Below are 72,089 nucleotides of genomic sequence, written 5' to 3'. Positions count from 1 at the left end.
TTCCTCCCCCTGTGAAGTCTGCCTGAATTATTCCAGCCACACGCCCGCCTCTTCCCGCCCCTGGAACTGGTCTCCGCCCACAACGTTCGGGCCTGGCTCAGCCCACAGCCTGGTCCACGCCCACAGCCTGGTCCCGGCTCATTGCCCCTCCGGGAGCCTTGTTCCCGCCCACAGAAGCGCCTCCCCAGCCTGCTGTCACTCACAGCCTTGTCCCCGCCCACAGCCAGCCCCTAGAACTGGTTCCCGCACACAGCCCCGCCCTAGATTTTGTCCCTGTCCCTGGAGCTGACCCAGACCGCTTTCCAGCTTCTCACGCACTCTAGAAACTAGACACCTACCCCGAGGTTGTGGTGCGTGGCCTCGCCTCGCCCGCCGCCTCAACCGGCATTCCCCAAACGTTCGTCCTCCCCGAACGTCCGCCTGAGACCGGAACCGGAAGCGCGTGCGGCGCCGTGGATGGAGCGGGCGTTCTGCAAGGTGTGTTCCGTCTTCTCGGAGCGGACCGCATTCCCGTGGATGTTCGCCCGAAGGGGCGGAGCGCGGTGAGCGGTGGGCGGTCCCGGCTCCAGTCACGGTCCACGGAGGGGCATGGGCCAGGGGCAGCCCCGCCGGGGCCCGGCTTCCCTCCGTCCTCCCGGAGCCCCATTTCCCCTGGGCTGTTTGCTCAGGGCGCCCGAGGCTGCTGTTCCTCCTGGCTCCAGGCGCCGCCGTCCCCTCTTCAGAGTCCCCGTCATCGTCCTCCGTGTGATTTTGTCCCCAGAGGGCTTATCCGCATCTGCAGACGGTGTTTGTGTTGTTACAAATGGGGCGCTCCTGGCATCTAGAGGGGGGGGCAGGGATGCTGCTCAGCGTCCTCCAGGGCCCAGGACAGCCTGACAGAGAATTATCCAGCCCCAAATGTCAGTGATGCCGAGGTTGGGAAACCTGCTCCAGGGTCTGAAAATCTCCCGAGCCCTGAATGAAGTGTGGAAATTGTTGACAAGTCAGCCAGTCACTTACAGGGTCCCTAAATGACAAGCTTGTTTAAAGGGTCCAGAGTCACCAAAAAGTCTCTGTCCAGCCAAGTGAGTTGAGCGACTCAAGTGCACACAGCACGAAGCTGCTTTCTCCCCTCTCTGGGAGCAGCAGGTGGCTGGATAGGAATCGGGAAAATCCAGTCACAACCAACGGTTACAGTTAAATCAGTAAATACGAAAAAGAAAAGTGAATGGGGTGAACTTTCCATCCAACACACTATAAAAGGCCTCAAAAGCTTGTTTGTGCTTTTTTTTCCCCCCTCAGACACAAGAAGCATCCGTGGAGATCAAGTTTGAGGTGAAACCAGGCTCAGGGTCCACCTGTCCTCGCTGATCCATGGATTTCTGTGTGACCAGGTGAGTACCCTGTGGACCTGGTACCAACAGGTTCCGGCAGCCTCCGTTGTGCAGAAGACCTGCCAGTGGGCTTTCCTGGGCTCAGGTTCTCACCACAGGGAGTCATTGAGAGTGAGGGTATCTTGAGAAATATTATTGATGTTGGATGGATGGAAATATGGTAAGCTGTGTGTGGTTCTGTGTGGTAAATATTTCAGTAAGTACAGTTATATGCAAGTAAAAACACATGAAACAAACGTAAATAACTGCAAATGTGTATTATAGAAGAAAATATAGATTTACTTGCATTGCATAATACTCAAAAGTCAGGATTTATATATAATATAAATACAGAAATGTTTTGCATGTGTATGTAGTATTAGAAGACATCCCATGAAATATTAGCAGGGATACTCAACAACATTCCTTAGACCCATTCAATTTGAGTTCTAAAGTCCTATAAATCATCCACAAAAATTTGAAATAAAGGAGCATTCAGGGAAAAAGATGATTGGAACTTCTTTGTATTAATAACAAATTTAAAATTGAATTTGCCGGTAGCCAGATTTATTTTGAGCATTTTTTTTCTTTATGACATTTCAAATCATTTGGAGGAGTACTAAACAACACTGTAGATTGAAGGGAAGGGCGCTAGTCTCCAAAAAGACTGTCCTCACCACCTTGCCTTTTAAAGGGAATTAACTTTGTTTTTGAAACTTTTCTGAAATAACGGTCTGATGATTCACGTTGCAGAGAATCTTGTTAAGTAATTTTGTATTTAGTTGTTGGCCTCTACTAATTGTGTGTGTATGTGTGTGTGCCTTTTTCATTCTAGCTTTCCTGTGATGTTCTTGAGGGGAATGTGTGCTTGTCATGCAATAGATAGTCTTTGAGTGTATAATTTATGGTGACCAACCATCCTCGTTTATTCAGGACAGTGGGGTTTTCCAGGACACAGGACGTTTAGTGTTCAAACCAGGGCAGTCCTAGACAAACCGGGATGGTTCCTCATCTCATGAGCCAGGCCCTGGGACACATGCATGGGGACCTGGAGAACCAGAGAGACCTTGTCCCACCTCCATGGAATTTATATTGTATTTGGGAATTTGGATTTTGAAAAGTTAATGTTAAGAGTGATGTGGGAGTTTGGCACAAGGGGAATCAACATGAGCGGGCAGAGAAGCCCTCTTGAGAAGGACTGATATTTAGCTTGAGAGCTGGAGTTGGGACTGGATTTAGCTGGTCGGAGGGTTAGACTGGAGTGAGGGTGTGGGAGTGTGTTCAAGAGAGCGTTTCAGGCAGAGGGACCCGCATGAGGACACCCCTGAAGCAGAGAGCCTGGTGTGTCCATGAACTGAGAACAGGGATGGCCGAGCCGAGTCAACTCAGGGGGAGCGGTGTGAGCCACACTTGCGAGGGGAGGACAGGCAGGACCAGATCAGGGGTGACTTGGGACTCTGTTCTAAGACCAGTGGGATGACTCTGGAGAGATGCGAGTAGAAGGATGATGTGATTAGCGTTTGGTCTAAGCACGTGGGTTAAAATGGACTTCATGGTTAAGAATGAAGACTTAGTAGGCAAGATGGGAGGTGCTGGGAATAAGATTAGGAATAAGATGATTGTTCCCTAGGCCTGGGTGATGGCTGTGGAGTAGGAAAGAAGTAGAAAGAAAAGACCTTGGAATGTAGAACCGAGAGAACATAACGGTACTTTCTTGCCTGCATGTGTCAGATGGCACAGGGCACTGACTGTTCTCGCTGCTGTCCGTGCAGACCTGCAGGCACCCCCTCACACAGGTCTGTGTGTTCACCCCTCTTTGCCACTCACAGGCCCCCCTCCACATCCTAAAAGAAGCCAGGCCTTACTTGTGAGGGGGGTGTCTCACACGGGAGACACCTAGGAGAGACCCTGCAGGCATCAGAGCAGCCCCTTCAGCATCTCCATCAGCCTCCTCCCTTCCCCTCTCTCGCTATCCACACCCAGAATGACCCTGCTCAGTATTCCACATCCCCATGATCTTCCTCACCCAGGCTTGAGAAGGATGGGGCAGCCACTGGGGTGGACATGATCTGCACCTTCCACTCTGACCTCCACAGGTCCCGGGCTGGACAGAGAGGGACTCTACTGGAAGCTGAGCCATGAGACCCAGTGTGTCACCCACCTGGGCGCCTTCACCCTGGACGGGGACAGCCTCTACGTCGGTGGTGAGGGGCTGTGCTACAGCCACACTCTCTCTCCCAGTCGGAGTTCTGTGTTCCCTCCGTTGCTCTAAAGTGAGCTATGATCCATCTCTCTATCCTCCTGGTCTGGGTTCAGTCTTCTCATCACTGTGTGATCACTGGGTCCAGCCACCTTCCATCTCGTTGCCTTCCCCCTGAACACCCCTCCACTCGTCCCCGCTGCTTTCCCCTCTGCTTTTCCCACAAAGGTCCCTACATCCTTCCTCTCCCTTAATTCTTTATGTTCACCCCAACTCTTGCTCAGCTCCTCTCGCCTTCTCTCCACAGGTTACACCTATGGAGCCGTGGCCCCGACTACCACCAATGAGTATTCCTGGCCCTGATCTCCTGTGTCCCGTCTGCATTTGGGGTTGGGGAGCACTTGTTCTCCTTCACCTGCTGTCCTTGGTGAGGGAAGCACCTGGAAGGGCCCTAAATCATCCCTTCTCTCCCGCCCAGGTTCTGGTGGAGAGTCCCAGCCCAGTGTGAGAAAGCCTTAGACACAAACATGTTCTCCACCACATTCTGACCCCACGTGGTTTTCACTTTAATTCTCCTAAAGCCCCCCCCTTGGTCCTCCTTTTCCAGGTATCCTATCCATCTGCCCATTTTTCTGCCTGTCTATCTGTCTCTCCTCCAAGTTCAGTCTCTCTTGTTCACCTATCTCTCTCTCTTGGGCTCCTCTCACCAACAGGCTTGCTCGTCCCTCTGCTCGCACAGTCACCCGTCCCCTCACTCTCATTTATGCTTCACCTGTGAATGGTGGTCCTGAGACAGCCAGTGCTGGAGCCCGTGTGAGCCTGGAGGCTCCTCCCACTCTGTCCCTCCCTGCTGACAGCCCTCTCCACAGCTCCCGAGCCGGCCACCACGTCCCTGCATACTTGATCATCGCCTGTGCCACCAGAAGCCACCACAGGTATCTGGGGGCCCCTTTTCCTTCCCAAGAGAAGCTCTCTGGCCCCACTCCCCCACGAGCCAGTTGTGATCCAGGAGCTGGGAAGCCAGGGTGTGAAATTCTGGTTTTAGAGCAATCATGCTGATCACAAAGATTATACCAACGATTCAGTCTGAGGCCAGCCCTCAGAGAGCCCCTAGTCTTGTGAAATTAACACACCATTATAATACAATGTGGGATATTTTGGGGAGAGGCACCTGGCATAATTTGGAGGGGAAGAGCTTGCTAGAGAAAGTTACACCAGAATGAAGACTTTAAGAATGAGTAGGAGGGTACCTGGCAAATAGAGGATGAAGGGTTTTCCTGGCAGAGAGGATTCCATGAGCAAAGGCTCCGGCCAGAAACAACATGCCCTATGGGGAGAACTGAAACGAATTTGGGTTGCAAGAAGCATAATGTTTAACCTGCAGAAGATGAATAAAATGAGACTGAAAGGTCAGCAGGAGCCAGATTGAGTAGAGCCTTGAGTGCCAGGTCAAGAAGGTTGAACTAAACACTGAAGGCCATAGGGAGCCATGGGTGGTACTAGAGCAGTGGTGGCCCTAGTGAGGTATTCATTTCAGAAAGATTCTTCTAGTAGTCCACGTAGAACATCATTTAGACAGAGCATCGAGTGAGTCTGCTGGGGTGTTGGTCCGGGTGAAGGAAGTTAAGACCTGAGCTAGGACAGGGATGGAGAGAGGGAGTGTATGTGAGGACCAGTGTGCAAGGTGAATGGGTGTTACTGGGAGGGAGGAGGAGCTGAGCAGATATGCTGGTTCTGACTTGGGTGACCACACGGGTGGGTGGTGGTGCCACTGGGACAGAAGACGACAGATTATAATGAGTACAGGACTCTGGTGTGGTCTCAGGCCAGCTTTCAGAGATGGCCATCGCTCTCCCTCTCGTCTTGCAGCTTTGGGGCACAACCTGAAGACCCTCACAGTCAATGTCACCATCTCCACCCTTCGGTATTCATCACACATGAGCAACGGCTCAGCCACGTTCAACTCCACTGAGAGGCTCCTGCAGATCCTGGTGAGACCCTGGTCCCAGCAGCTCCTGGTGGGTTAATTCCCACCCAGCCCCTCCCCCAACCCCTGTCCCTCCTGCTCCTCCTCCTCCTCCTTCCTCCCCAGCTGGATCCTTGTTTAAGAAGAGCAGCCTGGGTCCCTTCTACTCGAGTTGCAGACTGGTCTCCCTCAGGTGAGACCCTCCCCTGAGCATTTGCCCCTAATGACCACTTTTGTGACCACCCCTCTCTGTCTCCCCACTGTCCTCCCATTTCTTCCTTCCTGGTCTGGCCCCCACCCCCAGAGCTTTCAGGACCTCTCTCTAGAGTCCCCACATCCCTCTCTCCCCAGGCCTGAGAAGGATGGGCCAGCCACCAGTGTGGACGCTGTCTGCACCCACCACCCTGACCCCGTGGGCCACCATGCCTCTGTGCAGGGAGCTGAGAATCTCCACCTGTCTGCTCTTCCTCTCGGTGGCTCCAGGCTCTGCAGCCTGGAGTTTATCCATCAAGAAAGAGCACCAGCTACATTTCTACATCATCAGCTGGAACCTCAACAACTCGGAGCCCACATCCTCGGAGTACACTGCCCTGCTGAGGGACACCCAGGACCAGGTGGGGTCTCCCTCTCCCGTCTCTCCTTGCCCTGAGGGCACCGTCATTCCTCTGTCTGACTTATATCTGTTGTGTGATTGTTTCAACCCTTCACTTTCCCTGCATGTCTGGGTTCTCTCAGTGTCCAGATGTGATGTCCTAGCTGCCTTCCCCATTTCTCGCATGGGTAAACTGAAGCTCAGAAAGGGGAGTATTGTGCCAAAGGTCACACAGTGAGTTAGGGGCAGAGCCAGGATTAGAAGTCAGGTCTCCCTTGCCCCAAGGTCTATGATCTTTCACTGGCTCCAGTGGCCCCCTGCGTCCCCGGGAGACCTCCACCTCACCCACTCTCCCTCATGTTTGTTCTAGGTCACCAAGCTCTACAGAGGCAGCCAGCTTTGAGACATATTTCATTCCTGCCTGGTCACCGACTTGATGTAGGTTGAGGAGATTGGAAGCATTGGCTGAGCTGGTGGCTGATGACTCTGAGCTCCCGTGACACATCATTGATCTGGAAGTCACTTACATCGTGACCATTCTGCCCCACATCCCTGTCAGCTAATCCTAACATCTCCTTCCATAGGTTTTGGGGGGATGAGGAAAGCATTAACGTTTAGTGTCACCAACCTCCAGCATCCTCCTCCTCCTCCTCTTCTGGAGACTTTCAACAAATATCAGCAGTCTAACTGTGCTCTCCAATAGTCTAGCCACTAAACACATGGGGCAATTTAAATTTTTTATACACCTATTAGGATACGATTGACATATTATGTGTGGGGAGGAGTGTATTTTTTAGGTTTTTCTATATACAATATCTTCTCATCTGCAAAACAAATAGTTTTACCTCTTCCCTTCCAATCTGGGTTTCTTTATTCCTTTTTCTTGCCTAATTGCCCTCATTAGAACCTCTAGTACCTGTGATTAACATACGAGATATGGGAAGAATCATTGTCTTGTCCCTGGCCTTAGGGGGAAATTTTCAGTCTTTCACCATTGAATATGGTGTTAGCCGTGGGTTTTTCATCGATGCTGTTTATAGGTTGAGAAAGTTTTTTTCTATTCCTAATTTGTTGAGTGTTTTCTTTTTTAGACATGAAGGGCGTTGTATTTTGTGAAATTCTTTTCTGTATATGTGATGGAGATTGCATGGTATTGGCCCGTATTCTATTAATATTGTGTAATACATAACCAAGTTTTCAGATATTAAGCTAACCCTTCAACTAGAAGTGAGAGATTAAGATGTTCTCAAGTCTTTCCTGGGCGTGCCACAGCCCTGAGCACTTGTGGCCTTCTAGATGCCCGAAAATACACTGGAGCTTTTCAAAGCCCCCTGTGGACATCTCATTCCCCCAATTTTTCTTCTAAGTTTTTGGCTCACCTCTTGCCTGTCTCAGCTGGTATCACTCCCTCAGGCAACTACAATAGAAAACAATTAGCCCTGAATATTTTTATCAAGTGTCCTGGGGACAGACTTTCCACCCTGGGCAAGCTCTGAGTCAAGTAACGTCAAACCCTGAACATGGGGCTTTTTCGGGGAGCTGCCAGGCAGGTCAGCTAGTGAGAGTTCGATGGGGATGGGTCTTTTCAGAGCTCCAAACCCATTATGGCTGCTGGGCTGCTGGTTGTCTCAGCTACCATGGTTCTGAGACTGATGGCTTTCAAAGTTATGGAGGATATTGTGAGAGCAGGATGGGAATAGTGAAAGTTGTAGTGCCACAAAGTTTGCTCCCTTTATCAAGATTCCACCGTGTGTCTTCACTAAACCTTCAGATTCTTACAAGCCTTTGATTAATTTCTAGACTTCTGAAAAGATGATTTCGACCATTTTTACCAGTGTTCTCATTGTTTTTATGCATTTGCAGAAGTCCTTACTCCAAAGTTTCAAAAATATTCTCCCTGTAGTTATTTATTTATAAATTAATTACTTGAAATGAAATTACATGAGAAATTCAGTTCCTCACTCACACACACTAGCCACATTTTAAGTGCTCGATAACAACATGGGGCTAATAATGAGTGTATTTGGTAGTGCAGACAAGTGTTTACATTATTGCAAAAAGTCCTCTTGGACAGGACCCAGAAGCAGGGAATCTAGAATCAGGGTAGAATTCCAGGCACCCTTGTTCATCCTTTGTGCCCTTCCAGGTCTGTCCCCCACAGTAACCACACTGGAGTGGACTCCCTGTGTACCTTGCCGCCTTGGTACAGAGACTGGACAGAGTTGCCATCTATGAGGAATTCCTGCGGCTGACCCAGAATGGTACCCAGCTGCAGAACTTGACTCTGGACAGGAAGAGTGTCCTTGGGGATGGTAAGGCTCCCTGGTCATTGTAAAAGGAAGTGAGGCCTTTCTGGGGACTCTGGATGCCTGGGGCTGAGAGATCATTGAACTTTCTCAGGCTGGCAGGAGGTGGCATAGTCCCCCAGTCTTTACCCACCATTGAGAGAGAGAAAAGGACACCAGTGTAGTATAGGAGGCCCTCACCTTCTCCTAGACAGCTCTGTGACCTCAAACTAATCACCTCCCCTCTCTGGACTTTTGTTTCCTTATCTCTGCACTGAGAGCCACTGGGCCAGATGGTCAGTGAGGGACTCCAGCTGTGTGTGAAGCAGACTTACTGGTTTGGTGGTCATGTGGTTCCTGATCCACAGGATATAGTTTGCCAAGTCCCACTCTAGATGTGCACCAATGCGCTGGAACTTTCTGTAGTGGTGGAATGTTCTATCTGTGCTGTCCAGTTCATAGCTGCATGTGGCTGTTGAGTCCTCAAAGGATGGTATTGTGACTGGTCTTTATTGTTACTGATATTTAATGTTACTGAGGTACTAGAATTTGTATTTTATGTAACTAAAATTAATGTTAATTTAAAAAGAGACTTGTTGCTGCTGCATATCAGACAGCACACCTCTAAGAGGTTGTCTGGATAGAGGTACAAGTAGGGGGACCTGCACCCCTCCCCCCATGCCCACTGGGTGCTGTGTGTCCTACCCTCCTGGAGTTTATGTTGTAGCTGGCAATAACAAGAATAGAGAATTGAAATTTATCAATTATTTGATGTGAACAAACTCATACTTGCAGGTGGAAATCAGAGAAGACTTCCTGCAGGATATTACATTGTAGCTTAATCCTAGAAAATTAATATTAAGCAAATAGATAAAGGAGAAGGGGATGAATGTGTTTCTAGGCACGGAAGAACACTTTTGAGTGGGAATTTACAAATTTAGAGAGATCCCATAAGCTTGCCAACTGTGATGACCCATTCTCCCCCCGGCCGTCATAAGAAAGTCCAGCCCAAATTCAGTCCTCTGTGCCCAGAGGTATGAATTTGGTTTAATTTATTACATTTTTGTTCTGTGATAATGGTCTTGGATTTTGTAGCAAAGTGTGCTCACTTTTTAGAGATGGAAACTAAAATGGGGTGAAACATCATGATGTCTACTTGACTTTAATATTTCATTGAAAACATGGGATGAATCAAGGGTGGCAAGTGTTAATAATTTATAAATTGATGAAATATTGTTTTAATTAGATGGAATATACATGGTTAAATTAGATGATGGATGTTTATGAGACTGTTCCGTTTATTTTTCTGCGTCTAAAAAGTTTAATTAAAAAGAGTGAAACACATTCATATGCCTTCTCCATTTCATTCATTTCCAGAATATTCTCCCAATAGAGATGACGCCTTGACTGATAAGCCTGGTAAACCTGCAGGAAGCCCCAGCCCACGGTAGGGGGCGAGTATCTTGATGCTGTGCCTCATCTAAGAGAACCATGCTCACAGCGTCTTGGATGATGAGGAGAGTTGGCCAACCCTTGTCAAGGATGGTTGAGGCACAGTGGGGTCAGCAGGAGCCTTGGGGCGATGACAGGAGGTGGCTCACCCCAGCACATGTCTCCCCAGACCACCCTGTCTGGGCCTTCATCCTCAGCTGTTTGGTGGGAATCCTGGTGCTCATCACAGGCCTGATCTGCTGTCTGCTGGTAAGCCATGACGTGTTGCTTGTCTTCTTACTATTGGGTTGTAAGACCTCTTTATATATTAAAAATACACATCCTTTTCTAGGGATATGTTTTGCAGATGTTTTCTCCCAGTCTGTGTGTGGCTTGCCTTCTCCTTCACTACATGAGTCATTGGGGAAATGTAAGTGACAGTCATCATGAGATTCCACCATACTTGAGAATGGCTATAATTAAAAAAACTGACTATAGCAAGTGTTGTTGAAGATGTCAAGTCACTGAAACTCTCATCGAGTGCTGGTGAAAAATAGCTTGGATGCATCTTTAATAATTATATACGTCTACCCAGCCATTCCTCCCCTAGGAATCCATCCAAGGGAAATAAACCCGTATGTCTATACACAGACTTGTACACACATGTTGATAACAACCAATTTATAGTAGACAAAAACGGAAAACAACCCAAATGTCCATCTACTGGTGAACGGATACACAAAGTGTGGTATATCCCCACAGTGGAATACTATTCAACCATAAAAAAGAATGAATTATTTTTTTTCTTTTTTAATTATTTTATTGAAATTATAAAGGGTTTTAACATTGTGTAATTTCGGGTGTTCATTATTATCTGTGAATTTCTGTATAGACTGCATCCTACTCACCACCAGTAGTCTAACTTTTATCCATCACCATGCATATGTGCCCCTTTAACACTTTCACACAACCCCCAGCCCCAGCCCCCAGCCCCTCTGGTAAGCACTAATCTGTTCTCTTTATCCCTGTGTATGTTTATCTTCTACATATGAGTGAAATCAGGCATATTTGTCTTTGTCTGGCTTATTTCATTTAACTTCATACCCTCAAGGTCCATCCAGGTTGTTGCATACAGGATGATCTTGTCTTTTTTTTCTGGCTTAGTAGTATTCCATTGTATATATACCACATCTTCTTTATCTATTCATCTGTAGCAGGGCACTTGGGTTGCTTCCATGTCTTGGCTATTGTAAATAATGCCGCAGTGAACACAGGGGTGCATAAATCTCTTTGAATTGTTGATTTCAATTTCTTTGGATAAATACCCAGTAGTGGGATAGCTGAAAGGTATGCTATTTCTATTTTTAAGTTTTTGAGAAATCTCCATACTGTTTTCCCTGGTGGCTGCACCAGTTTGCATTCCCACCAGCAGTGTGTGAGGGTGCCCTTTTCTCCTTCTCCTCTCCAACATTTGTTATTTTTTGTCTTGGGAATTATAGCCATTCTGACAGGTGTAAGGTGATCTCTCATTGTAGTTTTGATTTGAATATCCCTAACAATTAGTGATGTTATACATCTTTTCATGTGTCTGTTGACCTTTTGTATATCTTCTTTGGAAAAATGTCTGTTCATACCCTCTGCCCATTTTTAGATTGGATTATCTGTTTTTTTGTTGTTGGGTAGTATGAGTTGTTTATATATTTTGGAGATTAACCCCTTGTCAGATATATGATTTGCAAATATTTTATCCCAGTTTGTGGGTTGTCTTTTCCTTTTTTTTTTTTTTTGTGAGGAAGATCAGCCCTGAGCTAACATCCGTGCTAATCCTCCACTTTTTTTCTGAGGAAGACCGGCTCTGAGCTAACATCTATTGCCAATCCTCCTCCTTTTTTTTTCCCCCAAAGTCCCGGTTGATGGTTGTATGTCATAGTTGCAGATCCTTGTAGTTGATGTATGTGGGACGCGGCCTCAGCATGGCCGGACAGGAGGTGCGTCTATTCGCATCCGGGAACCGAACCTGGGCCGCCAGTAGCGGAGCACGCGCACTTAACCACTAAGCTACGGGGCCGGCCCTGTCTTGTCGTTTTGTTCATCATTTCCTTTGCCTTGCAGAAGGCTTTTAGTCTCATGTAGTCCCATTTGTATATTTTTTCTTTTCTTTCCCTTGCCTGAGTAGACATGGTATTGGAAAAGATGCTGCTAAGACCGATGTCAAAGACTGTACTGCGTATATTTGCTTCTAGGAGTTTTATGGTTTCAAGTGTTAGATTCAAGTCTTTTATCCATTTCGAGTTAATTTTTGTGTATGGTGGAAGATAATGATCTACTTTCATTCATTTGCATGTGGCTGTCCAGTTTTCTCAACAGCATTTATTGAAGAGACTTTCCTTTCTCCATTGTATGATCTTGGCTCCTTTGTCAGAGATTAACTGACCACAGATGTGTGGTTTTTTTCCTGGGCTTTCAGTTCTGCTCCATTGATCTATGAGTCTGTTTTTGTGCCAGTACTGTGCCATTTTGATTACTATAGCTATGTAATATATTTTCAAGTTAGGATTGTGATGCCTCCAGCTTTGCTCTTTCTTCTCAGGATTTCTTTGTCTATTTGAGGTCTTTTGTTATTCCATATATATTTTAGGATTCTGTGTTCTGTTTCTATGAAGAATGTCATTGGGATTTTGATTGGGATTGCTTTGAATCTGTAGATTACTTTAGGTAATATGGACATTTTAACTGTGTTTATTCTTCCAATCCATGTGCATGGAATATCTTCCCATTACTTCAGGTCATCATTGATTTCTTTCAATAATGTCTTATAGTTTTCATTGTATAGGTCTTTAACCTCTTTGGTTAAATTTATCCCTAGACACTTTTTTCTTTTTGTTGCAATTGTAAATGGGATTGTATTCTTGAGTTCTCTTTCTGTTAGTTCATTGTTAGGGTATAGAAATGCAACTGCTTTTTGTAAGTTGATTTTGTACGCTGCAACTTTGCTGTAGTTGTTGATTATTTCTAATAGTTTTCTGATGGATTTTTAGGGTTTTCTATATTTACAATCATGTCATCTGCAAACAGCAAGAGTTTCATTTTTTCTTTTCCAATTGGGATTCCTTTTATTTCTTTTTCCAGCCTAATTGCTCTGGCCAAAACCTCCAGTACTATGTTGAATGCGAGTGGCGAGAGTGGGCACCTTTGTCTTCTTCCTGTTCTCAGAGGAATGGCTTTAAGTTTTTCGCCATTAAGTATGATGTTGGCTGTGGGTTTGTGATATATGGTCTTTATGGTGTTGCAGTACGTTCCTTCTATACCTATTTTATTGAGAGTTTTTATCATAAATGGATGTTGGATCTTGTCAAATCCTTTCTCTGCATCTGTGGAGAGGATCATGTGATTTTTATTCCTCATTTTCTTAATATGGTGTATCACATTGATTGATTTGCGGATGTTGAACCATCCCTGCATCTCTGGTATAAATTCCACTTGATCATGGTATATGATCCTTTTAATATATTGCTGTGTTCGATTTGCTGATATTTAGTTGAGGATTTTTGCATCTGTGTTCATCAGTGATATTGGCCTGTAATATTCCTTCTTTGTGCTGTCCTTGCCTGCTTTTGCTGTCAGAGTGATGTTGACCTCATAGAATGAATTAGGAAGTGTTCCATCTTCTTCAACTGTTTGGAATAGTTTGAGAAGCATAGGTATTAAATCTTGTTTGAATATTTGGTAGAATTCTCCAGAGAAGCCATCCGGTCCTGGACTTCTATTTTTTTAGGAGGGTTTTGATGACCATTTTGATCTCTTTACTTGTGATTGGTCTGTTCATTTTCTCTATTTCTTCTTGATTCAGTTTTGGGAGGTGGTAAGAATCTAAGAATTTATCTATTTCTTTTAGGTTATCGAAATTGGTGGCATGTAAATTGTCCAGTGTATTCTCTTATTGTCCTTTTTATTTTATTATTTTTTTTAATAAAGATTTTATTTATTTATTTTTCCCCCCAAAGCCCCAGTAGATAGTTGTATGTCATAACTGCACATCCATCTAGTTGCTGTATGTGGGACGCTGCCTCAGCAGCGGTGCATCAGTGCGTGCCCGGGATCCGAACCCTGGCCGCCAGCAGCGGAGCGCACGCACTTAACCGCTAAGCCACGGGGCCGGCCCAAACAATTTTTTTTTTTTAAAGATTTTATTTATTTATTTTTTCCCCCAAAGCCCCAGTAGATAGTCGTATGTCATAGCTGCACATCCTTCTAGTTGCTGTATGCGGGACTCAGCCTCAGGATGGATGGAGAAGTGGTGCCTCGGTGCGTGCCCGGGATCCAAACCCGGGCCGCCAGCATCGGAGCGCGCACTTAACCACCAAGCCATGGGGCCGGCCTATCTCTTATTGTCCTTTTGATTTCTGTGGTATCTGTTGTAATTTCTCCCCTTTAATTTCTAATTTTAGGTCTTTGAGGCTTCTCTCTTTTTTTCTTAGTGAGTATGGCTAAGGGTCTGTCAATTTTGTTTCAGTCTTCTCAAAGAACCAGCTCTTTGTTTCATTGATCCTTTCTACTGTTTTTTTAGTCTCTAATTCATTTATTTCTGCTCTAATTTTTATTTCCTTCATTCTGCTGACTTTGGGCTTCATTTGTTCTTCATTTTCTGGTTCTATTAGGTGTAGTTTAAGGTTACTTATTTGGTATTTTTCTTGTTTGTTGAGGTGCGCTTGCATTGCTATGAATTTCCGTCTTAGAACTGCTTTTGCTGCATCCCATAAGAGTTGTTTGGTTGTCTTTTCATTTTCCTTTGTCTTCAGGTATTTTTTGATTTCTCCTTTGATTTGTTCATTGATCCAATGGTTCTTCAGTCGTGTGTTCTTTAGTCTCCACATATTTGTGACTTCCCCATCTTTTTTCTTGTAGTTGATTTCTAGTGCCATAGCATTGTGGTCAGAAAAGAAGCTTGATATGATTTCAATCTTAAATTTATTCAGGCTTGCCTTGTTTCACAGCATATGGTATATCTTTGAGAAGGTTCCATGTGCACTTAAGAAGAATGTGTATTCTGCTGTTTTGGGAGGGTATGCTCTCTATATATCAATTAAGTTCATCTGATCATATGTTTCATTTAATTCCACTATTTACTTGTTGCCTTTCTCTGCATGATCTATCCGTAGATGTAAGTGGGTTGTTCAGGTCCCCTGCTATTATTGTGTTGCTGTTAATTTCTCCCTTTAGGTCTATTGATAGTTGCTTTATATTCTTTTGTGCTGCTGTGTTAGGTGCATATATCTTTATAAGTGTTATGTCCTCTTGGTGGAAAGTCCCCTTTATCATTATATACTGCCCCTCTTTGTCTCTCATAGTCTTTTTTTATCTTGAAGTCTGCTTTGTCTGATATAAGTATGGAAACACCTACTTTCTTTTATTTGCCATTTGCTTGCAGTATTGTCTCCCATCCATTCATTCTGAGCCTGTTTGTTTTTTGTGCTCAGATGTGTTTCCTGGAGGCAGCGTATTTTTGGGTCTTGTTTTCTAATCCACCCCACCACTCTGTGTCTGTTGATTGGAGAATTCAATCGATTTACATTTAGAGTGATTATTGATACATGAGGGCTTAATCCCACCTAATCTATATTTCCATTGTTTCTCTTCCTTTGTCTTTCTGACTACCATTTCATTTTGGGGGTTTTCTGTGGAGGTTTTATCTTTTTTTATGATCTATGGCTCTGCTCTGACTTTTTGTTTGCTGGTTACTGTGAGGTTTGTATGAAGATCTCACAGATGACATAGTCCATCTTCTGAGAGACTCTTATCTCCATTAGTCTAAGCAGGTTCCGTTCCTTTCCTCTTCTCCTTCTGAGTTATTGTTGTCACAAGTTATTTATTTTTGTGTTGTGCATTTGTGACTAAGCTGAAGTGTTTATAGTTACTTTTGATGCTTTCCTTCCCTTCTTCTTTTAAGTTATAATTAAGTATTTGCTACCCTGTTGTGAAGCAGAGCTGTAGCTTTCTGATTTTGTCTGTCTATTTATCTCTTTGCTCAAAGCTTTGTAGACATTTACCTTCTTTTTGTTTCAGGTATGAGGGCGTTCTTGATCATTGCTTGTATGGGAGATCTAGTGGCGATGAACTCCCTCAGCCTTTGTTTATCTGGGAAAACTTTTATTTCTCCATTGTATCATAAGGATCGTTTCACTGGATAGAGTATTCTTGGCTGAAAGTTTTTGTCTTTCAGTATTTTTAATATATCATTCCATTCTTTCCTTGCCTGTAAAGTTTCTACCAAGAAATATGCTGAAAGCCTGATAGGGGTTCATTTTTAGGTTATTTTCTTCTGTCTCGCTTCCCTTAATATTTTTTCTTTGCCATTGGCTTTTGCCAATTTTACTATTATATGCCTTGGAGAAAGTCTTTTAGCATTGATGTAATTAGGCATTCTGTTGTCTTCATGTATTTGTAAGTCCGGTTCTTCCCCAGATTTGGGAAGTTCTCAGCTATTATTCTTTGAACAAGCTCTCTGTTCCTTTCTCCCTCTTTTCTCCCTCTGGAATACGTATAATTCTTAGGCTGCTTTTATAATTGAGTCATATATTTCTCCAAGAATTCCTTCATTTTTTAAAAATCTGAGTCCTCTCTCTTCGTCCACTGGAAGCATTTCTATATTTCTATCCTCTAAATCACTAATTCTTTCATCCATAACATCAGATCTATTTTTTAAGGATTCTAGATTCTTTTTTATCTCATTAATTATGTTCTTCATATCCAGAATTTCTGCTTTTTTTTAATAGTTTCATTCTCTTTGCTGAAGTATTCCTTTTCCTCATTAATTTTATTTTGAGTTCATCGAACTGTCTGAACATTCTTGTAACTTGGTGAGTTTCTTTATGACAGTTATTTTGAATTCTCTGTCATTTAGATTGTAAATTTCTGTGACTTCAAGGTTGGTTTCTGGAGACTTGTCATTTCCTTCTGCTCTGAATTTTTACTGTAGTTTCTTATGGTGTTTGATGAACTAATCTTTTGCCTGCATATTTGTGCTAGTATCAGGTCACAGATTCCACCTGCTAGCACTGTGGGGGAAGCATGAGCTGTGTTTCTGATCCCACCCCATATGCTGGAAGTTGCATGGGTACTGTGGGTGTTCCCACCCGCTGAGAAAGCATTCACACTGGGCTCAGAGTTGCCGCCACACGGAGGCACGTACCCAGTTGTGTGACCATAGCACTACTACGGGTATTTGTGCCATCTGGGAAAGCACTTGCATGTGCACAGATATCTGATGCTGCCTTTTCTTATGCTCATGCCAGCCTCTGTGCTTGGTGGGTGGGTCTTCTTCAAGGGTTCTGAGCATTGGCCAATCATTGGGACTCCAGTGGCACGGTGGGCTTTCCAACCATCCAGGAAAGCATTCATGCGTGGGTCCAGGGCTGCTGCCAACCCCTCCCAGAGTTGCACCAAGGCGCCTTCCTACTTTTGGGGATGCAGCAGTACTATTGGCTCTCATGCCAACCTGGGAAGTGCTCGGGTGTGTGCACAGTGCTGCCAGGGAAGGGATGGGGATAGGAATGAATTCATAGTACATGCAGTGACAAGCATAAATCTCAGAATAATTATGCTGAGTGAAAGAAGCCAGTAAAAAATGAGTACATAGTATATGATCTCATTTATAAAAATTCTTGGAAAATACAGGAAAATCTGTAGGGACATATACCGGATCACTGGTTGCCTGGGAATGAGAATGTGTTTGCAAATGGCAGGAAAGGAGGAATTAAAATGAGCATGAGGAAATTTGGGGAGGATGGGCATTCCTTTTCTTGATTGTGGTGTTGGTTGAATAAGTTATAATCAAAATGTATCAAATTGTTCACTTTAAATGTATGCAGTTAATTGTATGTCGTTAATACCTCAATTAAGTTAGAACATGTAGGGGAAAGAGAGGAAGAGAGAGCCAAGAGAGGGAAAAGGGAAGGAAAAGAAGGACTGAGGGTGAAAATTAAGTGGACAAAAGGAAGAGGGAGACACAGGAGGCATCGGGTCTCTGTGACTTTGACATCTCCTTCCCCTGGAGTCTCCCATACTGGGCAACTGACTGGAACATTCTGATGTGCTCTCCTCACCTCACAAGTCACTGTCTGCCAGCGGAGGAAGGAGGGCGACTATGAGGTCCAGTGACGGCGCCTGGGCTATTACCTGCCTCATGGCGACCTATGGAAGCTGCGATGACTAGATCTGACTAGATCTGAGGTCCCCTTTTCCCAGCTTGGGTCCAGAGGAGCTTGGCTGAAACAGAACGAAACCACATTGGATGGACTCAGGCTCCAAGCCTTTCTAGACTTGGCCCCTGACTGGCTCACAGGGGACTAAGCTGAAAGATTTCACCTTCTTTAAGTCCTGAAAGTGACTGCAACTTCTGTCCTGTGGTGTCACACCAGTTCATCCCTCAGGGACACCAGAATTGGTGAAACCAGCACAGACATTGCCATCATGTAAAATCGAATCTCCACATCAGTGCAAGGTTTCCCTTCTCTTAGGAAACTTTGGAACATCCCTCCCCTTGACTCTGTGCAGCCATCACACCCCTCTCGGTTCCTCCATATTCCTCCCCCACTGAAGGCCTGGCAGTCTTAAGTTCCCCTTTTCTGCTTCATTCTCTGAAGCTCAGATTCACCAGGACTTCCAGATCAATCTCCCTCGATGGCTCCTCTCCCCACTCATGGGTCCTCCATGACGGGAAACAGGCCAAGATGGGAGGAGTGGGTGAGACATGACTCTGCAGTCACCTTGGGCCTTGGGAGCTGAAATGACGAGGTGTCTGGGAAGCCTGAATCCCAGAGTAACACCAAGGCTCTGGGAAGAGAGTATCTGCTCTGGATGTAAAACTGAATAAAACTCGGGGGGAGAAATCTGAGGGAAAAGAAAGAGTCTTTTTTCATCTTTCTCTGTACAGAGTCCAACTAGCCTCACAGCAGAGGCTCCCCAAAAAGCAGCCCAGAGCATCCCAAGCATGAGGCAGGCTGCGCTGTTCTGCTGTGGGTCTGTGGGAACAGATTACATTATCTGCACACACTGTGCAGATGACCACAGCTGAAGATACCCAAGGGCTGAGAATTAAAGTCATGGTCATGCCACTCTCTCAGACTTTTTGTGTGTGAGCTTCATATTCTCAATCTTAGGCAGTGATTTTCTGAGAATGCACACTCTGAGGATTATAATGATTAATAATATTAATATATTATTATTATACATTGCATACATTATACACTGTACATTATAATTATAAATTAACGTATAATTATTATTATACATTAATATATTATTATATATTACATTATTATAATAATATCATTATAATGATTAATAATAATCATTATTGATTATTTAATTTCTGCTAAGCAACATGACTGGCATGCTCTGCGTGTATTATCTCAGTTACAGTCACCATTTTTAGGGTTTTATTCCCATTTTAATCTAAAGATATGGAGGCTCAGATATATTAAATAACTTGACAAAGAAGGAAAAAAATTACTCCAAAGCTAAATTAAATACCTATTCAAACTATGTGTCAAAGAAAGAAAGACGTTATCTGACCTACAAACAGACTCAAAGTTGACCTCCCACAGGCCTGCAGTGAAAGAACCGCTAAAGAATGTACATCAGGAAGAAGAAATGTGAACCCAGGAAAACATAACAGGAGTCACGAGGAAAGGAAAAAACAGTCTGTCTAATTTAGTATTAGTTTTAAAACAAGACATTAAAAACACATTCGAACCAAAATTCCAGATGATTACCACATGGAAGAATAGAGGAGAGAAGATTTAGCTAAAAAATAACTCATTTTTTAGGGAAGATATAAGTACTAAGATACTCTATTATTGTTTAACACATTGCTCTCAGAAACTGATAAATCTGTGGGACAAAAGTAAGTAATGATAAAGAGGATTTGAAGAGTGCAACGTACTCGATCAGACAAATAGACAAATCCCAACACACTGGCTTATTGTGAGACTTGTGATGCTGAAAACAGTCATTCTCCTGAGAGCATGATACCACAATGGCATATCAATTTTCATGAATCAAATTTCCAACACATATAAATCTAAAAAAAGGGACAATCCAGTATTTCATTATATGCAACTGTGATTCAACATGCAACAAATACCAGAAAAATAGAGACCCAGAAGTAGGTGTCTTTTTTGAGAAGACAGATATAACAGCTCTTTAGTGAAATATGTTGGAATCTATTGGAATATTACACAAAAAGGACAATCCATTTGGACTAGGTATGTTTTCTCTGTGACTGTGAGGGCAAAACTCTAAAGAATCCCCTGACTGTAATAACTCTCTGTTGATCTTAAAATACAAATGCGTAACACTCAGGAAAGGAAAATGAGAGAACAAAATGAGAAGAAAAGCTCTCCTTTCTCTCCTCACCTGAAACCCAATCTCTCACCTCAGAAGGATCACTGTCTGTATCTTCTCTGTCATGCAAAGGAATCAAAGAAAAGAAAACTATTGGTATATACTAAAGTCTCAAGAGCTCAAAGCAAGAAGACATCAGGAGCCCTGCAGAGGCATTAATGTAGTGTGAGCTCCATGTCATCTGCACCGTCTTGTCTTTTCTTCATCGTGTTTGTCGGGACGTCCTTCTTGGCCCCTCACTCTCCCTGCCTCGCTAGCGAGTCTCTCTGCCTCAGTGCTACCGCCAGTCTCTCTCTTGCCGTCTTCACTTTTTTTTCCTGTTTCCTGATATCCTCCTCAGTCACCAGAAGTTGTTTGCAAAGGAGCTGTGGGATGTACAGACCAGCTCCTGGGATCGTCTCTGCTGAATCTGAAGACCAGGCAGGGGTGGGCATGGGGCTGGAGTTCAGACCACCTGTGAACACACCTGGCAGGGATGCATCTGTGCAACTAGGTGCAAGACTCAGCAGGGCTTTGGCAAGGTCCAAAGGTCTTAACAGTTCTCCTGCACTCTGCAGGCCTGGAGACCTTGCAGTCTCTTCTGCCAGCAGAGTTGTTGGGGCTGCTCCAACGTTTCCTCCCATTGATGGCATCTGACCTCATTGCCAGGATAGGATGTGATTCTAGTAACTGGCCTCTTGAATATGTAACTGGACATCCTCAAAGGGATGGAGATGCTCAAACCAGGCTTTGGGTTGGATTGGTTTCCACAATCATGTCGCTTCCTCTGTGATGATTTGACCCTCATACTTCTTTTCCTCTTACCCTATAAAAATAAATTGTGAATGTGGATCAGAGTGATAAATGAAGCCTGCTTTCCCAGGACAATTATGTCAGATGCCTTGTACTTCTACCCTCCCTCTTTCCCTGTGGGGATTAATCTGACCTGTGTCCTGGGACATCATCAAAGAGATTTGTGTAAAGAACAGAAAGCTCGAGGTCAAAACTCAGGACTACGGCAGGTCATTTCTTCTCCCCCATGTTGTTAGACACTTATGAGTATGACTTTATTCTCTTTTTGTCCTTGTCACTCTCAACAAGAAAAGCCCTGGTGCTCCCTGTCAGGACACACGGTCCCCAGTCTTTTTCTAAATCCCAAATCGTACCATTCTTCTGTACTATATGACTATTCATTTGATTAACCCATTGACCAGTTGGTGTTCATAGCTCCATTAGAGCTTAAATCAGTAGTGAAATTATCATCCACCCCACTCCTAGTGACTCTTATTTGACGACTGTGAACATTAAATCTCAGTACAGAGAATGTATGAAAAAACTCAACTTCCAAATGGAGATTGTGCTGAGAGTGGGAAGTACACACTGGATTTATGAAACCCAGGAAAAAAAGGTAAACTTTCTCATTATTAATTTTTGTATAGATTGCACCCACATTGATAATATCTTGGTTCTAGTGGGTTAAAATATACTATTAAAATTAGTTTCACCTGTTTGCTTTCATTTTTTAAAATGTGGCTACTAAGAAAAAAATTAAATTCTATAATATAGAGTGCTTAATGTTACTATTGGACAGTGCCGAGGAAGCCACCAGTGAAAAGAAAGTCCGGAGAAAGTGGTTAGGGAAATTTTTTCCCTAGAAAAGGAGTCTACACTGGCCCACACTGCAAGATGCAGCAAAAACTGTCATACACACACACACACACACACACACACACACACACACACACACACTGACAGAAAGAAACAAACCTCTTCCTAGAGTCACCACTTCTCACATGGCATGAGGTTGCACTCCTACTTAGTCCTAAATGCACTAATCTCAAGAAAGAAGGCAGAAGTCAAGGTAATTTACCAGTTAGGAAGATCTAAAACCAGAGACTAAAGCTCAAGATATGTGGTGAATTTCCTGTCGTGGCTTCTGTTATTAATTCAATATGTTAGGGAGACTTTTCCAAGGAGAGTTGTTTTAAAACTCACTTTTTCTTTACTATGTAAAAACAGACAGGCTATGTAAAGAATAATTACTCTAGCCAATCAATGAAAAGGAGATAATAGAACACTAATACCTTTATTATAAGTCACTACTGGATTAGAGAGTCAGGGAACAGCTGACATTGGGTTAACTTGGCCTTAATTAGGCTGATTCTGATTTCATGACCATTATATTGATTGTATTATGCTAGAACCTAGGAAATTTCCCAGCCCCCCTACTATTTAACCACCAAGGCCCACCAACCAGACCAGTCCTTGCTGACACATCCCCTGCCTCCATCCCTTCTGAAAACACCTGGAGGATTTTCCCCAAATCCCACTCTGTCCCTGCGCTCTTCTACCTGCCCCAGGGCCAGGGAATCATTTTCTCCAAGGCTCAGCCTCTGCGTGTGCCCAGCTCTGGGGATGGCACTTCTCCCTCGAGTGAAGACAAGGATCAGAGTGCAGACCCTGTGAGCTGCAGCAATTGGACAAAGACTGGGGTTTGCTGACAGAAAAGAACCTTTAGTGGGCACGGTTACCAGGGTCTAAGAAGCCCCAGTGATTCCTCCAGGAAATGTGATGCAGGACAGAGCAGGAATGTCTGCATGTGGTTCAGCTTGGGGATGCCTGTAGGGTGACATAGGTGACATTGGTAATGCATTCGCCAATGTTGTTCACTCATTTATTCATCGTATGTCATGGAGTGCTTTCTACATACATCCATCAACAGTCTCACACTCTGGGGCACACAGGCAGTGTCAGAAGAATTTCTAAATTTTATTTCTAATATATAGGTACAGCACTGGCAATACACTAGGTGTTCCAAACATTTTTCAAACATTAACTCCTTTAATACTCTCCATAAACCTACAAAGTAGGTATGCTGATCATTATTGCCAACTGAGAGATGAAGAAACTGAGGCACCAATCAGGTAAATAACTCTGCCAATACAAATACCTAGTAAGGGATGCAGCTGGAATTTGGACATGAGGAGTTAGCTCCATAGTCTGCGCTCTTAACCGTGACATTTATTCTCTAAAGACTTCACATCATGAAAAAATTTGATCAGTTATCCATTTTCTTGGTGCATTGAGTAGCCACACTATTTTATATGTGTCTGAAAAACAGGATACCTGCGTAGAAACTACTGCACATACACACTCAAATTACATCTACCAATATCCCCAGTCCCTGAAAATTAATACAGAGAACATTTCAGAATGTTTCTTGCCCAGGTTGGGAGAACTCTGAGGATATTTCGGTGTTACTGTAAGAAGCTAAGGACAGGTTGGGAGTGGGTCTCAGGGGAAAGGTGTCCTCAGGAGTCACCATTGAATGACAAAATTGATGGGAAGGTCTCAGCAGTGCCTGAATTCAGGATATGGTGGTGATTTAAACTTGTGCATATCTTCTGGCTGTGGGATTATGGTGATGCAGCACAGGGAGAGGGGATGGTTCACTGTGTTCTTGGGGGAAACCAGACCCATGAAAGAGAGGGAATGACAGTTTCCTTAAACAGTGGACTCGTGGTGGGAAAAATTTGGCCTGGAAGAGACAGTCATGTGCCTGGTATTACCAGCAGGTATTACCTGCTTCAGACAAAGCAGACAGCTCTTCCTCATGCACTCATTTTATCTCTATGGGAGGAAGGATGCGGAAATCATGTAATGCTCTTCTGATGTGAGATCGGTGATGGTAGAGACTGTGCTAGGTGCTTTTGAAAGGCCTCCCTGAGGCATTTCAGAACTTTGCTGTGACCAGAATGACAAGTGTTAGCACTCCTGCCTAGGTCTGGGAACAGTTAGTGTGACAAGGAGAAGGCACCCTGGTGCAGAGACTCACAGGAAGAAGTGAGTTTGACTAAGGAAGGTCAGAAATGTGGCCAGTGTGACAATGGCCAAACTGGGCAAGCCCCTCCTCTAGGGAGTCGGGAAGGCATGGCCTTCCTAGTGCTCAGGCCAAGGCCCCAGGGAGAAATCTGCCATGGAGGGCACACGTGAGACCCTGAGCCTGGGGTCACAGGTGGCCCACCCTGCCGACCTCGCCTACCTCTCCATGGGCCCTTCTTTCTCTGGCCGCTCCGGGAGCCCTGCGGGCTTGGCTTCAACCCACCACACACTGCCCAGGCCAAGGGTGCATGCGCGACATCCGGGGGCCTAGGGCTGGCCTCGGGGGGTCCTCAGTGAAGGCCCCGCCCTCCCTCCAGGCTCTGACCCAGCTGCAGCTGTCCCATCGCCGCTCTTCTGGACTCGGCTTCAGCTGTTGTCTCCCTCCCCTCCCCCACTCCCACTCAGCTTGGAGGCCGCTTCCCAGCCTTGGAAGCATTACTCTGGCCCTGATGGCCACAGACGTACTGGGCTGCAAACTCAAGTCTCTGCCTGGGCCAGCTGCTTGGGCCAGGGGCTCATTTTTTCCTGGAAAGACAAAGCCATGGCCTCACCCCACGCCTGCACTTTGCCACTGCAGCCAGCCCAGGTGTAGGAAAGGCTCTGTGGAGTCAGAAGCGCCGAGACAGGCAGACGGCACCGCAGGGTTTGGGAGCCAGGGCGCAACTGGGCTAGCCCCTCCTCCCGGGAGTCGGGGAGGCCCGGCCTTCCTAGTGCCCAGGCCACGGCTCCGGGGAGAAATCCGCCATGGAGGGCACGCGGGAGGCCCTCTGCCTGAGGTCGCAGGTGTCACGCCAGGGCCACTGCAAGCCTGGCTCGGCTTGCCTGCTTTCTCCAAAGGAGGCTGGCCGACCCGCCGAACCTGGCACCTGGGCCAGGCCCCTTCCAAGGGGACGAGTTGCAGAGGATAGAGCCCTGGGGGCGGCTGCCAAGTCTCCTGGGGTGTGTGCTGGGCCCCCGTCAGAGGAGGAAGCAGCCTGGTAAACGGTGTGCCAGGCCTGAGATCTGGAGGCCTCCCACACCCGGGTCCCTGTCCTGCCCAGGCCCCCCTAGGGAGGACGATGGTCGGGCAGTGGCGAGCGGGGTGGGGCTGGCGCCGAGCCTGCCCTTGGATGCCTCGGGGAAGGGCGCCAGGGGATGGGCTGCCCCTGGCCAGGTCTGAGGGACCGACCCAGCTCGGGGCTGTCGGGGGCAGAGAGAGAACCCCCCTCCGCCCTTTCCCTTCAGGTGCTTAGGGCTGGCCAAATCCTTAACAAGACAGGCTGTCTGGAGAAAATCAGACCCAGCTGAAGAACATGTGTCCGTGGGGGAAACCCGGGAAACTGAGTCTCCCCACACAATAGCAGAGATTCTCATCTTGCATCCTCTCCTGAGCTAATGACTAAGGTGGATGTTCCGGATGGGCCTGTGGAATGGGAGAGGGGAGGAAGTCTATTGTCATGCAGAGGGACATGGAAAGACTTGTCTGAACCTTCTCCCCTGCACTGGGGTCAGGTCGGGAAGGGACGGCACAGAGGTGACCAGGAACCGGCCGCTCTGTGGTGGGGCTGGCCCCGGGGCAGGCATGGGGGTGATGGGCGGAAGTGGGATGGCGTGTGAGTTGGCACCAGCCAGCGGTGGAGGCAGAGACTCAGAGGTCAGGGATCTCTCTCTCTCTCTCCTTCTCTCCCTCTCTGTCTCTCTTCTCTGTCTCTGTCTCTGTCTCTCTCTCTCTCTCTCTCTCCCTCTCCCTAGGGCACCTGTTGCATGGGCCCCCTGTGACATCCTGCTCTGAGCCTCCCAGACCATCCTCCTAATAGCCTGGTGATGTCTCCTTGCCCCTCTGAACAGGCCCTGTTCCAGGCCGCTGCCCCGCACATATGTCTCACCGTGGTCCTTGTGGGTGCCGTCCAAAGTAGTCTGTATTTTCTCAGTAGAGCTAGGGAGGGGGCCCTGGACATGCTGTGGATACCCCAAATCCTCTGTAGAAAGTGACTTGGGCAAGACCTCAGAGTACCCAAGAGGGCCCCAGCTTCTTCCTCAGAGATGGGGCGCTCTTCTCCTTGTCACCTCCTGGAACAGGCAGTTTCTCCTCTCCTGGTTCTGTCCTCTTCTCTCTCCTTGTCTCAGCTCACGCCCTCTAGCTGCATGTCCTCGGTGACAGAGACCTGGACACACGCCGTGGCTGGGCTGGTGTTCCCTGGGAAACACTTTCAGTGAAAGTGAGCTGTGAGTGTGCGTGCGTGTGTGTGTGTGTGCATGTGCGCACATGTATGTCACTTATAAGCATGCCTAAGCCAGCAGTGGCACACAACACACACACGTGCTCATTCTGAGGGTGGGCCCAGTCCCCCTCACGATACCCAGCGTTTCCCACCGTCTTGACTGTGTCCGCCAGCTTCAGACAAGTGCAGTCAACCTTCAAGAAGGAGAGAGCACTTGGTTCCCATAGCTGCTCTCGAGGGGACCAGGATGCAGACAGTTGGAGCAGAGGCTCCGCACGCATGTTCCAGGAGCTCCCGAGTCTGGCCAGTCTGGCTGCTCCCCACTCAGGAACCACATGGCTGGACCAAGTTCTTGAGCGGCTCCAGTCACGGCATTGCATCTGTATGGAGGGCAAGCACCCCCACGAAGCTCGTGTCCTGGCCCTGAGTCCCGGCTGTGGCGTGGCTAGCAGAGCCAGCAGCATCCCCCTCATCTCCTCCCACCGTGTCACCCTGTCAGCTCACCAGGACCATCAGACAACCCCATGGGGTCTACAGGGTCACAGTACTGTCAACCCTTTGTTGGAGACGGGGAAGCTGACCCTCTAAGGCCGGGGATGGCGGAGGTGGCTCTGCATCTAGGCTTCCCGTGGGCCTCATGTGTTCATCTCAAGCTGGACCCTGATGGCTGCCCCGCATCAAAAACGGAGAGGAATCCCCACTTCCGGGAGGTGGTCAGAAGGGGAGGTGGTGCAGGTGAAGCACGCCAGGAGCATGCGCTCGATGCACGGTGGCTGCTGTTACAAGATTTACTGTCTTAACAACAGTGTGTCCGGGTTCTGGGGCCCTGCCGCCCCATCCACAGGAACTGAGTGTGCAGGTGAGACCTCCAGCCCTTAGACCATCACCTGAACACCGAGCCCCCCAGGACCATGACCTGCACCCGCTTTCCTGTCCTGGTAATGTCCCTGGCTGGGCTCCCCGTCAAATCCCTGCTTACCCCCGCCCTCCCATGCTGGATCTCTCCACCTCCTCTCAGCTCCAAACCCAGGACCACAGCCCTTCCCCCAGCACTCGGTGGGGAAATACTGCTGCCGGGATCCTTCTGGCTTGCGTCTACCCCTTTCTGGAGACGCACTGGGCGTGTCAGGGGCTGAGGCTGGATGGGAACTTGTTAATGTTGAGTGAAATGCAGTCGGATCACAACGCTCCTGGCACAACACTCCTCGGTGCCCCAGCTCCTGCTGCCTGCAGAGTGAGGACCACCCTCCTTCCATGGCACAAGGGGGCCCCCCAACTTCCCTCAGGTGTAACCTCCTCTGGCTTGACCCTCACCCATCTCCCTCTCACCTGGCGTCTGTTAGCATGACTATCTCTGCTGAGCTGTGAGGCAGAAACCAGACTGCTCAGTGGTGTGTCCTTGGATCCTGGGCCCACTCTGACCAGTGGGCATGGTGTCAGGGTGACACTGAATGACTGGCGGGTTGGTGGGGATGGGGGGGGAAGGAGGTTGGCTTTATTTTTCTCTAAGGACATAGAAAGAAGGAGGGGAGGTGGCTTCTGGGCAGGAGCAGACAGCTGTGCTGAGATGGGGACTCTGAAAACAGAATAGGCTCCAGCTGTCCTCTCCTCTTCCCTCCTGTGGTAGCCGGCCCCAACCCCCGTCTAGTGCACCCGTGGCTATTCAGGGGTTCCGTTCACTATGCTGCACTCATGTCCTCTGGAAGATGGTAATCTGTTCCTCAAGTCCCCTGCAGTGAAGCTATCTCGACCTTTGAAACAGATGAAACGTACGCTTTTTCCAACTGGGACTCAAAGGATGTGAGGTTCGTGCACAAGGCAGTTCTAAAAGTGGACAGGTAATTGCTGGTTCTGCGTCCTGAAATGATTTTGTAAGATCATGCCACACTGCCTCCCCCGCAGAGAACAACTAGAAAATCTGTACATAATGCAACCAGGAGCCGCTTGATGGCATTGGGGAATGAACAGCAGCAGACAGATTCCTGGGGAGTAGTTTGAAGTGAATTTCTGTGGCTTTCAGTCTGGGGCCATGTGCAGTCAGAGCAGGGCATGGGAGGCAGTGGCTATGGGAAAACCACAGTCTTCACAGCCCAAGAACGAGAAAAATGAAACTGGGGGGCTGTGGTTGTTACCGAACCAAGTGGGCTTGTTACCAAACCAAGTGGGCTCACCTCCTGGTGAGTTAAACAAGACTATACCAGTGGAAGTTGTCTCACAAAGTAAACTGTATTTGCAGCAAATAGGAGGCCATGAGGAATCATTTCCAAAGTCATGGCGTCCCAGAACGAAGGGAAGCAGGAAATTTTATTTCAGTTGGGGAATAATATTCAAAAGGGAGAGGTGGGTATTCACTTCCACAAGCTCAGTTCGAGAACATGCTTCCACATAATGAGGCCTAAGCTCCTCCTGGAGAGATCTTTGCATTAAAAATAAAGCAAAGGTCATGGGCATAGCTCTTGTGGTGTGGCTTGTTCAGTTTCAGGATGGCTGGTGGTTACATCTCCCTTGAGTGCCTCATTTGGTCAGTTTCAGGATGGCTGGTGGTTACATCTCCTTAACCTACAAAAGGAAAAGAAACAGCTTGGAAAAACAGTTAATTGCTTCCAAACCCACCTTTGAGTTTCTCCAGGCACCTAGTCCCGGACATAGTCACTGAAGAGGGAGGGGGATTGCAGGAGGGGAAGAAATGTGCAGGGGAAACTTCAGACTCTGCCCCCACCTTTCTGACGGACTGAACCACACATGCACAAGCCACCCGCTAACAACAGAAGATCTGAACTGAGGCTGGAGCTGCAGCTAGGAGCCAGTTTGCAGTTGAAGACCAGCTGAGATCACTACCTGCTGAACCAAGAGACACAGTTATTGGTGGAAAATAACAGAATCCAAAATTTCCACCACACCACATTCATAATGTCCAGGACACAGTGCAAAATCACCCAACATCCAAAAATCAAGTAAATGGGACACATTATTAAGAGAAAAGAGGACCAACTGAGGTAGATCCCAAGATGACCCAGGTGTTGGAACTGGCAGATAAGGATTTTTCTTCATGTGCCATGAAGCTCAGTTATTAGGTGCATAAACAGTCTATATTATGTCTTCTTGATAATGGATCCTTTTGGATTTCACAATGACCTCCTTTATTCCTGGTCATATTCACTGCGCCTGAAATCTGCTTTATCTAGTATTAGTATAGCTTCTCCAGCTTTCTTTCAACTAGTGTTAGCATGGCATGTTTTTTCAATCTCTTTATTTTTAATTTATTTGTGTTTTTATATTTAAAGTGGGTTTGGGGTAGGCAGCATATAGTTGAGTTTGCTTTCTTATTCAATCTGACAAATTATGCCTTTTAAATGGGGTTTTTAGACCACTGTCATCTAATGTTACTGCTGATAATAGTTAGATTTGAATCTATCCTGCGATTTGTTTCTTATTTGACCAATCTGTTTTTTGTTTCCTTTTTCCTCTTAGACTGCTTTTTTTTTGGATAATTTAAGTATTTTTTATGATTCCATTTAATCATCTTTTTTGGCTTATTCTGGATAAGTCTTTGCTCTATGTGTGCGTGTGTGTGCATGTCTTAGTGTTTACAGTACACATCTTTAACTTATCACAGTTTATCTTCAAATAATATCAGACCACTTCATGACGTCTGAACAACGTCACAACAGTGCTCTCCCACCCCCACTGCAGCCTCCGTGTCCACGTTTTCACACGTTTTATTCGACGTGTTACATACCCCACAGAAAGTGCTCTCTATCCCTTTCTTCACATAAGGTTTCCATATTGTGTCATTTTCCTTCAGCATCTCTCAGCGCTGATCTGCTGGTGACCATGAATTATCTCAGCTCTTGTGTGTCTGAGAAAGTTGATATTTTATCTTATTTGTACCCTTTGCTGCCAGGCATAGAATCATAAATTAGCAGCTTTTTCTCTCAATTCTCTGAAGACCTTGCTCTACTCTGCTCTGGCCTCAGTTCCAGTAAGAGATCTGCCTTCATCCTAACCTTTGTTTCTCTGCACTCAGCAGGTCTTTTTATCTCCTGTCTGATTTCATGATTATCTTGTTATCACCCTATTTAAGCAATTTAATTATGATGTGCCGTCTTCATACTTCTTAGACTTGGGGTTCATTAAGTGTCTTGGATAAGTGGGTTTATAGTTTTTTTTTAATAAAATATGGAAAATTTTCAGTCATTATTTCCTCAAATTGTTTTTTCTGTTTTCTTCTCTTTCTCTTTCTGATTACACATATTTTAGGTCATTTGAATTTGTCCTACAGTTAACTTTCTGCTCATTTTCTTTGGTCTATTTTCTCTCTGTATTTTATTTTGAATGGTTTCTATTATATGTCTTCAATTTCATTAATCTTTTGACTAATTTGCTCTTAATCTCATCTAGTAAGTTTTTCATTACAGATGTTTAGTTACAGACATTTCATCTCTAAAAGTTTTTGGGTCTTTTTCATATCTTCCATATTTCTACTTAACATCATCAGCCTTTTCTTTTTTTTACTGAAGTATTGACATACAATATTATGATAGTTTCAGGGGCACAACATAGTGATTTGACATTTATATACATTATAAAGTGATCACCGTGATAAATCTAGTTCCATCTGTCACCATACAAAGTTATGACAATATTATTGTCTATGTTCCCCATGATGTAATTCCATCCCCATGACTTATTCATTTTATGACTGGAAGTTTGTACCTCTTATCCCCTCACCTATTTCACCCACTCCCAACCCCCCACATTGTCAATCTTGTCTCTAACTTCTTGAACATGTGGAATATGATGACAGTAATAACATCTCATCTTTGTCTATGAATTACGTCATCTGTGCTATTTGTGGTCAGTATCAGTTGACTGATTTGTCTCCTCATTACATGATGTGTTTTCCTGCGTACCAGGTAATTTTTGGTTGGCTGGTAGACATTGTGTATTTTTCCTTGTTGGAACCTGGATAGTTTGTACTCCTAAAAATATTCTTGAGCTGTTTCCTGGGACAGAGTTGTGTTACTTTGAAACAATTTGAAACATTCAGGCTGATTCTAAGCTTTGTTAGGTGGGATCTGAGTAAACTTTAGTCCAAGGCTGACTGTGTTCCACCACTGAGGCCACTCTGAATACTGGACACAATCTCCTGTGAGTTATGGGGCTTTCCTAAGCCATGTGTGGACTAGTTGAACCCAAACCATTTCTGTCTGTGTGAGCTCCAAGAATTATTTCCTCTAATTTTTTGGTGTTTGATTCTGTAGTGTTGGGTAGTTTCCTCACATGAGTGCACTGGTCAGTACTCAGTGGAAGATGCAGTGGGCCCACTGAGAATCTGTGACGTTCTCTCTTGCTGCAGTTCTCTCTTCTTGGGTGGTCTTCTCTATGTGCTCTAGTCACCTCAGCCTCCCAGGACACCCAGTGCCATCTCTTCAACTCAGGGAGAGTTCAGGGGTCCACCTGGGTTCTCCTTCCTTGTGCTGGAGCCTGGAATTCTCTCTCCAGGCAGCAGGGCCACCACAGGGCCCACCTTGTCGGTTCCAGATCTCTCAGGGATCACTGAACTCTGCTGCCTGAGACCCAATGTGTGAAAACTACTGTTTGATATATGTTCCCCAAGATTTTCAGTTGTTGTGGGAAGAAGGGTAAATGTGTTCCTTGTTATTTCATCTTGGCTGAAAGCATAAGTATTAAACAAAGATTTTAAAGTGATTGTCATAACTATCCTCCGTGAAGGTAAACAAATATGCTTGCAGCAAATGAAAGAGTAGGAAAACTCAGCAGAAAAATTTAAAAAAGAAAATTTTGGAATTGGAAAATACAATATTAGAAATAACAAATTCTTTACATGGAATTTAAGTAGAGCAATAGAAATTAACATGGAAAATAGAATGAAAAAAGGGTGGAAAAATAACAGAGCCCCAGTCACTCTTAGGTAAGATCAAACTTTAATATACATATGGTCGGCTTCAAAGAAGGAATGGAGAGAGAGAATGTGCAGACAAAAATACTTGAAGAAATAGTGGCTGGAATTATCCAAGTGATGGAAGATAGACATTTGCAAATATGATGCTCAACTAACACCAAGCAGAATGAAGACAGTCCCACATAAAGACACATCAGATCAAGCAGCTGGATACCAAGGCCGAAAAGCAAACGTTGGAAGCAACAGAGAAAAATGACACTTCACACAGAGTGGAGTAATGATTTGATTAATAGCTGACTTCTCATCAGAAACTATGGGGACCAGAAGAGAATGAGAAAAGAGATTTAAAGTGTTGAGAGAGAGAAAAAAAAGACCTGTCAATCCAGAATCGTATATCCAGCAAAGATATCTTTTGAAAATCACTGTTGAGAGACAACATTTTCAGATTTAGAAAAACTAAGAGAAATTATTACTAGCAAATCTCTACAATAGAAGATGCTAAAGGAAATTCTTTAGGAGAAGGGAAATTATACCAGAAAAGGAATCTCAGATCCTCAGAATGGAATAAGTAGCTTCAGAAATGGTAAATATCTAAGTAAATGTCAAAGGCTACTCATTTTTTCTGCTTTTTCCTTCTAACTTTTGTATAATACACACAACTTACAGTAAAAACTGTAATATTATGGGGAGGGTAGAAGGATGAATAGGTGAGCATAGAGGGATTTTAGGGCAGTGAAACTATTCTGTATGACACAATAATGGTGGATACATGTCATTAGACATCTGTCCAAACCCACAGAATGCACAACAGCGAGAGTGAACCTGGTGTAAACTGTGATTTTGGGTGATGATGACATGTCAGTGCAGGTTCGTCATCTGTAACAAATACACCATCCGATGGGCAATGTTGATAGTGGGGGGGCTGTGCATATGGGAGCAGGGCATATATGTGCCAAACACTCAATTTTTTTGTGAAACAAAAACTGCTCTAAAAAAATAAAGTCTTTAAAAAATGATAATATTTTCTTCTGAGGTTCATAAGATATGTAGATGCAGTACATACAGTTACTACAGCATAAAGGATGGGCAGGGTGGCCCAATATGGCTGCAATATTTCCATATTTTACCTGAAGTACTAAAATGTTCATTGTAAGTGGAACAGGAAAAGTTAGAGATGGAGATTGTGAACCCTGGAGAAATGACTGGAAAAAAAATAGACAATAGGACAAAAAATAAAACAATGTAATCCACCACACCACCAGATTAAAGAGGAAAATCATGTGACATGCAGAAAATGCATTTGAAGAAATTCTACATCCATTTATAAAAGTCCAGGAAAGTAGAAGTAGAGGGAACTTTATCTTGATACAAGGCATCCATGAGAACCTGCAGTTATCACAGACAGTAAGACTAAAGGCTTCCCCTGTAAGTCAGGATCAAGGCAGAGACATCCACTCTCATTGTCTCCAGTCAACACCACACTGGATTCTTAGTTGGTGTGAAATAGCAAGAAAATCAAATAAAAGGCATACAGATTGGAAAGGAAGAAGTAAAACTGTCTTTTTTCACAGATGACATGACTGTCTGCGTAAAAAATCCTTAAGAATATAACAAAAAAAAAAGGCTACTGGAATTCATAAATGAGTGTAACAAGGTCATAGGATACAAAGTCAGCATACGAAAATCATTTGTATTTCTATACGGTGGCAATAAATGATTGGAAATTGACATGTTTTTTCTTTTGCTTGAGGAAGATGGTCCCTGAGCTCACATCTGTGCCAATATTCTTCTACTTTGTATGGGATGCTCCCACAGCATGGCTCGATGAGCAGTGTGTAGATCTATGCCCAGGATCCGAACTGGAGGACCAAGGGCCGTGGAAGTGAAGTATGCGAACTTAACAACTGTGCCACCAGGCCAGCCCCCAGAAATTGACATTTTTAAAGTGCAACTTACAATAGCAACAAAAATCATAACATATTTAGGAATAAGTCCTATAATATGCCTGTAGAATCTCTATGCTGAAAACTACAAAACACTGATGGAAGAAGTAAAAGAAAACTTCAATAAGCAGGGAAATGGTCTTAGTCTATTCGGGCTGCTATAACAAAACCCACAGTCTGGATAGCTTATAAACAACAGACATTTATTTCCCACAGTTCTGGAGGCTGAGAGTCCAAGATCAAGGCGCCAGCATGGTCACATTCTGGTGACAGCCCACTTCCTGGTTCATAGCCGGTGACTCCTTGCTGTGTCCTCACACGGTGGAGGGGACAAGGGCTCTCTCTGGAGCCTCTTTTGTTTTAAAGGCACTAATCTTGTTCATGAGGGCTCGACCCACATGACACAAGCACCTCCCAGAGGCCCCATCTTCAAACACTCTCAACCTTGGGGGTTAGGATTTCAACATGGGAATTTTGGGAGGACATAAGCATTCAAACCCCAGCAGAAATATGCTGTGTTCGTGGATTGGAAGACTCGGTATTTTAAATATTAATTCTCCTTAAGTTGATCTATACCAATTACAATTCCAGCATATTTTTGATAGAAACTATGAAGTTGATTCTACAATTTTTTTGAGTAGGCAAAGTAATTAGAATATCCAAAACAATTTTGAAAAGAAGAACAAAGTTGGAGGCCTTAAACTACCTGCTTTCCAGGCATATTATAACATTACGATAATCAATAGTGTGCTGGTGAATGAATAAACACACAGATCAGTGGAACAGAAGAGAGAATCCAGAAACAGAATCACACGTGTATGAGCAATTGATATTTGACAAAGTTGCAAAAATAACTTAATGGAGAAAGAATGGTATTTTCAAAAAGTGGCACTGGAAAAATTGAATATTCATATGCAAAAATATCCACCATAATATATAACTCAAAGCAAAACAAAACCCCAAAATCCTTGGACCCATGTCTCACACCACATACAAAAATTAACTCAAAGTGAATCATAGCAGTAAGTGTAAAATCTAAAACTATAAATCTTCTAGGAGAAAATATTCATGACCTTGGATTAGGCAAAGATTTCTCAGGTGTGAAACCAAAAGCACACCCATAACCAATTGTGTTTAGTTAAACTTTATCAAAACTAAGAACTCCTTCTCTTCAAAAGACACTGTTGAGAGAAGGAAAACAAGTCAAAAACTGGGAGAAACCATTTCTGCAACACATATCTGTGAAGGCTTTTTATTCGGTGTATATGAAGAACCCTTAAATTTGAATAACAAAACAAACAACCTCGTAAAAAATTGACAAAAGATTTGAAGAGGCACTTCAGCAAAAATGATACACAAATGGAATGAAAGTACAGGAAAATATGCTCAACATCATCAGTCATCAGAGAAATTCAAGTTAAAACCACAATGAGATACATGTGTGCACCTTTCAGAATGGCTTAAAAAATTAGCAACAATATCAAGTACTGGCAAGGATGCAGAGCAACCAGAATGCTCGTACACTCCTGCTGGGAAAGCAGAATGTTTCAGCCATATTGGAAAACCTTTTGAGAGTTGCTTGTAAAGTTAAAGAAATGTTGACCATGTAATCTTTCTGATCCAGTAATCTTATTCTTGGATATATGTCAAAGAGAATCAAAAAGTTACGTTCACACAAAAATCTGTATGTTGATGTTTATAGCAGACTTATTCACAATTTCCAAAAACTCGAAACAACCCAAACAGACAAACTGTAGATATAAACGGTCTTCAGCTAGTAAATAAGTGGCACATCCATCCAATGGAATATTATTCAGTAATGAAAAGGAATAAGCATTTTATATGTGAGACGAAATGGATGAATGTCAAATACAATCTGCTAAGTAAAGAAGGTAAATCTCAAGAAGTTGTTACACAGTGTGTGATCCCACCCCTGTGAGATTCAGGAAGAAGCAGAACTACTGATAGGGAGCAGATCAGTGTTGGCTAGTGGGGAGGAGGGGCTGCCACAAGGGGCAGACAGGGAATTTTGGGAGCAGCAGAGCTGTTTTCTGTCTCGATTTCTGTGGTGGTTTATGAATGTATGTGTTCATAACAAATAGTACTGTAAAATAAAAAAACTTGACTTTTATGGCATGTGAATCATGCCTCCATTACTTCTTTTGAAAAAACTAATAGGAAAGTTTTAAAAAGACAAATAAAGCGGAAAAAACTGGAGGAAACGAATAGAAAAAAGAAATAAAATTACAGACCCAAAACTATGTCAATAGCTATTTATTTTTAATTTTACATACTTTTAATAAAAATTATATATTTTAAAGTATCCAATGCTGATTTTATGTACATGTACTTAGTGAAATAATTACTGCAGTCAAGCTAATTGACACCTCATCTCCTCACACAGTTACCATTTTTTTGTGATGAGAGCACCCAGCTACTCTTTTAGCGGATCTCAAGTATTCAGCACAGTAGTATTAACTGTGGTCATCGTGCTGTAAGTGAGATCTCTGGACTTATTCAACCCATGTCACTGCATCTTTGTACCCCTGACCACCATCTCCTCCCCCAACCCCAGCCCCTGGTAACCGTTCTAATCTCTGCTTCTATGAGTTCCATGTGTTTTTTTGTTTTTTTAGATTTCACGTATAAGTGAGATTATACCATATTTGTCTTTCTCTGTCTGGCTTGTTTCGTTTAGCATAATGTCCTCCAGGATCGTCCGTGTTGTCACAAATGGCAGGATTTCCTTCTTTCTCATGATTGAATAATATTCTGTTGTGTATATGTACCACATCTTCCTTATCCATTCATCTGTCAACGGACACTTGGGTTGTTTCCATATCTCTGCTACTGTGATTAATGCTTCAGTGAACATGGGGGTGCAGATATCTCTTTGAAATACTGATTGCATTTCCTTTGGATATATCCCAGGAGTGGGATTGTTGGATCACGTGGTAGTTCTACTGTTAATTTTTTCCCTTATGTTCTTTTATTTATCATATATGTGTAGATCTGTTTTATGTACAATGATTGATTCTATCAATCATACCAAGGTGTTCTATTGATACTATTGCTAATTTTTTGAGGAACCTGCATACTGGTTTCCACAGTGGCCACACCAATTTACATTTCCACCAATGGTGCACAAGTGTTCCCTTTTCTCCACATCCTCAGCAAGACATGTTATTTTTTGTGTTTTTTTGATCATGGCCATTCTAACAGGTGTGAGGTGATATCTGATTGTGGTTTTGATTTGCATTTCCCTGATGACTAGTGATGTTGAGCACCTTTTCATGTATCTGTTGGCCATTCATATGTCTTCTTTTGAGAAATGTTTATTCATATCCTTTGCTCATTTTTCAGCTGAGTTACTTGTTTCTTGCTATTGAGTTGTATGAGTTCTTTATATATTTTGGATATTAACCCCTCATCAGATTACAGTTTGCAAATATTTTCTCCCATTCTGTAGGTTGTCTCTTCACTCTGTTGATGATTTCCTTTGCTGTGCAGAAGCTTTTTAGTTTGAATGCATCCCATTATCTACTTTTACTTTTTTTTGCCACTGCTTTTGGGGTCATGTCCAAAAAAAGCATTGCCCAGACCAATCTCAAGTTTTTCTCCTATATTTTCTTCTAATAGTTTTATGGTCTCAGGTCTTAAATTTAAGTCTTTACTCCATTTTGAGTTAATTTTTACATACGGAGTGAGGTAAGGGTTCAGTTCTTCCATGTGTGGAAAACCAGTTTTCCCAACACTATTTGTTGAAGAGACTATCCTTTCCCCATTGTTTATTCTTGACAACTTTGTCAAAGATCAATTTACCATAAATGCATGGAGTTATTTCTGGGCTCTCTCTTCTGTTTCATTGGTCTGTGTGTCTGTTTTAATGCCAGTGCCATGCTGTTTTGATTACTATGGCTTTGTAGTATATATATATATATATATATATATATATATATATATATATATATATATATATATATATATATATATATATATATTGGTGAGGAAGATTAGCCCTAAGCTAACATCTGTTCCCATGTTCCTCTATTTTTGGTATGTCGGGCACCACCACAGCATGGCTTGATGAGCAGTGTGTAGGTCTGCGCCCAGGATCTGAACCTGTGTACCCTGGGCCTTTGAAGTGGAGCAGGTGAACTTAACCACTATGCTACCGGGCCGGCCCCCATAGCTTTGTAGTATATTTTGAAGTCAGGAAGTGTGATGCCTCCAACTTTGTTCTTTTTGTTCAAGGCTGTTGCTGAACAACCTGTGCTGGAAACTCCTATCCCACCATCTTGTTTGCTCATCATTTTACACATTAGTGGACCGAAGAGTTCAGTTAAAGGCCGAGATTCTTGGGATGGATATAAAAATAAGACCCAAATGTATACTATTTACAAAAATTGCACTTTAAATATAAAGGCACAGACAGTTTGAAATAAAATAAAAATAATAATCACAACAATTGGAAATGCAATAGAGTTGCCTCTTTATGACTCTTTATGCAGATAGAATCATACATGAGGAAAAATCCGAAAAACCCACAGTTAGTACAGGTGCTGGAACAACTGGACACCCACATGCAAAAGGGTGAAGCTGGACCCTTACCTCACACCATCCACAAAATGAGTTCAAAATGGATCCAAGGCCTACATAAAAGAGCCAAAATTATAAAACTCATAGAAGAAAACATAGGAGTAAATCTTTGTGACTTGAATTTGACAATGATTTCTTAGATATAACACCAAAAGCAAAAGCAAAAAAAGAAAAATTAGACAAATTGGACTTCTTCAAAATGAAAAACTTTTGTTCATAAAAGGAGAATATTAAGAAGGAAAAAAAGATAATCCACAATCCAAAATGGCAGAAAATATTTGCAAATCCCACATCTGATAAAGGTCTAGTGGCCACCAGGCTAGCCCCCTCTGCCTGGCAGGATGCTCTGAGTGATAGAGGTCTCGACTCCACAGCACCTGGACGCTGGTCATCTTCCGCATTGTCAAGGAGTGAGTGCTGGACTGTTCTGACTTATTCAGAAACAGTGATGGAGCCCAGATTCCTTTCACAATCACCCTAGAGGTCAACGGCTTCAGTCTGCTCCTGAAGAACACATAGTGTTTGCAAGTCTGAGAACCAAAAGAATTGTCTTCACTTTTCTGAAAAGTGTGTCTTATTATTTCACATTAGTGACCATTTTCAAACTGGCTCCCAGTGGTGCCCTCCCACTTTGTTTATTTCTCTGAAAGTGGCCGTGGCACCTTGGCTGTTCCCTGTTCCCAACTCCCACGGTGTGACAAGGCTGATGACATCCGATTCCTGGGATCCTGACCTAGGTGGAGATTAACTCAGCCTCAGCCTGTGATGGGAAGTGATGGTCCCATCTCTTCCTCCTCTCCCTCCCCTGTTCTCATCCTCCTGCTCTGCACAGTCTCAGAGTCGCCTGACATCACGACTGACAAGCCCTGCAGAGCCCAGAGATGTCTCTTTGAAGAAAAGAAAAACTCTGGAGAAATCAGAGGGATAAATAAGGAATGCAGCCAATTCCTGCCTTGTCCTCCTCCCAGACTAATCCTGCTGATGGCCAAGAGGATGAACAATGAGAGAGAGTGGTTTCTCTCATTAGAATTTTAAAATCCTCCAAGTAATGGATCGTTTTGGAGTATCCTGTGTTTTCCTGCTTGTCCCAATAATATGTTATTACTAAACTTGAATAATTTTAATAGGGGAAATTCTTTATCTCATAAAAATGCTGAGCAGGGGATCCATTTAAAAAAATGTTATCAAGGTAACTCCAAGGGTTTACAAGGAACAAGGAGCCTGCATCCCTGTGTTCCAGACATCAGCTGAGACCTTCTTGCAAGGAGCCAGGGCCCTCGGAGGGAGGGGTGGCCATGACCCTCCTCCAGCAGGGCGGGCCTTCTCAGGTGCGTCCCCCCGCATAGGCGCACACACCACAGGATCCTAGGTTGGCCAGTGGCAGGCAGCCAGCTAGGGATATGGGGACAAGCGAAAACTGCTCACTCAGACTGGGACACCCCTGGGCTAAACTCAGGAGCAAGGTGTGATCCAGGCCTGTAGACCCACAAACCTCACCATGAGTTCTTTCCATCTGGATACGGCAGTGGAAAGGAGAAGGTGCTGGGCGGGGAAAAGCATTACGCTGAAAAGAGCTCCTGCCTCTGCCACCCGCCTGGAGTTTGGTCTCCAACAAGCGTGGGTTTTCTCACCTTTAGAGAAACGAGGGGTGGAAGCCATCGAGTTTCCTCGAGTGCTTGAGGGACCTCATTTTCAGATCTGCTCAGCTCCCTTCCCTGCCCTCAGTGCATCCACGGGAGCCCAGCCCACGGCCCCTCCCTTCCGATCTTTCCCTTTGGAAGCTTCAGATGTGCCCACTCAGGCACCCAGTGGTTTGGGGTCCTGAGCTGACGCAATTTTAATGAGTTTCCATCATTTCCAAAGGGAAAAATGGGAGGGAGGTGGCTTGTTACTGAGACAGATAGCAGCGCACCTGGAAGGACAGGACACTCATTTCCATTTACCTCGTCTGATGACCCTCCAGTTCCATCAGTGGTTGAGTGAACGCGGCCTGTTCTTCCCAATCACGGTGCAAGTGTGTAATTTCTCCCAGTGGAATTTGATTTTAATGAGAAGCTAGCTCATAGGAGAGAGTCTTTATTTAGATAGCATGCACGTGTCAGGTTAATTTTAAATCAGCTTTTAGGTCAATCTGTCTTAATTATTCCATTAACTGTTTTCGACTAGCAACTTCAATAATTGTTTTAGCATAATACTTGGCAGTGTAATTGCTTTTTGGATTCTGTTCATTGTGATGTCAGAGTCAGATCCTGGGCTCCCTCCCTATGCCTGAGTTGTGTGTGTGTGTGTGTGTGTGTGTGTGTGTGCATGTACAAGCATGTGGGGGGTGCTTCCTCTGATTATTAATGAATGCATTTTCACGAGGCTTATTGATATCAGGGAGCCCTGTCTTTATTTTTAAGAAATTGTTAAATAAAATTTTAATGTTAGAATAGTTTTAGATTTACAGAAAATTGTGATGATAATACAGAGTTCCCATGTACTTCATGCCCAATTTTCCCTGTGATTAGCACCTTACATTAGTATGGCCCCTTTGTCACCATTAAAAAACAGTAGAAAATATCAATGAAACAAAGAGCTGGTTCTTTGAGAAGATAAACAAAATTGTCAAACCTTTAGCCAGACTTACTAAGGAAAAAGGAGACAAGGCTCAAATAAATAAAATTAGAAATGAAAGAGGAGAAATTACAATGGACACCACAAAAATACAAAGGATTATAAGAATACTATGAAAAACCATATGCCAACAAATTGGACATCTAGAACAAATGGATAAATTCTTAGACTCATACAACCTTCCAAAACTGAATCAAGAAGCAATAGAGGATCTGAACAGACCAATCACATGTGAAGAGATTGAAACAGTAATCAAAAACCTCCCAAAAAATAAAAGTCCAGGACCAGATGGCTTCTCTGTAGAATTTTACCAAACATTCAAAGAAGATTTAAAACCTATCCTTCTCAAACTATTCCAAAAAATAGAGGAAGATGGAATACTTCCTAACTCATTCTATGAGGCCAACATCACTCTGATACCAAAGCCAGGCAAGGACAATACAAAGAAGGAAAATTACAGGCCAATATCATTGAGGAACACAGATGCAAAAATCCTCAACAAAACATTGGCAAACAGAATCCAGCAATACATTAAAAAGATCATACACCATGATCAAATGGGATTTATCCCAGGGACACAGGGATGGTTCAACATCTGCAAATCAATCAACGTGATACACCACGTTAACAAAATGAGGAATAAAAACTATATGATCATCTCAATAGATGCAGAGAAGGCTTTTGACAAGATCCAACATCCCTTTATGATAAAAAGTCTCAACGAAATGGGGATAGAAGGAAAGTATCTCAACATAATAAAGGCCATATATGACAAACCCACAGCCAACATCATACTCAATGGGGAAAAACTGAAACCCATCCTTCTGAGAACAGGAACAAGACAAGGGTGCCCACTATCACCACTCTTATTCAACACAGTACTGGAGGTTCTGGCCAGAGCAATTAGGCAAGAAAAAGGAATAAAAGGAATCCAAATAAGCAATGAAGAAGTGAAACTCTCGCTGTTTGCAGATGACATGATTTTACATATAGAAAACCCTAAAGAATCCATCAGAAAACTATTAGAAATAATCAACAACGACACCAAAGTTGCAGGGTACAAAATCAGCTTACAAAAATCAGTTGCATTATCTATACTCTAATAACGAACTGTCAGAAAGAGAACTCAAGAATACAATCTCATTTACAATCGCAACAAAAAGAATAAAATATCTAGGAATAAAATTAACCAAGGAGGTGAAAGACCTATACAATGAAAACTATAAGACATTGTTGATAGAAATCGATGATGACATAAAGAAATGGAAAGACAGCCCATACACATGGATTGAAAGAATAAACATGGTTAAAATGTCCATACTAGCTAAAGCCATCTACAGATTCAATGTAATTCCAATCAGAATTCCAATGACATTCTTCACAGAAATAGAACAAGGAATACTAAAATTCATTGGGGCAACAAAAGACCCCAAATAGCTAAAGCAATCCTGAGAAAAAAGAACAAAACAGGAGGCATCACAGTCCCTCACTTCAAAATATACAGCAAAGGTATAATAATCAAAACAACATGGTACTGGTACAAAAACAGACGTACAGATCAGTGGAACAGAATTGAATGTCCAGAAATAAAACCACACATATATGGACAGCTAATCTTCAACAAAGGAGCTAAGAACATAGAATGGAGAAAGGAAAGTCTCTGCAACAAATGGTGCTGGGAAAATTGGACAGCCACATGCAAAAGAATGAAAGTAGACCATTATCTTTTTCCATACACAAAAATTAACTCAAAATGGATCAAACACTTAAAAGTAAGACCTGAAACTATAAAACTCCTAGAAGAAAATATAGGCAGAACACTCTTTGAGATCAGTTTTGGAGGGATCTTTTCAAATTTCATGTCTACTGAGACAAGGGAAACAAAAGAAAAAATAAACAAGTGGGACTTCATCAGACTAAAGGGCTTCTGCAAGGCAAAGGAAATGAGGATCAAAATGAAAAGACAACTGAGTGATGTCAGCATCATAGTGGAGTGAGCTTCCCCCATTGAACACTCCCCCTCTAAGACACAACAAAAATGGCATTCATATTCCAACAGAAGCTATTCACACAACACAGGCGACATCTGAGGCACTCAGGCAGCCATACACCCGAGGATGGAGGTGCTGGAATCCCCAGAGGAATTGGAAGGGGGTTAGAGGTGCTCCTTTCCTTCCCCAAGGACTGCGTCCCAGAGACTGAGACCACGCAGCTCTCAGAGGAGGGGGAGGGGCGGGTCACCGCGTGAAAACCTGGAGCTCTCCAAGACCCCTCACGGCCTGAAGGGATCCCCCTACGGAGGGAGCTGAACTGTTGCGAGGGTAGTTTCAACCAGCTAGCCCCTCAGGAGAGCAGAGAGTGACAGCAAGGTGAGAAACCTCTGAGATAGGGGAGGAGAAAGTAAGCACCCCTCCCCCACCCGGCCCACCCGACTGGCGCTTCAGCACAGTGGTGCTTCAGCTCAACCCCATCCCCAGAATCAGCAGCCCCCAGGAGCCCAGGCCCCACCAACAGGGGCAGCATGACCATGCCCCACCCCCACAGGCAGTGGTCCCCAGGTGCCCGGGCCCAACCACCAGCAAGGCGAACCTGTGTCCCCGCACCAGAGGCAGTGGCAGCTCAGGCCCCACCAGGCCACAGCCCCAGCTGCTCTGGCTGGACCAAGCCACGGCCCCAGCTTTCCTGGCTTCCCCATGTCACGGCCCCAGCTCCTTTGGCTGGACTGCCCCCCATTCCCTGGCTCCAGTGGCTTTGGCTTGGCCTGTGCTTAGGCTCCAGCTAACTTGGCACAAGCAACTTCGGCCCACAGCACTCCAGTTCCAGCTTCTTTGGCCCAGTGGCACCCCAGCTCCTCCTTCTTCAGCTCAGTGCACTCCAGGTCCAGCTTCTTCGGCCCAGTGGCACTCCAGCCCCTGCTTCTTTGGCCGAGCGGCACTTCAGCTGCAGCTGCTTCAACCCACATGCACCCAAGCCCCAGCTGCTTCAGCCTACCTGCACTCCAGTCTCAGCTGTTCCCACACTCCAGCTCCAGCTGTTCCCACACTTACCCCCCCAGCAACCTCCACTCAGCCTCAGATCAGCCAGGGGTGACAAGAGTGCCTGCAGATTGAGGCAGGCCAGAATATACGCCCCTTGACTCCCAACCAGCAGCAGCAAAAGGAAACTGCGACCATATATTTTCACTATGAGGAAAAGTAAGCCAACACTGACAGGCACCATGCAAAAATATATTAAATCTCCAGACCAAAAGGAAAAATGACAAGCACCCAGAAGTCAACCCAGAAAGCACAGAAATGTATCATCTTTGTTTTTATAATTTTATTTATTTATTTTTCCCCCAAAGCCCCAGTAGCTAGTTGTATGTTATAGCTGCACATCCTTCTAGTTACTGTATGTGGGACCCAGCCTCAGCATGGCCAGAGAAGCGGTGCATTGGTGCACGCCTGGGATCCGAACCCAGGCCGCCAGCAGCAGAGCGCATGCACTTAACTGCCAAGCCACGGGGCCGGCCCCAGAAATGTATAATCTTAATGGCAGAGAATTCAAAATAGCCATCATAAAAAAGCTTAATGAAATACAAGAAAACACAGACAGACAATTCAATGAAATCAGGAGTTTCTTCACAAAGGAGATTGAAACCGTAAAAAAAAATCCAATCAGAAATCTTAGAGATGAAAATACAATAGAGGAGATAAAGACACATCTGGAAACCTTAAGCATCAGAGCCGACAATATAGAGGAAAGAATTAGTAATATTGAGGACAGCAATGCAGAAATGTTCCAGATGGAGGAGGAAAGAGCACTAAGACTAAAAAGAAATGAAGAAACTCTCTGAGAAATATCCAACTCTAGGAAATCCAACATAAGGATTATAGATATTCCAAGGGAGAAGAGAGGGAAAAAGGAGCAGAGAACTTGTTCAAAGAAATAATATCTGAGAACTTCCCAAACCTGGGGAAGGAGCTGTAAATACCAGTGAATGAAATCAATAGATCTCCTAAATATATCAACACAAAAATACCCTCTCCAAGGCATATAGTAGTAAAGGTGGCAAAAGTCAATGACAAAGAAAAAATATTAAGGGCAGCCTGACAAAAATAAATAAATAAATAACATACAAAGGATTTCCTATCAGGATCTCAGCTGATTTCTTGACAGAAACTTTACAAGCTAGGAGAGAGTGGAACGATATATTCAAAATTGTGAGGGACAAAAACTTTCAGCCAAGAATACTCTATCCATCAAAAATATCCTTCAGATATGATGGAGAAATAATAACTATCCCAGATAAACAAAAGCTAAGGGAGTTCATTGCCACAAGACCCCCACTACAAGAAGTGTTCAAGAAGGCCCGCATACCTGAGGAAAAAAAGAGAAAGGGGATTCAAAGTTTTGAACAAGGAGGAAAATAGGTCAACAAAACCAGAAAAAATGCAGTCCTCTATCAAAATAGATTATAATTTTATTTATTTATTGTTCCCCCAAAGCCCCAGTAGATAGTTGTATGTCATAGTTGCACATCCTTCTAGTTGCTGTATGTGGGACGCGGCCTCAGCATGGCCGGAGAAGCGGTGCGTCGGTGTGCGCCCAGGATCCAAACCCAGGCCGCCAGCATCGGAGCGCGAGCACTCAACCGCTAAGCCACAGGGCCGGCCCTATCAAAATAGATTAGCAAACACTTCAATATAAAACCAAAGATCAGGGGCTGGCCCAGTGGCGCAAGTGGTTAAATGCACGTGCTCCAGTGCAGTGACTCGGGGCTTGCCAGTTTGGATCCCAGGCGCACACCCACGCACCGCTTGTCAGGTCATGTGGCCTGTGGCAGGCGTCCCACGTAAAGTGGAGGAAGATGGGCATGGATGTTAACCCAGGGCCAGTCTTCCTCAACAAAAAAAGAAAAAAAAAGAAGATTGGCAGATGCTAGCTCAGGGCCTATCTTCCTCACACACACAAGAAAAAGATCAAGGGAAGGTAAGCACCAAGCATGAATAAAACCTCATCATGTTAAACACAAACTCACAACACAGGAAGGAATAAGATATGACAGCAATAACTTAGAAAGGGAAGAGGAAAGGGATCGAATCAACTTAGTCTAAGAGAATAAGAGTCCATCAAAAAATGGACTATCACATACAAGATATTTTTTATACGAACCTCATGGTAACCACTGATCAAATAACCAGAACAGAATCACACATGATAAAGAAAGAGAAAACTAAGGGAACTCCCTTACAGAACTACCAAACTAAATTGGTAGTCTGAAACACATGGGACAAGAAACAAAAGAAATGCAAAAGAACCAGAAAAAGAGCGATAAAATAACAATAAGCCCCCATATATCAATAAGTACCCTAAATGTAAATGGATTGAACTCTCCAATCAAAAGACACAGAGTGGTGGGATGTATTAAAAAACAAGACCCAATAATATGCTGCCTCCAGGAAACACATCTCAGCTCTAAAGACAAACACAGGCTCAGAGTGAAAGGATGGAAGACAATACTCCAAGCTAATGGCAAACAAAAGAAAGCAGGTGTTGCCATACTCATATCAGACGAAGTTGACTTCAAGATAAAACAGGTAATGAGAGACAAAGAGGGGCAATATATAATGATAAAAGGGACACTCCACCAAGAAGACGTATCACTTTTAAATATATATGCACCCAATACAGGAACACCAAGGTACATAAAGCAACTATTGACAAACCTAAAAGGAGATATTAACAACAACACAATAGTAGCAGGGGATCTTAACACCCCACTCTCATCAATGGACAGATAACCCAGACAGAAAATAAATAAGGAAATAATGGACCCAAACAAAATCTAAATGAGATTGATTTAATAGACATATACAGAGCACTCCATCCAAACACAGCAGATTACACATTCTTCTCAAGTGTGCATGGAACAGTCTCAAGAATAGACTATATGTTGGGAAACAAGGCATGCTTATATAAATTTAAGAAGATTGAAATCATAACAAGCATCTTTTCAGACTATAATGCCATGAAGTTAGAAATCAACTACAAGGAAAAAACTGGGAAAGTGACAAAGCTGTGGAGACTCAACAATATGCTACTAAACCACCAATGGATGATTGATGAAATTAAAGGAGAAATCAAAGCATAGCTGGAGACAAATGAAAATGAAAATACACCGTACCAACTCATATGGGATGCAGCAAAAGCAGTCCTGAGAGGGAAACTCAAAGCAATACAGGCCCACCTTAACAAACAAGGAAAAGCCCAAATAAGCAACCTCAAACTATGCCTAACAGAATTAGAAAAATAAGAAGAAACAAAGCCTAAAGTCAGCAGAAGGGGGGAAATAATAAAAATCAGAACATAAATAAATGAAAATGAAATTTAAAAAACAGTAGAAAGGATCAATGAAACAATGAGCTGGTTCTTTGAGAAGATAAACAAAATTGACAAACCCTTATCCAGACTCACCAAGAAATAAAGAGAGAAGGCTCAAATAAATAAAATTAGAAATGAAAAAGGAGAAATTACAACAGATACCACAGAAATACAAAAGATTATAACAGAATACTATGAAAAACTATATGCCAACAAATTGGAGAATCTAGAAGAAATGGATAAATTGCTAGACTCATACAACCTTCCAAAACTGAATCAAGAAGAAATAGAGAACCTGAATAGACCAATCACAAGTAAAGAGATTGAAACAGTAATCAAAAACCTCCCAAAAAATAAAAGTCCAGGACCAGATGGCTTCTCTAGAGAATTTGACCAAACATTCAAAGAAGACTTGATACTTATCCTTCTCAAACTATTCCAAAAAATAGAGGAAGATGGAATACTTCCCAACACATTCTACGAGGCCAACATCACTCTGATACCAAAGCCAGGCAAGGACAATACAAAGAAGGAAAATTACAGGCCAACATCGCTGATGAACACAAACAAACATTGGCAAAACATTGGCAATCAGAATCCAGCAATACATTAAAAAGATCATACACCATGATCAAGTGGGATTTATACCAGGGACACAGGGATGGTTCAACATCCACAAATCAATCAATGTGATACACCACATTAACAAAACGAGGAATAAAAACTATATGATCATCTCAATAGATACAGAGAAGGCTTTTGACATGATCCAACATGCACTTATGATAAAAACTCTCAACAAAATGGGTATAGAAGGAAAGTACCTTAACATAATAAAGGCCATATATGACAAACCCACAGCCAACATCATACCCAATGGGGAAAAACTGAAACCCATCCCTCTGAAAACAGGGACAAGCCAAGGGAGCCCACTCTTACCACTCTTATTCAACACAGTACTGGAGGTTCTGGCCAGAGCAATTAGGCAAGAAAAAGGAATAAAAGGAATCCAAATAGGCAATGAAGAAGTGAAACTCTCACTGTTTGCAGATGACGCGATCTTATATACAGAAAACCCTAAAGAATCCATTGGAAAACTATTAGAAATAATCAACAACTACAGCCAAGTGGCAGGGTATAAAATCAACTTACAGAACTCGGTTGCATTTCTATATACCAACAATGAACTAACAGAAAGAGAACTCAGGAAGACAATTCCATTTACAAATGCAACAAAAAGAATAAAATATCTACGAGTAAATTTAACCAAGGAAGTGAAAGACCTATACAAGGAAAACTATAAGACATTACTGAGTGAAATCAATGATGACATAAAGAAATGGAAAAAGATTCCATGCACTTGGATTGGAAGAATAAACATTGTTAAAATGTCCATACTACCTAAAGTCATCTACAGATTCAATGCAATCCCAAATCAGAATCCCAAGGACATTCTTCACAGAAATAAAACAAAGAATAGTAGCATTCATATGGGGCAACAAAAGATCTCGTATAGCTAAAGCAATCCTGAAAAAGAAGAACAAGGCTGGAGGCATCACAATCCCTGACTTCAAAACATACTACAAAGTGATAGTAATTAAAACAGCATGGTACTGGTACAAAAACAGACACACAGATCAATGGAACAGAATTGAAAATCCCGAAATAAAACCTCATATCTACAGGCAGCTAATCTTTGACAAAGGAGCTAAGGACATACAGTGGAGAAAGGAAACTCTTTTCAATAAATGGTGCTGGGAAAACTGGACAGCCACATGAAAAGAATGAAAGTAGACTATCTTCTTTTGCCATACAAAAAAATTAACTCAAAATGGATCAAAGACCTGAAGGTGAGACCTGAAACTATAAAACTCCTGGAGGAAAATATAGGTAGTACACTACTCATCATCAGCCATAAAGGGATGTTTTTGAATTTCATGTCTACTCAGACAAGAGAAACAAAAGAAAAAATAAAAAAGTGGGACTTCATCAGATTAAAGAGCTTCTACAAGGCAAATGAAACCAGGATCAAAATGAATAGGGAAACCACCAGCTGGGAAAAAATACTTGCAAACCATAAATCTGACAAGGGATTAATCTCCATAATATATAAAGAACACTCACAACTGAATAACAAAAAAACAAACAACCCAATCAAAAAATGGGCACAGGAAATGAACAGACACTTCACCAAAGAAGATATACAGATGACCAACAGGCACATGAAAGGATGCTCAACATCACTAATCATCAGGGAAATTTAAATTAAAACCACAACAAGGTATCATCTTACACTCGTTAGAACGGCTATAATCACCAAGACAAAAAGCAACAAATGTTGGAGGAGCTGTGGAGAAATGGGAACCCTAATCCACTACTGGTGGGAATGCAAATTGGTGCAGCCTCTATGGAAAACAGTATGGAGATTCCTCAAAAAATTATAAACAGGGCTGGCCCCATGGTGTAGCAGTTAAGTGCACTTACTCTGTCGCTGGCGGCCCAGGTCTGGGTCCCGGGCGTGCACTGACACACTGTTTGTCAGGCCATGCTGTAGCGGCGTCCCACATAAAGTGGAGGAAGATAGTCATGGATGTTAGCTCAGGGCTGATCTTCCTCACACACACAAAAAATTAAAAACAGGAATACCTTATGATCCAGCTATCCCACTACTGAGTATCTACCCAACAAACCTCAAATCAACAATCCAAAGAGGCTTATGCACCCCTATGTTCATCGCAGCATTATTCACTATAGCTAAGATGTGGAAGCAACCCAAGTGTCCGTCGACAGATGACTGGATAAAGAAGATGTGGTATATATATAAAATGGAATACTACTCAGCCATAAAAAAAGACAAAATCGTCCCATTTGCAACAACATGGATGGGCCTGGAGGGTATTATGTTACGTGAACTAAGCCAGACAGAGAAAGACAAACACTGTATGACTTCACTCATATGTGGAATATCAACTAATACATGGACAGAGAGAACAGTTTGGTGGTTACCAGGGGGAAGGGAGTTGGGGGGTGGGCACAAGGGGTGAAGGGGCACATTTATATGGTGACCGACAAATAATAATGTACAACTGGAATCTCACAATGTTATAAACCATTATGACCTCAATAAAAATTTTTTTTTAAATGATAGAGTAACTAATCAATATATTATTGCAAAAGACTGTCATAAAAAAGACCTTTTTCTGGAGATTCAAAGCATTATAAAAAGAAACAAATTACAATGGAACAACTTTTAGAGTTTATATATATAGAAAACAATTTTAGGACAAAAGTTAAAAAATTCAGCAAACTAATAGTAAATTATATAACAGTAAATTATATGCTACTATATTATAGGAATTATGTAAATTGCATAGCAGTAATTCTTAAATTTCGATGTTATCGGATGCCTTACCAAAAGTATTATGTTATTGGAAGTGATATTTAGATTAATACTTTACATACATTACTTTCCTCTAAAAGATATTAAAAGTTGGAGGTACTTCATGAGGTAACATTTTAAAGAACTGCTTATCTTTCCAGATACACCTCACTACTTACGAGATCCGGGTACCATATTGGTGTTATTTACTTGGTTGGAATTCCAAAGTGTCTGGACATGAGTGTGCACTAGTGTTGGTAAGATGGCACCCCTACAACATCTCCTGGCTCTGGAGTGTTCTGGTTAAGGGACAGGTGCCTTAAGGCCCCATGCTGACCAGAGGCAGCTATGGCAGCGTGGCGATGGCAGGGGTGGTGGCAGTCATGGTGGGGGTGTGTTACATGAATGAGAGAGGGAGATGCAGAAACCTCCAGGGATCTGAAGTCTGTCAGGGGAATTGGTTGTTCAAATATGAAGAGGTCCAAAGAAATCAGTTAGATAAACCAGAAAGAAAAGACAGTCTAGAAGTAGAAAGTGGGAAGAATGAGAATTGGCCCGTTAGTATCTTCCTTGTTCTGTTGCTTAGAAGCCGAGCACTGAACCTGGGGTCTTTTGCCGACCCAAGTGGCTGCAGGCAAGGAAGGCTGGGAGGCCTTGTCACAGATCGTCCCTGATTCTCCCGGGGCAGAGTGGAGCCAGGAGCCAGTTTGCAGGTTCCCTTCACAGGTAAACACCTGTGGGGAACAGTCAGCCCGCTGAGGCTGTTCTGAGAAGTGTTCATGCTGTCACACAGGCTGCCCTTGCACTATGGGGCTGGGGCAAAGTGCAAATAGAGACCACGTACCATATAGCTAAATGTTCAAATATATATACATATAAATCAAGCAACAAATGGTTGAATAACATATGTCACTCCTTTTTCTCTGGATAAACTAACCCTTCACACTGACCAGGAAGGCCAGATGCGAATGTAATTCTTAGGCTCCTTGGAGTCTTGCACCAGACATGGTGAGAGGAGGGGAGCCGACCCGGCTAGCTCTTTGCCCCTTCTCTTCTCACTCTCAGCTCTTTCTGACACTGTGAAGGCCCCACCTCTGCGTTCAAATCTGTCCACATTCCTCAAAACTGTCATCTCCTGGGCACACGCAAGCCTAGAGAAACGCACTCCTTAGTGGCAAGATGCCACGTCTCACTATGGCAGACCCGGGGAAGAGAGGCCCTCACAGGCCTACTCTGGGAACGGGGCTGAGGCTCTTTGGGCGTGGAATTCTGGACTTCTTGGTAGCTGGGTCATGGATTAGAAGAGGGGTCAAGCAAACTGACTCATGGGCCAAATATGCGCCGTCCACCTGTTTTTATAAATAAAATTTTATTTGAATATAGCCATGCTCATTCATTTACACATTATCTACGGCAGCTTTCTTGCTACAGTAGCAGAGCTGAGTAGTTGTGACAGAGATCATATAGCCTGCAAAGCCTAAAATATTTACTCTCTGGACCAAGTGGGAGTGGGCAGGCTCCAATGGGCTTGCCTCCTTGGCTCCAGGCTTGAGAGATGTGGCTAGAGGGAGGCCAGAGTGGAGTTCCCTAAAGGGTGGAGACCCCAACCTGAATCTGACCGTGAGGAAACTTCAGACAAACCCAAACTGAAGGAAATTCTGCTAAAACAATAGGCCTGTGCTCTTCAAAATGCCCATGTCATGAAAGACAAAAAAGGATTAAGGAACTATTCTCGATTAAGGAAGAGTAAAGGGACATGACAACTAAAAGCAGTGAGATGACTACAAGACTGGATCTGGGAGCAGGGAAAAAATATGCTATAAAAAAAACAATATTGGGACAACTGGAAAAATTTTCACAGGTCTGTTAATTAGGTAATAGCACTGTATTCATTTTAATTCCCAATTTGAGAATTATGCTGTGATAATGTAAGTAGATGCCTTGTTTTTTAGGAAATACACAATAAAATAATAAGGATAAAGGGATATGATGGCTGCAACTTACTCTCAAATAATGATAATAAAAATGCATACATGTAGAGAGAGAAAATAAAAACAAAACAAATGTGGAAAAATGTTAACAGTGAATCTCTGTGAAGTCTTTCTAGGATGTCTTTGTATTCTTGCAACTTTTCTATGTTTGAAATTATTTCCAAATAAAAAGTGGAAAAATAAAATATAGGGACAAGGCATTCTGTCTCCCCTCCTCACCCACTGCACCCCTCCTCCCACCATTGTGCTCACTATCATTCAACAAACTATAACAAATAACAAATGAAAAGGACATGAGTATAGTTATGGAAAGGAAAAAGAAAACAAAAGTCATTTTTGGCAGTGGATGTAATGACCACTGCAAGGCCCGCAGCGGTCTTCTTAGGCTTTGCTGACTCCCAAGACGACCCAGGCCTCCTCGGCGCAGCTAGAAGGCTACAGGGCAGGACCTGCAGCAATCACAGAGCAGCCTCAGGTGTTCTTTGCAGCGAGGTCCTTGCTGCACTTCATTCAGTAGGTGCAAGGAGTCGAGATCCACACTGGGGCCTTTACGAGAACTGCTTTGATGTAAAGCCCCATGCCTCACAGAGACGATCTCACAGTTCCACAGGCGTAGCTTCCAGGGTCTCTGCACGAGTCGTGCCCAGTTACAAGAGTTTCACACGCAGGAAGCTCAAAACAATCGTTTCCCCATCGGGTAGTTAGAGGTTCGCCAGTCCAGGTGCAATTTACTAATGATCATTTTTACTGTAAGCAATGTTGCCTAGTTAAATAGTTGACACATACTTTCAGGGAGATAACCTAAGGTTAGATTCTCATGCGGAAGTGTTCGTTAACCCTTTGCCCATAGTCCACCTCCACGACTTTGGCTGACATTTTCAACATAGAAAAGGACAAGTTAGCACATTTTGTGATCACGAGGATTTGTATTAACCAGTGGGGTAAGGATGTCCCCTCCATGTCCTGTGCAACTGGAATAGTCTTTGGCCATCTGTCTTTATAATGCCTAAAATACCCCCTTTATTCTGGGAATTCTAGGCATTTTATATCAAATGATATTACACCATAGTTTTCAGCAAATCAAATATACTACAATGAAATTTATTTAACCTTTTTAGAAAAAGTGTAGTTTTTCCCTATACACTAAGCGCAAATCAAGAGTTTTATCCAGTCTAATAGTAGAGCTTAGGCATTTACAATAACCAATGATTGCTTTAAAAATCTGCGTCGCTTTTGAAAATGTTTGCATTCCCATAAATTTTCACTAGATGGCAGCAGAGGACACTGCTCAGGCTCCAGCGCAGCCTTAAAATGACTCAAGCATTCTGGGTCCAAAGCTGTTGTCAGACTCCAGGATGCTGTTTAGGTGGCCTGGGGTTACCCTTTGCCACACATGGAGAGCTTTCTTTAACCTTGTATTGGTGACCCCAAACCATATTAAACTGCTGTCATTGTAGCTCTGCCTGGACCTGCTGGCCACCGCACAGCCCTTTGTCTGCTTGGGTGCTCTCAAACCTCTCTCCATGTAGATTCAAGTTTGAGTGGAATTGCAGTCAACTTGGCAGTTCCGCCTGCTTTATCAGGTGGCGGCCCATCACAAGCATGGGGTCTTCAGGTTCATTCTTTTGTCTTCGCAGTCCCCCTCCAAACCTCCCAGCGAGACATTAACCTATCCCGGTAGCTCAGCTGCAGTGGGTTTCGGCCCAGGTCCCCTTCATAAACAGTGAGCAGTGTCTCCTCTTGGTATGAATCTGGTTTTACTCCAGCCCGCTTCTGCCCTAATCTCTTGTCATATGCCGCAGAGTTTTCAACTTCAGAGAACAGGCAGATGGACTCTCCCTCTCAGACATCTAATGCCTTGTCAGCTTTCCTTCCCCACCCCTCTATCTCACAGTCCATTGGTCAAACTGCATCGAGGGTCTGAAAGTCTAGCCCACTGCTCCACCACTCTGCAATGCCCAGGGGGTGGGTCTTCTTAGATTCAACTAATTCAGATTCACAAGACCACTGTGGGCCACATAGCATCCTGGCCTATTCAAGGCCATAGGGCAGGAACCACACATGCTAGCAAGGCAGTGTAGATATTCCTAGCAGTGGGAATCTTTACTGCAGTCCACTCAGCAGACGGCTCAGGTGCAGGAAGACAAGAGCTACACCAGGCAGTCACTCTGATTTAAAAACCTCATGCCCCCGACCCCCGCGAAAATATCTTTGGTGACAACTCCATAGGCATGGTTTCCAGGGTCCCCACAAGGGACTGGTGGGTTAGAAAAGGAACCTAAGGCCATGGTGACTCCCAGTCCAGACAAAAGTTACAAACCAGGAGTCATTTTTATTATAAGCAAAGTTGCCTAGTCACATAGTCTACAGATACCATCTTTCTGTTTTCAGGAAAACATAGTTAGGAAACTAATCAGAAGTCAGATTCTCATATAAAGGAGAAAATATTTTAATACATTACTTACAACCTAGAAATTAAAAGAATCGAATGGAAAACTCCTAAAATGAATGAAGGAGTTCAGCAAGGTGGCCAGATAGGGGGAAAAAGAGCCTTTTTATATACCAGCAATGATTAGAGAAGTAATGGGACAAATATTTCTCCTATAATAGGAACAGAAACCATAATGACTTAATATACATCATATACATAATATACCAAAACATGTTCTAGCCCTACATAAAGAATAATTTAAATCTTGATTGAAAATTCCTGAATAAACGAACCATGTTGATTGGATGGAAAGAGTCAATACTGGAGAGATGTAAGTGCTCTTCAAATAAACTACAAATATCGCATAATACCAATAAAAATCCCAGTAGAATTTTTCTAAGGAATTTGAAAAACTGATCCTAAAGTTTAGCTTGGAAGCATACAGGTGCAAGAAAATTTTGGAAGAAAAGACTTGAACTTATTTTGTAGATATCAAACCTACTAGAAAGTTATAGTGATCAAAAGTGCAGCTTTGGCTCAGAAATATGTGTACGTATCAGCAGAGCTGAATAATTATGTTCAGAAAAAACACTTCAGTTTTCTTTTATGTTGATATAACATCTATACATAAAACACATAAATCTTAGGTGCAGAGCAGTGAATTTTTACATGTGTATACATCTGCTTGGCCACCACACAGATCAAGGTATAGATCATTTCTGGGACCCCAATAGGTTTGCTTGTGCTCTCTCTCAGTCATTATCACTCCCCCATCAAAAGTAACCATGGGTTGGTTTTGCCTGTTTATGAACTTTATACAAATAGAATCATACAGATGTAACCTTTTGTGGTTGGCTTATTTTGATCAACACTGTATTTGTGATATTCATCCAAGTGCGAGCAAGTAGCAGTAGTTTTTCTTTTTCCTTGTTGTAGTATTCCATTCTATACAATAGTATTCTATTATATGAATATAACATAATATAGTTATCCATTCTAATGCTGGTGGACATTGGAGTTGTTTCCAGTTTTTGATCATTATGAATAAAACTGCTATGAACATTCTCATTCGTGTCTTTTGGTGGACATAAGTACTCATTTACATTGGGTATATACCCAGAAATGGCACTGCTATGTCGTAGGATGAACATGTAAGTATAGCTGTAGCAAATACTGCCAGTTTTCCAAAGTGGTTGCACCACAGTGGGGGTTGAGAGTCTTGGTTTGTAGTGGTATCTCAATTGTGGTTTTACTTTGCATGTCCTTGATGACTAATGATACTGAATGACTTCTCATCATGCCTTGCCCTTTGGCTATCCTCTTTTGTAAAGGTCAATGCAAGCCTTCTGCCCCTCCTCTCCTCTAAAAAATTGATTCAGATGTTTTCTTATCAATTTATAGGAGTCCTTCGTCAGATACATTTCACAAATATCTTCTCCTGGCCTGTCATTTACCTTTTACTTTCTTAACGGTGTCTTGATGAATACAAGTTCTACTAATTTAATTAATGTATAAGTTAATCCTATTTAATTTATAAATTAAATTGAATTAATTTGTTAACCTTTTATAGCTACTGTTATTTGTGTCTCATTTAAGAAATCTTTGCCTGCCCTTACAATTAACATTGTCTTATGTTTTCTTTGATAGTATTATTGTCTCATTTTCCACATTCAGGTCCATGAAGGTTCTGAAATTAATTTTTGTGTGTTGTGTGAGATGGGGGTCAAGGTTCATGCTTTCTCGTATGACTATCCAATTGACCCAGCCTCATTTATTGGAAAGACCATCCATTCCCCCACTGAATTGTACTGGAGGTTCTAGCTAGTACAATTAAGGTAAGAAAAAGAAATAAAAGGTCCAGATCGAAAAGGAAGAAGATAATGGTCTTTATTCACTGATGACATTATTGTCTACAAATAAAATCCTATAGATTGTATAAAAAGCTACTCAAACTAATGAGCGGGTTTAGCAAGTTTTCAGGATATAAGATCAATATACAAAAATCAATTTTATTTCTATATATTAGCAATAAACCATTAAAAATTTATAAGTAATACTATTTGCAATAGCATAAAAAGTATGAAATAATTAGAGTTAAATCTGACAAAAGATGTGCAAGGCCTGTACATTGAAAACTACAAAACACTTCTGAGAGAAATTACATAATACGTAAGTAAATGCAGATACATACCATTTTCACAGATCACAAGACTCAATATTTTTAAGGTGTCAATTTTCCCTAGGTTTATCTATAGATTCATTGCAATCTCAATCAAAATCTGTGCAATTTTTTTTGTTAAAACTGGCAAACTGATTCTAAAATTCATTTTGAAATGCAAAGGGTATAGGATAGCCAAGCCAACTTCGAGAAAAAAGAACAAAATTGAAAGATTTAAATGACCTGATTTCAAGACTTATTATAAAGCTATGGTAATCAAGACCATGTGATATCAATGCTAATACAGATAAATAAATCAATGAACAGAATAGACATTCCATAAATAAACTCACATTTATATGATCAATTGATTTTCAAAAACGTGGCAAAGGCAATTTGGTAGAGAATAACTAGTCTTTTCAACAAATGGTTGAAACAACTGGGTATCTACATGCAAAGAAATTAACTTCTACCCATATCTCACACTACATATGAAAATTAATACAGCATAGATCGCAGACATAAATTTAAAATTTAGAACTATAAAATTTCTTGAGAAAAAGTGGACAGAATCTTTGGGGCCTTGGGTTAGGAAAAAATTTCTTAGATATGGAACCAACAGCACAATCTATAAATAAAAATTGATAAATTAAACTTTATCAAAATTTAAAAAGTTTGCTTTTGAAGTATTTAAAAAGTCTGCTTCTGAAACATGCTTTTAAGCCACAGACTGGAAGAAAATATTGAGTCATATAACTGGAAAGACATATCCCGATAATGTAAAGAACTTTCAAAACTGAATAGTAAGAAAATGAAGAACCATGTTGATAGCTTTGTTTGTAAAAAAAAAAACCAGAAACTGGAAACAACCTAAAAGTCCAACAATGTGTGAATGGATAAACAAACTGTGGTATATCCATGTAACGGACTACTACTCAGTGATAAAAAGGAAATGAACTATTGATACACTCAGCAACACTACTGAATCTCAAAATAATTAAGCCCGACTCTCCTCCTCCCAAAAAAGCACACAGTAAACATTCATAATACAATTCTATAAAATGCAAACTAATCTATAGTGACAGAAAGAAGATCTATGGTTATCTGAGGAGTGGTCATGGCAGTCTGTGACTGGGAGGAGGAATTGCAAATGGGCAGAAGGAAACTTTTGGGGGTGGTGGCTACGTTCACTCTTGATTGTGGTGACGGTTTCAGGGGCATATACATACATACATAAAAATCAAATTGTACACTTTAAATATGTACAGGCTTTTTGTAAGTCACCTCAATAAAGCCATTTAAGACAAAAGGTGTGGAGGAACACAGAGGCCACATACGGTGTTTTAAATGGCCCAGGTTTTGCCATGAGACAAAGCTGGACTGACAAGTCACTTAGACTCCTCTGTAGAGATAATACCGCCCTCGCAGGGCTTAAGAAACAGTGAAAACTCAGGTAAAGCCCATGGCACTTGGCTAGGCACTCAACTTGGGCGCGCCACGCGAGGTGGAAGGGCGGCGGCAGGCAGCCTGCAATCAACTTCAAGCTGGAGCGCATTTTGGGTCTGTGACTTGAAGCAAGTTCCTTCACTTCTTGGTTTCACTGTCTCAGCTGCAGAGGTGATTAAACGACACGATACACCTAACCAGCCAGGCGCCAGGGACACAGGCGAGGAGGCGTCACAACGTTCTCCAAAGGAGCAGGGGGAGGTAGTCTGACCTCGCGGGGGAGACTCCGGCTGGTTGCTGGCACCTGACGCAGGCGGGCGGAGGGGCGGCAGGAGTGACCAGAGTTGGGCGCCGTGACGGCTGGAAAGCTCAGAGGATCGGAACAGGAGGGGCGGCAAACACCCGGTGGACCCACATCAGCACCGACCACCACGGGGGCACCACCTCCCACCCTGCCCCGCACGCACCCTTGGGCGCAGGCGCAGTGAGGTGGGCGGGGGAAGAGCCCCGGCCCCTAGCCCCGCCCCTCCCTAAGCCACGCCCCTATCCCCGCCTCCTGGTCGGGGCCGCCGGGGGAGGCGAAGCGGCCGGGCTGCGAGCTGCTGTGCAGCGGCAGGTGAGTGCAGCGAGGCGGTCGCAGGGGCCCCAGGTTATTTGCACCGGCTTGTTTGCAGGAAGGGAAAGCGAGGCGTTGCTGGTGCAGAGTGGGACGGGGTCCCTCCGCTCACTTAGGACCGAGCCCCCAAGTCCTGTCGGGAGTGGGACAACGACGCAGGAGGTGCTTCCTGCATCCTTGCGCCGGCGTCAGGGGGCACTTGCAAAACCAATGCAGCCCCTGGGTGGTTTGCTTCTTCCCTTGTGGAGAGTTTTCCGTTTAAATACAGTTGTTGCTTCCCGAGCTTGTGAAAGATTACCTATTTTAAAGTTAAAACAAAGTCCCCAGTCCCATCTAGAAATGACTTCTTAGGGGCACCTCCATTAGATTGCCACAGTAAAGGTATGTTCTTGTATTTTTTCTTGAAGCAAAACAAAATAAAATACATTCTTATCAAAGTATTTCTCTACTACTCAGTTTCATTTCTGAAGACCCCTGTAAAATATAATATATGAATGCCAATATAGTGTGTGAGCACATGAGGGAACAGGCACAGAGAAGCAAAGTCGCCTCCCAAAGATTTCACACCTATTACGGGCAGAGTCAAGGTCGGAAACTCAACATTCCGGCTTCAGAACTCTGCGCTTCTTGCCTGTTCAATATTGCCTCCAGGCTACGTTCTTGTCAAACTGTGGTTAGACATTTATTTACTTCAATTGCTTTATTTTTCATAAATAATAAAATGGCTGGATCCTGGATACTAATTTGCGTCACTAATAGATGAGGCAAAAGTCACCCAGGGTCACCTGATGTGTTCCATTCATACCTGAATTTAAAAGACGTATGTTAGGAAATTATTTTACTTGCGATCACGTTATGAAAAACTTACTTACTATTGAAAACACTCATCTATTTCATTTTTGTCTTAAGGTAGTCAAATCTGTGTGTGAGAATACTTGCAGTTTTATAGTAGCTTTTGTCCATTCCTTAGAGTTACAGTGGCTCCCTTAAAGAGGAGACCCGTCTTCACTGCGAGCTGGCCCACGGTCCTCTCCAGGGCTGCACGGTGGCTGCCAGCCAGCTAAGTAGACTCACAAGTGGCCGTGACTGTCAGACTCTCTTGATGCTCGGCAGGCTGCTGAGTTTTATTTCCCCACCATAGCAATATCAAACCCTATAGGAACAAGAATAAAAACTCTCTATAGATGACACACCAAAACACAAACTTTGCTTACAAAATAGTACTACAGCTTTTCTTCTGTGTAGGCAAAGCCTTTTAGGTGGACTTGAGAGGTTCTGTCTGTGTTTCATTTCAGTGGGGTGTGTTTCACATGTCAGGAACAGGTGCACAGTTTTATGGATGAGTTGTCTCTTTCCCTCCTGTCTAGCAGTTTTATGGTTTGATAGTTGCCATCACGTGTTGTCCTCCGCCTCCAGCCCAGAACCAGATCTTATGATATTTTGATGCTCTGTTCTGTGATCATATTTGGGAATCTCAGACCCAGTTTAGTTCGGATTCTGTGTTCTTCGCCTCCTCAAGCCCGCGGCTTCCTGTGAGGTCAGGGCACCTAGCCCCAGTTGGCAGCTGTCTTTTTCAGCTTCTTTTTAAGAAGAAGGACCTCGAGCCTCAAGTTTGGCTTGAGACTATTGTCTTGCAGAGAGTAAGACTCCTTTACCCCATAGGAATTGAGTTATGGCTGCCAGTGTTGGGCTCCATGCCTAGGTCCCAGTAGGCGTGGGGCTGCCCTCCTGCCACCACTGCGTACATGTGTACCTTGTGCACTGAGACCATTTGTTAATTCTTGAGCCCAACTGGGGCTTATTGGCTTTTCTCTTTTTATATTTATCATTCATTGTCAGCTCCCAGAGGACAGGAGCTGTTAGTTTTGTTCACCAGTGTAACTCTAGCATGCAGAGTGGAACCTGACACATAGTAGATATCCAGTAAATATTCATTGGATAAATAAATATTCCTTGCAGTTTTGTAGGACAGGAATTCAGACAGAAGACAGTGAGGAAGATTCATTTATGCTCCGTGATGTCTGAGACCTCAGCTGGGGCAGGCTGGGCATCTCTCTCTATCGTGTGGTCTCAGGACCTCCCTACGTGTGTCTCCAGCACGGCGGCCTTAGGACAGTTGGAATTTTTACATGGCGGCTGAGGGCTCCAAGAGCAACTGTTTCAAGACACAAGAAATGGAAGCTGCTTGTCTCGTAAGGGCTGGGCCTAGAAGCTGGCACAGCATCACGCTTGAAGTATTCTGTTGGTCAAAGCAGTTATAGAACCTGCCCAAATTTAAAAGGAGGCGACATAGACCCCACCTCTAATAGGAGGAGTGTCAATTTATGGCCATATTTAATCTACCACCTTGAATATTAGAAAAACATCTGTGTTAGAAGGCATCTCAGAGGTAATATCTTCTCACCTGCCATGCTCTGGACATTTCTTTTATAAACAGCAGCCCCAACAAAGGCAGTTCAATTTTTGCTGAGACATTTTCAATGACATGAAAGTAAGCCTTTGCTGGGATGTTAGACCAGCCTCTGACGTTAACTTTGAGATAAAGTGAGTCATAAAAATGGAGAGTTGATTTGATCACTGGGAGTCCTCATTTTTAAGCTAATCTTTTTGAAATTTGTAATACAAAACTCCAAGTAAAGCAACGGTTATAGTGCTACCCAGGGAAAGTGGGAATCTCTGGGATGTTGAAATCTGAACCATGCAAGATGTTAATGTGTCGGGCGTAAGTCCTCTAAGTTGCATTTAAAGTGGAGAAAACCGGTTGAGAGGCAACGGCCGTAATTACAGAGGGGTGCTGCAGTCCTGACGTTAGAACAAGGCAGGCAGTCAGCTCAATGGATGCTGTTGAGGCTAAATGGGAAGGACTTTTTTGTCTCATCTGGTGTGGCTGATGAGGGGTGGGGAGAACTGGTGCCTCCAGGGTTTGAGTCTTGGTGGCTGGAGTTGGACTCCTTTCACTGAGGCATTAAAGGAGGAGGATGAGAATTTGTCACTCAACTGAGATGATTATGAAATCTAGGCTATATGCTTGAACGTGACACATAAATGCATAGTTCATCAGACAGAAGATGAGACTGCCAGGCCTCTACTTGGGGACCAGACTACTTCGGACATGAAATCTGTTGGGCATGCTCACAGACTAGACTAGGTAACTGTTGCCATGTTGTTCTGCCAGGAATTTAGATAGTCTTTCACAGGTAGTGTAAATCTATTGAAGAAGATTTTAGTGAGGGAATGACATAATAAATTAGGAATTTTAGGAAGATCACTTTATTGGCATTGTAAGGAGTCAATTAGGAAAGGGTAAGTCCAGCTATAAGTCTATTTCATTAGTCCAGGGGTGTGAACTAAGCCCGGGTCATTAGTAATGGAAATGAGGTGACAGATTTGAGAGTTCTCTAGGAGAAGGATTCCAAAGTGTTTGGTGATAGAGGGAGAGACAGTGGCAGGAAGAGGGAGAGAGAAGTCTAGGATGAATTGGGCTTGAAGAATACTAAATAGGTGGTGATGTGTTAACTAAGATAAATGGTAAGAGGAAGAGGTTTGGAAGGAAAAATGATGAGTTTTATTCCTTATCCTAATCAGAGTATAATTTGCATATAGTGAAATGCATGGATCTTAAGTGTACAATTCAATCAATTTTGGCAAATGCATATACCCTTGTAACTCACAGTCCTATCAAAATATAGAGCATGTCCATCAGCCCCAGAGAGTTCCCCTGTGCCCCTTCCCAGTCAGTTCCTCCTCCAAAAGCAACCATTACTCTGATTTCTATCCCTATAGATTACTTTTGTCTGCTAGAATTTCTGAATGGAAGTATGTACTAATGGCAGCATGTACTAGTCTGTGTCGGGCTTTCCTCATTCAGCGTAATACTGCTGAGATTAATCTATATTGTTGTGTGTATTAATAATTCAATCCATTTCATTGCAAAGTAGTTTTCTGTTATATGACCATACCACAGTTTATCTCTTCTATTGATGGACGCCTGAGCTGTTTTCAATTTTGGTACTATTGTGAATGAAACTCCTGCAAGCATTCTTGTACAAGGCTTTGTGGACGTAAATTTTTGTTGCTCTTGGATGTATACCTAGGAGTGGAATTGCTGGGTTTCAGTTAAGAAACTGACTAACACTTTTTTAAAGTGATTGTACCATTTTACACACCAAAATATGAGAGTTCCAGTTGGTTCTCATCTTCACCAACACTTGGTATTGTCAGTCTTTTTCATTTTAACCATCCTAATGGGTGTGTGGAAGTATCTCATGGGGTTAATTTGCATTTTACTGATGACTTATGATGTTGAGAACTTTTTCATGTGTTCACTGGCCATTTCTTCTTTGTTCACTGTCTACTCAAGTTTTTTGTCCTTTTAAAAAAGTTGGATTGTCTGTTTATTATTGAGTTGTAGAAGTTCTTTATATATTCTTGACACAATTCTTTTGTCAGATACATGTGTTGAGAATATTTTCCCCAATCTGTAGCTTGCCTATTCATTTTCTTGATGAGTAAGTGTTGAATCCTGGATCCTAGGAAAGAGCTTGCAAATGGATCAACTCTCCCTTATTCAACTTATCTTCCAGTCCTCTTGATCAAGCACCCTAGACTCCAGTCTCACACACGCTCTCCTGACTTATGCTGGTCCATGCTGGGTAGGTTTTGTAGCTCCTTGGGGCACAGTCCCTTTGCTCCCTTGTGAGCCTCAATGTGTCAGCAGCTGGCTTATGTTGTGACTCAATCCTAATTTTGAGATTAAATCACAGTTGTAGGGATTAAAGTCCTGGTGGCCAGGAAGGGCAGATCCTGAATATCCACACCCCACTGAGATGGAGGTGGGTGGGTGAACATTGTCTTGTGGGGAAGCAGCCTCTGCATCATCTCCAAGCAAGTGGGAGACAGGAGGTTAGTGCATAATGGAAAGGAGTGGGCTGCCTCTGGAGGCTCAGAGGGTTCAGGGGAATCTGGGGATTCAGGATCTTCAGGGACATCAATCTAGATAACTCCATCCATATTTTCCCAACCGGGCCCTGACCTTGGTACAGCAGACCTACCTTTGTTGGGAATTTATCCATCTTTGGAGTTTGGCTGTTCTGACCATTAAGTCTTGGGCCTGGTCCCCAGTTTCTCTGCCTTCCCACAGAGGAGATGAGAGCCTGTTTGTATACTGCCAAGGTGGCTATGGTGGTTTTAAGATATGTCCACAAATTCTTTGATATTATTCCCTTCAAAAGGTGGAGCCTAATTCCCCTCTCCTTGAGTGTGGGCAAAACTTGACTACTCACTCCTAACAAATAGAAGAAAGTGAAAGTGATGTTGTACACTTCAGAAACTGGGTCAGAAAAGGCACTGAGGTGTCTTCCTTGCTCTCTCTTGGATTTCTTGCTCAGGAGGAAGTCAGCTGACATGTCATGAGGAAACTCAGGCAACAGATGGAGAAATCCTTGAGGTGAAGAACCGAGGCCTCGTGCCAACAGCCACATGAGTGATTTTAGAAGCAGATCCTTCAGCCTCAATCAAGTCTTCAGATGACTGTAGCCTCAGCTGATATCTTTTATTGTTGTTGTTGTGTGTGTTGATTGTGGAGTGTTGGTTAGAAGTAAGCTCGTTTTACTAATAGAGGCAATTCTCACTTTAAAGAACATTTTTTTGATGCACAGATAAAAGGAGGGCATGTTGGGAGAATAAAAAAATAGTAGATTAAAGATGGACTTTGAAATACTGGACACCAGAGATGTTCTAGAATGATAAACTCAAAGATGATGGTACATTGTACAATAAAACAGGGGTCAGCAAACCATGGCCTTTGTGTTGACAACCTGTTTTTTTTTTTTTTTAAATAAACTCCAGATGTTACAATATTATTACGGTGGTAGAGTTTTTATTTTATAACTTTTTTGAGATATATGTCACATACCATACGATTCACCCACTTAGAGTACACAGTGCAGTAGTTTTTAGTATATTTACAGTTTTACAACCATCACTACAGTCTAATTTTAGAACATTTTCAACACCGCAAAATGAAACCCCGAGCACATTAGCATCTCTCCCCATTCCTGCTCCATCACTTGACCTGGCCCCAAGCAACCACTGTTCCCGTCTCTAAGGATTTACTATTCTAGACCTCTGCTCATTGAGTTCTGCAGATCTTCCAAGTGTTGACACGTTTCATTATACGAAAACAAAACAAAACAAAATACCATACAGTGCTTAACACTACCCCCGACCTATCAGAAAAGTCTTACATAGTGGAAAGCTGTCAAGCTCTTTGTATCAAGTGTAAGTTTTCCATAATTTTGGCTGAGAGCTTGAATTTTGTCATTGTCAACAAATACCGTCAGTTGTTTTCCTTGAAGTGATAGGCTCTTGGAGGTAATTTTTGAGAAAATGTGTGCCAAATACCCAAAACTGAATAACCTCAGTTTGTCAGTCATTCTTTTAAGTAAAAATGACGTTCTATCAAGAGTGGCTAGGTCAGCTCAGATTGTCACACAAATGCTTCTCCTCAAGACAGCCATTGTCCTTCAGTGCGTAACAGAAGTGCTTCCCGCCTACTTCCCATTTCATCACATACTACGTACTATATCAAAATACTAAAAAGAGGTATATTCAAGGTCAAGATTTAATAAAGTTAATAACATACGGGCCGGCCCCGTGGCATAGCGGTTAAGTGCGCGTGCTCCGCTGCTGGCAGCCCGGGTTCGGATCCCGGGCGCGCACTGAGGCACCGCTTCTCCGGCCATGCTGAGGCCGTGTCCCACATACAGCAACTAGAAGGATGTGCAACTATGACATACAACTATCTACTGGGGCTTTGGGGGAAAAATAAATAAATAAATAAAATTAAAAAATAAATAATAGTTACTGTTCCATCAAGAACGTTCTTTAGGGGCCGGCCCCGGGCGAAAGCGGTTAAGTGCGTGCGCTCCGTTGCGACGGCCCGGGGTTCACCAGTTTGGATCCTGACACGCACCGATGCACTGCTTGTCGAGCCATGCTGTGGCAGCATCCCATATAAAGTAGAGGAAGATGGGCACGGATGTTAGCCCAGGGCTGATCTTCCTCACAAAAAAAAAGATTGTTCTTTAGTAAAACTGTTTTTTTTTTTTTTCCCAGCGTGAGGTCATGCCTGTGAAGATTACGATGATTCTAATATAGTTTGGTGCCACCACCTTGATTTGTGCTGAGGCGTCATCTCTCTTCAGTCATATCTGCTCCCCTCCACCTGGGGACAGATGACCTCTGTCCCAGCTTCCAGTGGGTCAGCTAAGTTTTGCCTGTTTCTGAACTTCATATAAATGGAATCATAGAGCATATACTTTTTCGTGCCCGGCTTCTTTCACACAGCATTATGTTTGTGAGATTCATACGTGTGTATGGCTATAGTTTGTTCTCATTGTAATTTATATTTTCCTTGTAGAAATATTTGTCCCTTCTGTTGTAGATAGATATTTGGGTTATGCCCATGTTTTTGTTTTTGACTCGTGTGAGTAGTGCTGCTCTGAGTACTGTACCTGTCTTTGATGAACATACGTGCATGTTTCTCTTGGTATTTACCTAGGAGTAGAATTGCTAGGTTGTAAAGTATGTGTATTTCAGCTTAGCAACTGCTGCTGGTTGGTTTTCTATGATGTTATGTTTTTGAAATCATGAAATTAGATTGGACAAACAACTGTGATTTATATATAACAAAATAAAAGATGGGAAAATGTGTACTAGATTGGAGAGGCAGTTTGGGGCCACACTTTTCGGACCCTGAATGCCATGTGAAGGCAGAGTGGACCAGGTGGTACAGTGAAGATGGGGCTAAGTTGAATCCACTCCTTACATTCTGTGTTACCTTGGCCAAGTTACTTAACCTTCTTCAACATTAGTTTCCTCATCAGTAAAATGGGGATAGTACCCACCTAAAAGTGTTGTTTAGAAGATGAAATAAATAATGTATGAAAACTGCTTAGAAGAGGGCCTGGTACCTAAGACATCCCCCAAAGTATTAGTTTCTTTCCTCTCAAAGGATTTTATTTGGAAATATTAGGAGATATTGATAATATTTGAGCAGGAAGATACATCATTAACTGTTATATCCTTTAAAGTGTTTAATAAACTAAAGGTAAGTCTGAGACTGAAGTGTTGGAGTTGCAATCCCCTAGTTTTCTGCTGGCGGGTATATTTTATGCCTGGCACAGAATGGCACTGAGTGCAATTTGAGCTTCATTCTCAAGATATTGTTCTACGGAATGCACAGACCTGCCCATAGATCTACAGGGGTTTGAAGAGTAGAAATAACTTATTGTCATCACATAGCAAAAGCATTTCAGCATTCTTCTTTCTGTAGCATCTGCCCCAGAGGATGAAGCCCTAAAAGGTAAAGAGGAGAGACCAAGATGCAAATAATTGATCTTTGTCTCAGCTGTAAAGTGATGACCATTGTTGTCATAGCCAAAGAAAGGCAAGGCCAAAGGAGCTGAAGTCCCAAAGTCTTAGGACCTAATAACATGACCAGTGATGTCAGATATAAGGAGAACGTAAGGAACAGCATCAGATGAACCTGACTGGAACAAAGGGAGGTGGCCTGGAGATGCTGGTGTTTTGTCTGGATGTAAGGGAGGAGGGAGCAGAGTGGAGGGCACCTCCTGCTTTCCCAGTGGACACAGGCTGAGTAAAGACTTGTCTTCTTCAGTCTCATCATAAAAGTGTCAGCCTGTGATTTAGTTATCTGTGGTCTCTTCCAATTAAACAAGATACGTGCAGCCATGACCATCCTGGAGATGCTCATCCAGAAACTGTTGTTGGAGGATAACTGTTCACAAAGCTTATGTAAAAAAAAATGAGAGCTCCCTATAGGGAGGCTAAGTGGATTAGTGACAGCTTCCTCTCATCCTTCAGTCTCACACCATGCCAGAATAATCTTCCTAAAGTACCACATTGATCATGGGAAGCTCTACATCGAATGCTTAAGTGGCTCTCATTGCCTATAAAATCAGTCAGACTTCTCACCCTGGCATTCATGGTCCTCGCTGAGCTGACCTCATTCTGGTGTGAGCCTTCTTTCTGATGACTCAGTAAACCATACTTTCTTCTTTAGCAAAACTAGTTTACTTGAGCTTTTATGACTTTTTAATTCTTTGTGCTTTTATAAATCCTACTCATTCTTCAGGGGCCAATTCAAATTTATTTTCTGTCTTCCCTGAAGTTTTTTTTTTCCAGTCCAGCTTCCAGTATTTTCCTTCCTGTGAATTTCTGTAGCAAATAATTTGTTCATATTTAATTTGGCAACTAATCTTGTGCCATCTTGTGATGATATTTTATGGTGGACTGTTGTTTACACCTTTTTCTCTTTGCTTACATTTTCATTGTTTTATTTTTTCTCCAAACAATTCATGAGCTCCTTAAGCCAGAGTCCCTGTTATCAAGTTATTTTTTAAAAGAATGAGGTTACTTTTTATGTCTCACTATATCAAGCTAATGATTTACAAGTAATAGGCCCTTAATGAGAGTTTCTGTGTGTGTGTGTGATTATATGTGTCTTTTGACAGTAAAAATGAAGATAAATAAAACTATATGCCAGAAAACATCAAGGATATTTTACAAAACCAAAGATTTTCATAAGAAAAACAGAACTGAATTTTCCTGGGGCCAGACATGATGAGATGCTGCACAGAACTGAGGATGCCACGTCTACTGTGCAGAGACTGGATTGTTGGAGGCAAGTGTGGAAGCAGAGAGATGAGTGAAGAAACTGTTTCACTCATCCAGGGGAGAGAGAATTGTAGCATATGCCACTGTGTTAGCAGCGGAACTGCAGAGAAGTTGATAGACTTGATGTGTAATTTTTGACAATACAATTGATAGAACTTGATAGATTAAATGTTTGGGGAGCGGTAAAATCAAGGAGATGACAGAAAAATCAGGGATGACTTTTGGAGGTGGTCAACGTTGTAGAAAGAAAAGTAAGAAAGTGTTGGGTCATGAAAGTTGAATATAGCCGGGAAATCAGCTAAGATGAAGAGAAGAGCATCTATTGGATTTAGCAACGTGGAGCCCAGTGGCGATCTTAGCAGAACATTTTGGGTGTGTTGTAGGAACAGAATACACATCACTGTGTGTTGAATAGTGAATGAAGACTGGGAGGGGAAGAAGTGGAGACATGGTGATGAGAGTCTTTGGAGAAGCTTGTCAGTGAAGGAGAGCAGAGAGCCATCACTGAAGGAGGCCAGAAGGTCAAGGAAGCAGGAGATAAGACAGGCTTACTAAGCAAGTCGGTATTCTGTGTCAAGGACCTCTTGTGGGCAGTGTCAGCAGAAACATGTGGACTGATGATGAGTAACGATGGTTTCTCCACCTTTGTCCTCCATGCAGATACATACCATGGCCCCACAGAAGCCCCCAGTTGAGGACACAGTCCCAGGGCCAGGGTGGACTCAGCCTCTGAATTGAAGGAGATTATTTCTGACACCTAGAGAATGGGGGATCCTAATAGACTTTAAGGTCCCAAAGAAAAAAGGCAATGGCATGGTTTGCCATCTGAGCGTGTGCACTGAAATTTGAAACCATTGCACTTCTGTGGTGTTCCCAGTGGTATTCTTCTGTTATTTCTGCTGCCTGGCCTCCTCCCCAACTTACATCGCCCCTTCTCCACTTTCTGTCCTTCAAGAGTCAGCTCAGTGGCCCCAACTTCTGGGGTGAGAGTACCCCTCCATGCTCCGATGGCACCTGGGTGCCCACTTCCATCCGACTTACTGTGTTGGGTTGGGATGGCACCCACCTGTCTCCCGGTGTGCCTTCTCTTTCTCTCTATGCCCCATCATGAGCCTGAAACCTGGAAGCAGAGCAGCTGAAACACAGTTGACATCTGGCAGTTAGGAAGGAGCCCAAACTCCCGAGTCATATTTGAGCGTCACCATTTCTTGACTGTGTGGCCTCAAGCACATTATTTAACTTCTCTGTGTTTTGTTCTTTATCTGTAAAATGGGGGATACTAAAAGCACTTACCTCATAACACTGTTGTGAGGATTAAATGAAATAATACCTATAAAGCAGTAACAGTACCAGGCATATAGTAAGCGCTCAATAAATGTTGCTATCATTATTAAGACATGGTAGATATTGATACATTTTTTATTGAAAGAATAAGTGAGTAAAGGGAAGAATAAAATCTGATGTAAAAGGAACCAGAACATGTGTCAGCCTGTTTTTCAATGCCTCTTCTGCCAGGCCGACTTGAGTACATCTCTGGTGAATTGCATAAGTTCTCTGAGCCAATTTTCAGGCCATGTACAAGGAGGAGTGAGGACAGACAAGCAGTGGTTTCCTGGGGGTGCCTGGAACCCAACAGAGCCGTCAGGCCAGTCTGATCAATGAGGATCAAAGGAAGGCTGCCTCTCCATGAGAAGGACAGTATTACTCATGACCTCTCCCTGCTCTCTCACTCCTGGTACCTCCCAAATTAAGTATCTATGTACAAGACCTTGTCTCCAGCTCTGCCTTTATTGATAAAGCTGAGACACACATTGATAAAGGAGAAGTATGTAAATATGGTTGTGTTAATCAGCGTTCTCCAGAGAAACAGAACAACTAGGAGACATAAGAGTGCAATGACCTTCCGTCTGCAAGCTGGAGACTCAGGAAGGCTGGAGGTGTACTTCCAGTCTGAGTCCACAGGCCTGAGAATCAGGAACAACAATGGTATAAGTTCCAGTTCAAGGGCGGGAGAAGACTGATGTCCCAGCTCAAACCTTCAGGCAGAGAGAGAGAGAGAGAGAGAGAGAGAGAGAGAGACAGATAATTCAAGGTTCCTCGGCATTTTTGTTCTGTTCAGGCCCTCAGTAGGTTGGATGAGGCCCACACACAACAGGGAGGGCAATCTGCTTTACTCAGCCCACCAATTCAACTACTAATCTCTTCCAGAAACACTTTTACAGACACCCTCAGAAATAACGTTTAGCCAGAGATCTGGGCACCTCATGGCCTGGTGAAGTTGACCTATTTAACAGCCTAACTAATGATCACAATTATTAATATAGTTATGGGATATTTACGTATTTATGAAATGTGTATACCACTTTCAACTGTTCTTTGATAAGCAGGACTGTCTTCTGATACGAGTTTATGGCCTTTCTGATTTCTTGGTTTTAAATAGCTGTTCTTTTACAAACTGGCAATGATGATAGATAGTAGTCTCTTAAAAAATCTTGCCTTGTCAGAATTAAAAAATCCATAACCCTACTTGAGTCTCTTGTATTTCTAAAACATTTAACTTTGAAGGGATATCCAAAAGACAGAACTCTTGGTTTGAGATTTGGGGGCCAAAGGGTATGGTGATGAACCCT

This window comes from Diceros bicornis, chromosome 2, assembly GCF_020826845.1.
Source record: "Diceros bicornis minor isolate mBicDic1 chromosome 2, mDicBic1.mat.cur, whole genome shotgun sequence".
Classification (NCBI taxonomy): domain Eukaryota; kingdom Metazoa; phylum Chordata; class Mammalia; order Perissodactyla; family Rhinocerotidae; genus Diceros; species Diceros bicornis.
The sequence above is the reverse complement of the archived record's forward strand: the minus strand, read 5'-3'. Positions refer to the sequence as shown.